Source organism: Aphelocoma coerulescens, chromosome 23, assembly GCF_041296385.1.
Source record: "Aphelocoma coerulescens isolate FSJ_1873_10779 chromosome 23, UR_Acoe_1.0, whole genome shotgun sequence".
NCBI lineage: Eukaryota > Metazoa > Chordata > Aves > Passeriformes > Corvidae > Aphelocoma > Aphelocoma coerulescens.
Genome location: NC_091036.1, coordinates 3680322 through 3752084, shown reverse-complemented (window position 1 = coordinate 3752084; position 71763 = coordinate 3680322). Strand labels below are relative to the sequence as shown.

The 71763-nt window shown below is 41.8% G+C and overlaps 4 protein-coding genes across 4 annotated transcripts; 1 reads left to right on the top strand and 3 right to left on the bottom strand.

Moving 5' to 3' along the window:
• Positions 1-29127: 29127 nt before the first annotated feature.
• Positions 29128-42631, bottom strand: RRAGC (Ras related GTP binding C). Its single transcript, XM_069036163.1, has 7 exons — positions 42344-42631; positions 38667-38870; positions 37783-37982; positions 36813-36927; positions 35177-35319; positions 33866-34014; positions 29128-33346 (listed from the first exon to the last, which is right to left on the bottom strand). The coding sequence occupies exons 1-7, from the start codon at positions 42608-42610 to the stop codon at positions 33195-33197; spliced, it is 1230 nt and encodes a 409-aa protein (XP_068892264.1). The 5' UTR covers positions 42611-42631; the 3' UTR covers positions 29128-33194.
• Positions 42632-44637: 2006 nt separating this feature from the next.
• MYCBP (MYC binding protein) lies at positions 44638-50282 on the bottom strand. Its single transcript, XM_069036164.1, has 5 exons — positions 49988-50282; positions 49716-49788; positions 47930-47978; positions 47055-47184; positions 44638-44732 (listed from the first exon to the last, which is right to left on the bottom strand). The coding sequence occupies exons 1-5, from the start codon at positions 50000-50002 to the stop codon at positions 44688-44690; spliced, it is 312 nt and encodes a 103-aa protein (XP_068892265.1). The 5' UTR covers positions 50003-50282; the 3' UTR covers positions 44638-44687.
• Positions 50283-50310: 28 nt separating this feature from the next.
• On the bottom strand, positions 50311-56154 carry GJA9 (gap junction protein alpha 9). The gene has a single exon (XM_069036162.1). The coding sequence runs from the start codon at positions 54424-54426 to the stop codon at positions 52894-52896; it is 1533 nt and encodes a 510-aa protein (XP_068892263.1). The 5' UTR covers positions 54427-56154; the 3' UTR covers positions 50311-52893.
• A 4522-nt stretch (positions 56155-60676) lies between these two features.
• NFKBID (NFKB inhibitor delta) lies at positions 60677-69210 on the top strand. The gene is made up of 12 exons (XM_069035965.1): positions 60677-60739; positions 61388-61476; positions 61566-61599; positions 61803-61924; positions 62415-62599; positions 63091-63196; positions 63876-64022; positions 65483-65534; positions 66009-66166; positions 66548-66661; positions 66994-67158; positions 68851-69210. The coding sequence occupies exons 1-12, from the start codon at positions 60724-60726 to the stop codon at positions 68908-68910; spliced, it is 1248 nt and encodes a 415-aa protein (XP_068892066.1). The 5' UTR covers positions 60677-60723; the 3' UTR covers positions 68911-69210.
• Positions 69211-71763: the final 2553 nt, after the last annotated feature.

Here is a 71763-nt window from a genome sequence, read left to right as displayed (position 1 = left end):
GAAGCTAAAGCATGGAAGTTCTTTTCTAATGCCAGCAGCCAATTCTATCCTTTAGGTATGCACTTTCTTGATGTTTATGGTAATCAAAAAAAGCATTAATGTTTGGTACTTTTGAACACTCACATCAGATAAGGAAGAACTTTCTCACCACATTTCTAATAGCATATGGTAAAAGACTTATTCCGAAAAAGCAGGCAGGAGAAAGCAGGACAGCATTCTTGATACCTCAAGGAAGACTTCTATTATGCTTAGTAGCTTTAAGGAAATCTGAGTATGTTCTTTAGTCAAAACTATTCAATAATAAATGTATAAAAGCATGCTGGGATTTTTTTAGTCAGCAATTATCTGAAATTGCTACCATTAACATAAAAAAAAAAAACCATCAATAAATGTTTGTGTCTTATAAATACCTTCAAAGCACAAAATATAGAGAAACAGTATTAGGGTCTGCTATTTACCACAACATAAAGCAAGAGCACGTCAGTGGAATCCAGTGCAGTTATTCAAGTGTAAACTGGTTTAAGTTTGGAAGTGAATAGAGCCATATGAGAAGGGCAGAGAGAGAACGATGATGGTATTTTTCCTTTTAACAGAGTTTTACAGATTTATAAATGACAGTAGTCATTTATCCCTGCCCAATGATTGCTTTCATCTGGTTAATTAACTGCAAGCAAATTCGGCAGAAGAATTAAAACACAAAGCTCTTTTCAATCTAATTTGTTAAAAAACCCTACCAAACAAAACCCAGCAAAAAAACAAAACCATGCCTAACCACATCAGCCAACCAAACAAAATCCTCCCCAAAAAAACAGGAAAGAGAAAAAACATCTCCCAAAAAACTAACAGATAAATAGAGGGAAAGCATTCAATTTATTGCCCCATTGAAGTAAACTGTGCTGTAAACTCAGTAATTGGTCATCCTTCAGCAGCAAATCTACATATGGTATCTTTGGATTTGGTCACAATACTGTTCTGCCACAGCCTAGTATTAGCTAAATGATGTGATAGATGCAGGGAGAGGAAGAGCTTAGGGCATTCAGAACTAGTTATCATCAGTAAGAAGTGAGGACTATTTTCTTGCATATTGACTTGCTTAGAACTTAGTCGCTCTTGGATATAAGTCTTTTCCTATGGGATTTGCATTAGAAATAAACAAAAAAGAACATACATGCACATTGCCAAGACAGACTTCTCAAAATTAAGAATTCTGTAAAACAGCATGGCAGCCTCTATATTCTCAAAGACAAAAAATAAATCACAGCTGATTTAAAAGCTAGTGCAAATCTTCATTTAGACTTATTATAATCACACCACAAAAAAAGCACAACTGAAAGCAACAAAGAACATGACAAGCAATAAATTATGATCTCTATGATTTCATAAAAATGACTTTCTCTTTTTAACATTCACAGACAGATGAGTTTTCTTTCATTTTTCCCATTCTCTGGCAAACCAATGAGTCTGCTTTTCTTTAGCATATCACTACAAAATATGGTGTGTTTCTGACTGAGGTATTAGGAAACTAATACTAGTGACCAAAACCAGAAATAAAAGGGAGTATTTTTTTTCTATTTGCTATCCAGAATACTTGGGTTGTTAGAATGCTGCCATTAGGCTTAAATTAAATACTGAAAATGAAACAACATATATTACAGTTCCAGTTAGTGTCCATTTTTTCTTTGATGCGCTGGTTATGGGATTCCTGAGAACAGAATACGTTATAAAGGAAATCAAAGTCAAAATTTACCTGATGATAACACAACAACACTTTAAATAAAAAAAGTATGGTTCTTACTAGAGAACACACTTCCTCTTTTACAGACAATCGGGTTCACAGCTCTAATCTATGTGTTATTGACAGGGATTGATATAATTCTTCACCTTTTTTCAGGCTGACAAACTCTATACTTGGAGGAAAACAAACATTTCATCTATCATAAAAAGTAAAGTGGGAGTTCAGGAACACAGTTGCTCCACAAATTCTGGGATTTTGAAAGGAATTAATAGAATAGAGGCAATTGTAGTCTAATTGCTTTCCTTAAATGCATTATAGAGTCAATATGCAAAATACATGAAAATTGTATAGACTTGTGATTGCTCTAAATAATAAAACCCAATCTAGTAACTACTAATTATAACTAACTCAAGGTACGGGATATCTTGAGTTAGTTAGATTTAGATGACACTATAAATCTCTGCATTCTGCCTATTTAAAATTGTATTGTCTCACAACTGTCAGATTCCCAAATCCCTCATGCAAATACATTTTAACTGTCATAAGTGAAAGGGTTTCACCTATTTTCTTAACGTATTTTTTTACCAGTAGTCATTGTTTTGTACAGCTTTGGGTTACGAAGATATTACCACTATCCAGCTCAGTTTACCTTCTATCTTTATCTCTATGATTAATCATAAAATCTCTTTCTCTTGCAGAAAGCTAAAGAACACTAAAAGCTCCTGCAAGACAGGAAGGAAAAAATACCCCTTCTCGTAACCAAATTTTTCAAGGTTTACAGGTCTCCAAATGTGAAGACCAAGATGAAGTTTTAAACAAACTGAGAAAAGCTTATATAGTCATACAAACAGTTATCTTTTCCAGACTGTTTTTACACTTCAGAGTTAGAAATTCATATTGTTTCTGTGTTCTGGTGCTACTAACAAACAAGCAACAATTTAGGATTGCCCTCTATTTTTCCTGACTTAAAACCAAAAGATTGCTATTATTTGGGAAGTCTGAAATTGAGGCACTTTTTTTTATACAGATACCTTAATAATTTTGTGTTAGCTGATGTTTCATTTCATGCTGCTGAACAGGAGCTGTAATCTTCCCTTAACAGTATCATCACATCTATATGTATTTCAGATGCAAACAGCAGCTAAGACAAGAAAGTCCAACAATTACAATGTTTAGCCATAGGCAAAAAAATTAAACACATCATTAAATCTTAAAATGAAAATTTAATCCAAACATCTGGACTTAAGAAGGAAGAAATTATCAAGCCAATTATAAACAAACCCAACTTGTAACATATTTACCTGCTGTAGATGTGACAGTTTAACATTCTAAGGACTTCAAATTACTGCATTCCTACAAAAATGAAAGTGTTTGACTATATCAGATGTACTCAACAGGTTTTTGATTTAGGTTGAAGCAGAAAATCAGCAGGGCAGCAAACACCTTTGGCGTACAGGGACAGTGCAAGAGTGAACACTTATGTCCTATAATTCCGTATGTTCCCAGCAAACACTAAGATGAACATTTTGAATTATTTTACTACAAAAGATCGCTAACTTTCCATTTGTGTTGCTTTCCTATTGCAACAGGTTAGAAAAGTAAAAACCTACATGACATGATCTTCAAAGATGGTGATAAATCTCACATAATCAGTAAAATTACAAAGAGAAAAAAAGATGAACAAAGTTTTTTGACATTAAATCCAAAACTAGATAAGATTTAAACCAGATTTTAAAAAGAAAAAATGATAGAGGTTAGACAAGTTATTTATTTTGCCTTCAATTTGCTTGTATTTTTGCTACAAAAGTAGGTTTGTTCGCTTTGTGTTGCCATAAACATAGACCAAAAAAGTGTCATTGTGTAACAGATCACTTCCACAGCTATGCAGAAATGTCAGAAAGTTTGATTCTCTCTAACCCTTCAATTTACACTCATAGGAAAACTCAAAAGTAATTTTAAACCCACTTCTTTGAAAAATATACTTCAAAACCATGGCAAGATATGCTGCAATTTGACTAGTGAACATTTGAACCCTCAAAATCCCAGTCTTACTTTTTCCGTAAAAGTGTACACGTCAAGCACAAATTTCCTTAAGATTTATTTTTAAAGGACCGCACAGTAAAAAAGTCAGTCTATTTATTCTTCATTTTATGAAAGGGAATGAGAACTGGAGAAACCAGTCATAGAAAAGACTTATCAGAGGGAAACTGCAAACAATAAAATCAGGTATAAACAAAAAGCCTTTCTTTGTCGTAACTGGTATTTGACAATACTGCAACCATATTCAAACACATCAATAACCCAACATGTATTTTGTATAGAAGCTATGCTAAAATACAGTTTGAAGATGCTTAAATCTAGAGTATACAAATGCCCACCAATGGGATCACAGTAATTTTGGGACCCTTTACTTCGAACATTGCAATGGTGGGGCTCTTCCATACAGAATAGCTCCACTCAAACTTGTAGGGTTGTATTTTCCTTCCTGACCTGACAGGAGAAGCAGCAGAGATCTTAGCACCATAATATAGCAAGAGAACTATAACAGAAATATGGAAGCTAACCAAGCCTTCCTACAGACAAACTCTCTATTATGACTGAATCCATTCTGATTTACTCTTTGTCTATCACAATGAACCACCTGTGCATGAAGATTAACTGATCACTTTTAAAAAAACTATAGAAATTGATTGAATTTTTTAAAAAATAGCAAACTCAAATTTAAAGCATTGTATTTATCACTATAAACATAGTAATGGTTGTTATGAAGAGATCAAAAATGAAGTTTCTTCCAGTGTTTTGTTCATTCTACATCTGATAGCTTTCTATATAGCCAGGCAATCCAAAATGTATAGCTAGAGAAAATGTAGAGAGGGGTTCAAAATGAAAAAGGAAACAGGAATAAAAGATCTCCTCTACTAAGTATACAATATTTGATTAAAAAATAACATCCTCAAAGTACTACTAGAGCATCTGCGGGAATTTGTTGGAGCAGCAATTCTATTTTTTTCTGTGGTCTCATATGCTAGAGGGAAGAAAGTAGGTAATTATGAATGGATCACAGAATTTCTTTTTATATGCATGGTAGAGTAAGTCCTACTTCCTGTTAAATGGAAATGCCTTGGTATCTGATGTTTCACAACTGCAATTTGATATAGGGTTTGGATAAACGTATTCTGCTTATACTAATGTAACTTAGAGGAAAAGAAAATAAAACAAGAGAAAACCTAAAAAGAATTATACTCTTAAATTTTCCCAAATATTGAAGGATCTTAGTATTATGAAATGAGACTCGCAAAAAATTAATTCTATTTGCACCTGCTTTCACAGAACAAATAATCTATAATTAGCTAAAGTGATGAAATGAATATGTTAAGCATGCTACAATAATTCTCTTACATATATCTACCTTACCGAATGCAGGATCTAGTTGGCTTGTCTTTGTTGTTTTAAGTACAATTTTACATTACAAATCAGTTCTATGAATGGTGTTAAAAAAACCTCCTACAGATTACTATCCCTGTCAAAACCAACCCAAAATACAGACTTAAATTATAAAACATTTCCAAATATTTTTTCAGCATTTGGAAATATAAAAAGTGCAACATTGGTACATTACCATTCAAAATTTCAATATAGAGAGAAAGTAATGCAACATTTCTTCTTTCCCAACAGACAGAAAGACAGATTAATTAGATAGAGCTATGTCAGTATGCTGGTCTACATTCTTTCACTCAGCCACAGATAGGTGAAATCATCTCACTGTGTATGGATCTCTACATTACTACTGGAAAAAAAAACCCTGCAGTTAAGAAAATGACTGGCTAATAATATATTTAAAACCCCACCTGACATGATAAATGAAACAGAATAAATGTATACAGCTAGTGAAACTTCCAGGGAACAGGAGGAGACTTCAACACTTTTGCTGACAGTGACTTTACTGTCAGTGGCCTGTCTCTCTTGGAGGCAGCTGTCAATCACAGCTCATCCTTCTCTCCCAGAGGAGTTCATTGTGCCTGCAGACAGTTGTGGAATAACTGCTCCTAGGCGTCAGAGCGGCAGATGGAGAGTATCTGTCAATCATTGTCACTAATTATTAACTTCTGTCACTCAGAGCAAGGCAACATATCTCTGCCTGATCCTCTGTGATTTGATCTGCTACGCCACCCCAGAGACAGACAGTTCAACTTTTCATTACATGTCACACACATAGCGCTCTGCTGGGTCAGCCCTCCTGACTCAGTGCTCCAGCAGAATTCTGTTTTAGCCACCGAACATTACAGAGAGAGGCTGGAATGAAGGACATGTTCTGTGTTAAAATACAGTGGTCACTCATTTTCTGTAAGCATTTTGAAGGTAGGGAAGCATAGAAATACCAGTGCCCTAAGTTTCAAAAAAGGGGAAGAAAAATCATCTAAATATAAGCCAAGTAACTCAGATTTTCACATGATAAGTTGTCCACTCTAATTTACTAAAATGTTAATTTTCGGATCTCAGAAGAGTTACCCTTAAAAGAACCACCTTCTCTTAATGGCAATAATTTAAAACCACTAACAAGGTTAAGGGAGGTAGGACAGACATTAAGGATCACCCCTTCCTTTTTCATTGGCCAAAACAAGTATAAGAAATTATAAGCAGTGATTTCTGATTGATCTTATGTTTATCTGCTTTTTCTATCTTCGAATAATGGGCACTTTTATTAAAGTTCCAAGTAACAACACTGGCTGTACTCACTAAAGGAAAAGGATCAATAAATGAAATATATCGCTGAAGGAAAAGCATATTCTGTCTTTCTTTACATTTTCAAGTAAGCACTTGATATAGCTCTAGAAATTCTACTTAGCCAAATCCAATGCAGTATCCCAAGGTTGATCCATAACATTTATTATACAGAGTTTATGATATAAAATAAATCATAATACTTTCAGTACTTAAAATTCCATCAATCCAGGAGGCTTCAGACACTTTTTATAAAAGTATAAGACTTCACAATTTCTCTTCAAGCACCTCTACTTTGGGAAAAGTCTTATGCACAAAATTATTTAAATAAAAACACCTCTCTGCAGCTTAAGTTGTTTCTCTCCATTGTTTATAGTACTGGCAAAATCATTTATAATGAAGACATTCACTCAGGCATAAAAAGTGGTGTGGATTTTTTAAAAAGTACCACCCCTATATTCTATTTTATTCTACTCTAATACAACAAACTGTAAAAATGTGGATATCAAAAAGGGATAGATACAGATACAGATACAGATACAGATACAGATACAGATACAGATACAGATACAGATACAGATACAGATTAGGGGACACTTAGGGAAGAAGACCAGTTTAAGCTTCCATTGCAATGTTGTGGAAAAATGGATGAAGACAATAACTGGGTGCACATAAGAATAGAGAAGACAACAGGAAACTACTCTGTTATTGCAGTCTGCATCAATTAATCAAAACAAATGGAACACAAATAGGTTTTCCTATTTAAAAGGACCAACAAAGAATTGCAGAAATAATTTCACCATTACAATAGACTTGCTGAATTCAGTACTTTATGAAAAGACTTGGAGAATTAATTTCATCATGTACAAGGATCATCATGGAAAGAAAAGAAAATGACAAACATTCTGCAGGCTTTTGAAGACTGGTCTGAAAAGAAAAGAGACAGGACTAAATATGTGCGAATTAGACATGGTGAAAAAACACAAATGCCCTGCATCAGCACAGTTTAATAGTAGAGGTGATCTGTTTTCAACAGTGCATTGTCCACAGTCTCGTGATACTTTTGAACATTTTCCTCTCCAGACAACCCAATTTAGCTGAGTACAGGGCACATTTTAAAAGTTAATGGGTTCAAGAAGGCATTAATGGTCGAAATACAGTATTAGTGTGTCATATTTCCATTGTTATCTGTCTTGAAGTCTCCTAAAACATTAAACTTCAAGGTTTTAAAACTTCAAGTAGTTCAGAATTGCTAAGATTTTGTTCTCATATTAAATTCTATTAACTCCTTTACCCAATACCACTTAGCCTGACTATATCTTAATAATTAGCTATGCCAGTTTATTTCCTTTGCTTCAAATTTAAAAAACAGAAAGAAAAAGAAAGTAACCAATAAAGTTTAAATCTTAAAGACTTTTCCATACCAAAGGATATGGATCCTAACCAGCTCCAGATTTAGTGCTTCCCTCTCTCCCAACAAAAAAAACAACCAGTAAGCAAACAACAAAAAAATAGACTTATTTATATATTTACTTTTAAACACTCATTTTTGTCTTGATAGGTCTCTTGAAGATCCTTCTCCACTTTTCTCAGAATACTTCTGACTCAAAAACAAATCAAATTTCAAACTGGCAAACAAAGGAATAACAAGGAAAATCTGAAAAGGGGAACCATTATTGGAAATGGCATAGCAAACTGATATTCCAAATTTATTTCCTTGCACAATCCCACTGAAAAGAACATACCTTTCACTGCCTCTAATTATAAAGACTTCTGATAATGTAGAGTTTTCTTTGGAAAATAGGAACAAAAAGAGACCATGAGAATATTTCTATTTCTTCTGGTTTAGACCCTGACCATCTGCTGTCATTACAGGTCAAAGAATATTTAATTTCCTTTCATTACTTTTGAGAACAAGAATCACTAACAGAATTTTAGTTGAAGAAACTTTTATAAAATTTTACAAATCAAATAAATTACATTAACACATCTGAACCTCTAAATGCAACACAGTGGAAAACACAGTAGTTCTTTATTTTATCAGCTGTCTGGTCATATATAAATCATCTATAACTGAAACAGAAAGTATTGAGAGTGCTACTTATCCAGAGTTAGCAAAAGGAATGATTTGACAGTTGAAAATGAAAAACCACTAATAAGCATTACAATGTATTGCAGAGTTTAAACAATGTGATTAAGGAAACTTTTGCAATAGTGAGGAGTGTATGTGATTCTATTTTACCTTGCTAAAAATATTCCTCTGGGATTTCTTACTCTGTTATACAATAACTAAACTGGAATATTATGTTAAACATAACATTCTACCTGTGTTCAGTATATATTTAAAACTAAGAAATAAAGTTCTTTCAACTTATTGCCCTTTACTAAAGCATCCATATTTTCTCTCAAATTATTTGCCCAAAGCAGTAAGTAGAGCAGAAGAAAAGTCTAAAAGCCCTAACAAATGCTTTGGCCACTTAGATGTTTAAGACATGCACTGTAAACACATTTAAACCATCCTTTATGAATCCATTTTTAAGACATAAAACTAGAAATTCTTCAGAAAGACTGAGTAGGAATTTCAGAGAGGGAATACAGTGAAGAGATGGCAGAAAATAAAGCATTTACCATATCTCCTGCTGTGAGAAGCCAGTAAAAAAAAACAAGAGCAAAATAAACAAACAAATACTGTAGTGTAATTCTTCATGAAAAAAAAAAATACCAACAAAAATGAAAGGAGAACAGCAGCACAGACAATAATTACATTGTCTATACTGTTCTCTTAATGATTAGAGAATTAAAACAAATACAAACAGAAATCAAGCAAGATATGCCCAAGAAGAATGGTGCAGATAAGAAGAGCAAAATTTGTCACTTATGTTATGTGCTGTGGTCAGCACTGATCAGACTCTATCAAGTCACTAAAACATTATCAAGATACAGAGATTAGATCAGATGACTGTCACTGAAATGCAAGACTTGACAAGAGCCTCATTCAACTAGAAATACCACAATTGATAGATATTGTATTCCTAAGTTATACTGAATTACAGTTTCTTTGTATTTGCATTAAGCCTAGTCTTTAAACTGTATTTATGTTCCTTGATTAAGTTTACTTAGGGCACTATTTGAAAGTATTCACTGATGAGCAAAATATTCCAATTACTGCTGTTATTTGGTGCTATCAACAAGTCATTTGAACCAGCAGCTTCACTAAAACCAAAGCAGAGACAAAGCCAAAATCCTCAAATTTAATGTTTTCTATAAATTTCTTAAGTTTATGTATTCAAATCTGCAAATCATTGGCAAGTATTCTGGCCATACAGCTCACAAATTATTATTTAGCACTCAGTAAGTCCAGATACACAAATAACTTTCTAGCCAAGTACAGTGCTCTGGAAAGTTACCATTCTAAACCACAACAAAATTTTCAAAGCAAACAAAGTACACACTCCAGACAATTAAATGATCACCCAACACTATTTTAAATACTTAAAGTTCAAAATTATATGCATCCGAATCAGCATATGCAGTCCACGTGCTTCCGCAGAGTTATAAAGGAATGATGAAAATTCACAAAAATGCATCCAAATCTAGCTCTTCATTTTGCTCAGATTTTAAACCCAGCCACAAGAAGGTTAAATTCATAATTCTATATAACTGCTGTTTATGTCAAGTTGTCACAGGAACGTATGAGGGTGGAGTTTATCCTACATTTCAAATTAATTTCAGCCAGATAAGGCAAACCAAAGCCTCCGACACTCTCTCCTTTATACTCTCTCTGGTTTAATCACCTTTCAGCCTGCAGTGCTTTTCTTCAAACCATTCCTGGATTCAATATATTTCAAATGCAAGCAATAGAGGAGATGAGATAGGAAACGCATGTGTCTTGACCATTTGGTTTAGAAAACAGTATACTCAGTCTTGAGAGTTCATGTTTCCAAGGTAGACAATTGAAAATGGTGGGAACCCGTAACTGTTGTTCCTAGCATCAATAAGTTTTATTGGTTTGGTCATGTACACAGGCACAAAGAACCACATGTTCCTCTCTCAGATCTTCAGAAAAAGGAAATACAGAACTCACAAAAGAACCATTTGGCAATACATTTGTAAGTGGGACCTATCAGCCTAATTCCCAAATGCTCCACTCAGTTAGTTGCCAGTCAGCTCTGAATTCTCTGCCTATCAATAATGGGTATAGCTCTGCCTATCAATAATGGGTATAAGTGAACCTTCTCCTTGCTGTATTCTGTACGAAAAAAAGACTAGCCTGCCTCAGTTGTTTAATGAAGTAAGACACCCAAATCCTTAACAAAGTGGAATCTTAAGCCCATAATTTTCTTTGCTGATTAATGCAATTTGGTAAACAGGCTGTTTGCGAAGCCCAGTTCTGGTCAGTGGGCATTTTCTTTATATGGTACAATGGACATGAGATATTTAAGATTGGACTCCCCACCTCAAAGTAAAGAAATGCAAGGGCTTTCCAGTATTATCATTGGAAAAAGGACAGACTATATGTTGTGCCATAAAACATAAGATATGAGAACTACAATGCTGAAATAACAGCCTACTGTGAACCCACCTTTTTTGGCTTTCTCAGGCTTTAGTCTTCCATCCCCTGAAGGCCTCCCATGCTTCCAATTAACATCAAATTCTGTTCTCTTTATGAATTGTTATAGATACAGATAGCTAGCTAAGAAGGCACAACATGGTAAAGACCATAAAGAAACTGGAACTCTATTCAAATTTCAAGAGGCTTTTAGATATAACAGTAAAGAATCTGAAGCGTTATTAAGTGACCAAGGATGAACACCTTTATCATTACACAAGAGGAGTTGTGTGGCAGCCACATTATGCAAAGATGCTGAAACAATCAGGAAGAGAAAATGAGCACAAGGTAGAAAATTTTTAGAATTAGGCTAATATTATATATAATTCCTGTGCTGTCACTATAATGATGGAGAGCAGCACCAGAAGAATATTCATTCTAGTAATGCCTTTCCTAGGCTAATAGGAAAATATTATTCTAATGTTGAAAATGAGCATCCTGCCCTGTCCAAATCAGACAAATAATTTACAAAATAAAATGTCAGATTTGCAGCAGTTCCAGAGGGACATTTTCTTATTCCCCAGAGAACTGAAGCTGGTAAAAATGATAATAATTTTTATTATTGCTACAACAACAACAATATTTCATACTCAGTAAGCTGGGATGCTTTGTGTTCTCACAGAAATGCATGGAACCTGATAGTCTTAATGTTTGATTCTGAATATGTCTGTCAGGAAACAAACGCAAGCCTTCAGCAGCCGCGCCTGCCTGATTAGTTTCACAGTCACTCCAACGAGCTATCAGCTTCTCAGCGTGAAGTTCTCCTGCATCACTGCTCCAAGCCTTTAGGCAAAGGATTCTAATAATGAGTCACAGTGCCGTGACTGAGGCCACACTTCTGCTCTGGTGAGCTGCTTGCTGAGAGGGACTGCATACTCCCTCATTATTATTTTACAGTGCTCTGTCTATTATTTATTTTTATTTATTCTTTTGTATTCCTGTTCCTTCCTCCAAATGCTTGGTGCATTGCAGTGAGAGTACTAAGTGCTACCACCAGGACAGAAGCCATATGCTCATGTTTAATAACCTTTTGGTGTAAGGTAGTCGCACAACTTTACACAGAGTATTATGTGGAAGAATAAATAAAGATACAGTCTTCTATCACATCCTAATAAGTAGATGTAGACATCCTCCTTCCAAGCAACAGAGGTTACAACCTCTGTTACTTTACACATTTCTCTTTTGTTAATGGAATTATGCAGAGTTAAAAATAAAACAAACAAAGAAAGGTGACTCACTTATTTAGCTGCACCTTAGCAGCTAGGATAAAAACCAGATCTTTTTATCCCCCTACCTATTTTCTTATGCACTGTTGGAACAGGAATTCCTTTGGAACTTGATGAACATTACTTAAACCAAAATGTGGTTGTACCAGTTACATCTCAAACACACACACACAGAGTGGTACTAATTTTCCATTTATTAATCATTTGGCAGCATCAACTCAACAAACATTCTGGACAAACTTGACACCAGACTTTAAATATTTCATGCTGTTATGCCACTCTAATAAAATGTCCCACTATTTCAGGATATACCTGGATTACATGCAGTGTCATGTAATGATGATACTATTTTTTCTGGTTCATTCTTTGTGTAATTAGAAAACTCTTGTTATTTTAATGTTCTTTATGTAAGATCTAGATTTATTTGAGTACTAGCACACTTCATAATTACTTTTCTAGAGAGGGAGCATGACAGTAAAAAAAATGGAAGATTTAGAATACGCACATATAGTTCTCATTGACTGAATCCCCAAGCAAAACCAAGAAATAAAGAAGTGATTGTAGAGCAGACAGTAAATAGATAGCATGACTAGAGTATCATATGAGGAATGTTGAAGTTGCCTTACAGATATGCCATCTGCATGTTTAAAACTAAACAGAAAGAGGAGCTACCACCAATCTTCTACAGAACTACATACTTTTATATATATATATATACACACATTTTATCCTATTTTATCAAGAGTTACACATAGTAGCTCCTCTACAGGGTTAGCATAACGTGAAAACCCAACTGGCTGACTGCAAGACCCACAAGGGACATGTGTTCCGATGCATTGCAGAGTCAAATATCCATGTAAATTATACCACTAATCTGAAAAAAAAAACAGTGAAACTTTTAAAGTTCACTTCCAGGTTTTATAACAAAATTTTCTGAAAACCAAGTTTTTTAGAGCTATACATGTACAGGACATGTGGAAAATTCACGTGTGGTGTCTGACTTTGATCATTCTCCTCTCTTTTTTACAGTTGCTTTTTTTGTGCGTCCTGGCCATTAGGCAAGAGTAAGTCAAAAACCACTCAGTTCCCTTACAATAATAGCAAATGCTGCAAATCTTTTCTTTGACTTTCCAGCTAAGCAGGGGGAAAAAAATTAAAGGAGAACAGACACTAGAATTTGAGTATTTTCTCATACACAGACCCTAACAGCACTGTCATTAGAAAGAATAAGAGCAGAGTGTTAAAGAAAAAAACCACTTAAATTAGCAATGATCTTGAACAGCATTTGTGTGTAATCAGAGAACAGCAGCACGAGAGAAACACTGAATATGACAGCACAACCTCACATTTCCCTTAATTTTACATAACTGTAAACCTCAGGTGTTTTAATCATATATCTGTCCTTGGGATATAGCTACCTTCAAATCAATCAAGCGTACTGTATAGTTCAGAGGGATCTTAGCATGTTCCAAATACATTATTATTTTCTGCACTTCTCTAACATGTACTGCAATTCCACTACACTGTCAAAATGTTAGTGTCATCCAAGTGAACTCATTTAAAGATGGCTCTGGTGGATCTACATAAGCTGCAGTCACAGAAGCCATTAAAACTGCAATTCTATACCCACATTTCCCTTTTTTATTCAATATCAAGCATACTTTCACACTAGAATCACATGGTGGGTGCAAAGAAGTAAGTTTTACAGACAGAAAACATAAGAAAGCAAAATGAAATGTGCATGGGGAGAAAAGCCTCGAAACAATGAGGCTGTGAAAAAGTTATCCATTGCCTAGTGTGCTTATCTTACACTGAAAGTCTTACAACACTGATATTTTCAGCATGATTTTTCTCACATTATCTATATGGCATTAAAAGGAAGGAATAATGCAAAAACTTGGAAAATACGTGATCAGCTTGGTATGTCTTCTCCTATCTGTTGGTCTGAAAGGTGCACAGCTGGACCATGAAATTCAGAGCTTCATTTAAATTTACACTGTCCTCATGGTATTTTCAATTAAGTTTTGAGTAAAGGAGATTGTCTTGTCTATTTCTTGTCATTTTGAACAAGTATATTCTGCAAAAGGCACTATCAGAAAAAAAAACAGAAAGAATGCAACACAGAGAAAAATGATTACCCAATTTTTGACTGAAGGAATTTGCTGCAGACACTGAAGTAAAAAAATCACCTTTTTTGTGTGTTGAAAACATTTTTTCCAAAGACAAGATGTCCCCCAACAACTCTTACATTCATTTACTTTTGACATATTTCAGGGATCATCCTCTCTTCAAACACTACTGCTTTCATTGTCACTACGCCTGGTGACACATCATTCTCACACAAACACAGCTGCGCAATGAGTAAACCTTAAACTTTCTCCCGCTCCTTGAATTTTCTGATTTAGTTTCTTTTATAATAAACAGCTCAGGTTATCAAGCATTTCTGAAAGTCAAAACAAATGTAGGTTTTGAATATTACCTATTTTGAATATACCTATTATTTGAATTTAATAATATTACCAAGCCATTTAAACTGCAATTCTGTACCCGCAACGTTTCCCTTTTTTTCTTCACTTCAATATCTACTTCATTGGAAATATATTTAAATTAGGTAGATTTGAAAATTCTATAAAAACAAATAATTTAATAACGTCAAATGTAAACCTCGTGATATTTTTTTCTTAACCTCAAAAGACTCTTATGTGACTTTTGATTTTTTTAAGTGAACTGACCATTTATCCTTATCCTACTACCTGAGAAGCTGGGTGACCTAATTACACTACAACTTTTTGTCCCTAAGAGAGTTCTGTGATATAATTCTGTGAAAAAATGCAGTTAACTTTTTCACTAATAGATGCAGGTATTCTTTAAGACTGATGTGCTGTGAGCCATTACCAGCCAGGCTAAGCTGACAGACTCTATTAAAGCACATTACTGTCATGGAAATTGTGATGCACAAAGTGCATGTGATGGATACCAATTATTTTGTGCTTTTTTAAATAAAAAATATGTATGATAAAAGAGTTGTTATGAATGATTGATAAGATCACTTAATGCTTTACATCATGTTTTTCAACCATGATTCATCTTAATCGTACAGTAAGGATAACTGCTTATCCTTCACAGAATCACAGAATGGATACGGTTTGAAGGGACCACAATGGGTTGTCTGGTCCAACCTCCCTGTTCAAGCTGTGTCATCCTAGAAAACACTGCCTCCAGATGGTTCTGGAGTCTCTTCAGTGAGAGTCTCGACAACAGATCAGGGCAACTTGTTCCAGTGTTCAGTCAAACTCCCAGGAAAGAAGTTCTTCCAGTGGAACTCCCTGTACATCAGTTTCTGCCCATTGCCTTGTGTCCTGCTGCTGGGCACCACCAGGCAAAGGCTGGCTCTAGCCTCTGACACCTTCCTTCAGATACCGACAGACATTGATAAGACCCCCTCTCAATCGTCTCTTCTTGAGGCTGAACAGCTCCAGCTGCCTCAGCCTTTCCTCATAAGAGAGATGCTTCACTCCATCATCTTTATCGCCCTTTGTTGGATCTGCTCCAGGAGCTCCAGGCTTCTCTTGAACTGAGGAGTCCAGAACTGGACACAGTCATGCAGATATGCCTCAGTAAGGCTGAACAGCAGAGCAGGATCGTTTCCCTCAACCACCTGGCAATGTTCTTTTTCATATGCCCCAAGAACCCATTGGCCTACCTAGCAACAAGGCCACACTGCTGGCTCACGGACAGCTCATTGTCCACCAGGACTACCAGATCCTTCTTCACAGAGCTACTCTTCAGCAGGTCAGCCCTCAGCCCTTACTGGTCCATGGGATTATTCTTCCCCAGGTGCAGAACCCTGCATTTGCCTTTGTTGAATGCAGGAGAGGCAGAGCAAGGCAGTCACTTTCTAACCAAAGTTGCTAACAGACTGTGATATCAGACTGTCACTTATGGAAAATGACAGCTTTCTTTGTGACCACAGAAGGATGTTTAATAATCTTATGATCTCCCCTTACGAAGCATTAATTTATTAGGGAGTCTTTTCCAGAAAGCAATTATTTTAATCAATGATAAATCATGTAAGTTATCATCCCTTAACAATTGTCTTCAACAGCAATTAACTAGACAGTAGTTTCTAAACACCCTAAGATCAGTGCTGTAGCAAGAAGGAGGGCACTTCCTATTCAGTATGACACTTACTGAGAAAATTCCATTTTTGGTAGTTCAGAAGCAGAAAAGAATATATATGTAAAGACATTAAGAAACAAAAGAAACTGTGACATTTTCTTCACCACTGTTGGAGGTTAGGATTTTTTCCTTTTTTTCCTGTCTTTCTCTCAGGGAATTTTCTCGCATTTGTTGCCTAAGAGATGATAACGACCGGTACTTAAAGAGACAGAAGAAGTGGCCAAGGTGAGGGGAAGGGTGCAGCTGGCTAGAGTCTCTTAGCTCAGGGGCTTTCTCTTGGGAAGTGCAGAGATACCCTGAGATTTTGTCTGAGGGGTGAGGGACTGGGCTCAGCTCTTAGCTTTCTCTTGCTCTCGGAACTGAGAATTTGCCGCCACCGTGGAGTTCCGTCCTTTACTACTTCTTCCTTACTGTGGGTGAGGCTTTGCTTCTAAGAGCAGTCGTTGAACTGGGACCTTATTAACATCCGATCTCACTGGAAAGGACCCTCACCATCTACTCAGGTGCGTCAGGGGAAAACCCGGGACCCTGACACCCTCCCCAGCCCTCTGAGGAAAGGGCAGTCAATAGCTAACTCATGTAAGCACAAGTTAACTATTGGGAGACAGCAAATGTCAGTTCAGACAGCAGATGTTAATTAAAAAACCTAAGAAGCTGAATTCACCCTAATCTTGTCAAGATAGAGGGGACAAGGATTATCCCAGAGACTGCTGAACCATTCCTCAAAGGACTACGCATGCCCAGGGAGAAAGGTGAAAAGTGCAGTGTGAGGAAGACCACTGGTCTTCATCAGAAAGACCCCTGAGGAAGAAGAGGAGCCTTCCTCAGTGCGACCACCAGGACACACAGCGCATGTGTGACCCATATGCTAATGATATTAATGATTCCAAGAAATAGTTTGTATAACCACGACTGTCCCACAGAATGTGATGAATATTCATAATTTAACCTTTAATACTGTGTTGTAGGGAGCACCGGTGTGTGTGTGTGTTTTGGAGAAGCGATCCCCACACACCCGGTGCACCAAATAAAGCAAATACCCACTTCTCTGACTCTGTCTCTGAAGTGTCTCCTGGCCTGGTTTCGGTGCGATTCACCTCCAACAGTGCATCTCCTGGCTCTTTGCAGGAGCCTGGCTGCTGCTGTCCAGCCTCACCGTTTTCTGTTGGTGCTTCAGGGTTTTTGTGTCTGCCGGATCCCTTCTGGCTCCTGCTACGGCCACGGAGTTTCTGCTACATTTTGTTTGCCACCCCGGGGTCCGCTCGCCTCTGCCATTCCAGCCTGCTGCTCCGAAATCCCTGATACAGCCCATCTCACCATCCGGAGGGGCACTGGGACCAGTTGCCCCTGTGGGTTTGCAAAGGAAGCCTCTTTTCCATCTCTTCTGCCAGCTCACCTGCCATTACTGCATGGACAGAGATGACCAAGCTCGCGCTACAGCGCCCCCTGCAGCCGCGGGGGAGCCATCACACCTGCCCAACCGGGCCGGGAGCGAACAGCGTCCCTGCCGGCTGTGACTGTAACTACACCAAAGGGAAAAGTGCTTGACTGCTGAGAGAAGGTTGCTACTGGGTGTCTGTTTCTGTTTGTTATTGCTGCTGTTGTTGCTTGTTTGCCTTGTTATACATACATATATATATACACACATACACACTAATAAAACCTGTTATTCCTTTCCCCGTATCTTTGCCTGAAAGCCCCATAATTTCAAGGTTATAATAGTTTGGAGGGAAGGGGGTAATATTTTCCATTCCAAGGTTAAGTGCGTTCCTTGACAGACACCTGTCTTTCAAACCAAGACAATCACAATTCAGAAAACTGGGCAATAGATGCTTATGCCTCTCTGTACTTACTCACAGCAAATACAGGGTCCCATTCTAAGTTGATTTACTTACAGGTGATGATGTCAGCTGAATAGCTAACACTGGACTCGCTCCTTCCTGTACTAAGCAGTTTATCTAACAAATGAAGGACTTCAAGAACCAAAAATTTTAGGGTTTTTTAACAAGGAAAAACTGAAAACCTCAGGAAGTTTTTACTCTGCACTGCTGATGGGTGATTCAAAATGTGGTTTTATTAAGCTGTTGTTTGGCAATTATATTATCATTTACATAAGTTTTCTTGTGCTTATTGATATAATGGAAAGTTTATTAGGAAATACTTTCAATTCTCTGAAACAAGTTAGTGCTTATCCATCTCCTGCCCAGAAGTAGAAGACGTATCAGCTGACAGTTGCTCACAACAAATTTTCAATAGTCACATATCATAATTTTTGTTCATAAACATTAAAGTACATTGCAAATACACAAATGTGTAAAAACTGAGACTAATTAGATAAACTTTCTCTCTTACAGCTCTACTGGACTGTGTAATATTCTTTCAAAGAGACCAATACAGCCATCTAGAGGGCATGAAAGATAAACTATCTTTAGATCACAGCGGAGCACTGAATAACCAATTAACAAACTGCAAACCAGAAAGAGTTAAATGGATCCAGACTACTTTTATCTACCAGGGGGTTTAATTTCACTTGGTATTTCAACGTGAGTTGGTTACTCAATAACCCTGATCCCCAAAAGTGACATTTTTTTTACTTCTAGGGTGATAACTTACACAGAAAGTATGGATTTTTCTAAAGCAAAATGATCTTCACCATATGATACAGACATCTAAAAAATTAAAAGCACTGATCCATAATTAGGGATAGATATGTCAGTTCTGCCTAGTTTCATACCTACAGTGAGTAGGTACTCGTCATTTCCGGCTTCTGTACTGACTCTGGTACAGAACAAAACACAGCACAAAAAGGCAGCAAAAGAAGTAAGTTTCCTTACAGCAGTATTGTAAACCAGCATTTATGACCATACTGCCCCTGAGAGTTTGCAACTTCTAAGTTTGCGAACCTTCACAGTGTCCTGGGGTGACTGTATGATACTGTATTACCTATTGTCTGCTTATTGCCCAAACATGAATCCTGCACCTTTAAGCTAGGTCTGGGAGAGGTGGGGGGAAGCCAGTGGAATTCTTTCGAAGGCCTGTGTTCAAAACCACAGATAATTTGTTTGCTTTCTCCCCAGCTCTCAGCTCTGCAGCAGGGAAGAGAGTTGCATTCTTTTGCTTTTTTAGCTAGCTTCTTGTTCATTAGCTGAGGCAATGGGGACTGGGACTGTGGCTTCTTCTTCTCCTGGAACTGTTCAGCTTTGCTCCAGTCCAGAACACCATCACCGGGAGGCCCGACACCGTGGTCCAGAGGGGCCCATGCTGCATCCCAGCTCTGGAGAGAGAAGAGCCACACCTATAGAAAGTATTCTGAATCTACCAGGTCTTCTCCACAGCAAGAGGTTTATTGTCTAACATTATTCATATTTTTCCTTCTTGTGCCTGTGTGCACCCTGCTTGTTGAATAAACATGATTTTTTTCACTTTCCTCCAAGGCATTCCTTTCAAACCTGTTGGGGAGGGGCTGCCAAAACCTGCTTTCCATTACAGGATACATTTCATCTCAGGATGTTTCCTCCTAATTTATCTCAAACCAAGACACACAGGAAGAAAGAGAATTGGGATTTCCAAGTAAAGCATCTTCGAAAGTAGTTATTTCTTGATACATCAGAAAATAGGATAAATATGGGGACTACAGCCCAGTGGGAAAGCATTCTAAATAATTCTTACTGTTTCCTCCTGGCAGTGAGAAAGCTTAGTACAGTTCTAATTGGCTGGTTTGGAACAGATGTTATGGATGAAGAAAAATGTGCGGAAGAGCCAAATTATCAGTTCAGAATTATCAGAACAAAGTACAGAGAAAAATACTTCTAGAGTTTTGATTCAGATTAGAGAAAGGGAAGACTGTGGAATAAAACAAATAATTAATCAGTAATGCTTTTCTCTCTGTCTGGACCAGTTTCCTTTCTGCTAGTTTCATATTCTACCCTGCCAGAGATCTAAAAGTTCTTAGTGTATCCAGCCCACTGTGATACTGCAGGCACCTCTTAAGTCTATTACAGGTACCTGGTATTGTTTTTCATTGTATACAGACAAACACATAGAAAATTCTCTCACCTCTCTTGTTATTTACACCGTATGGAGTAAAGGTCTTGAGTTGTCACTCAAGAATTGGGGGGATAAGGGAGTGCATGGGGTGTGGAAGAATATTTAATTCTACTGTATACTGATTAGGAAAAAGTCTACAGACGACTATTCACACTGAGGTACTTCATCCCCTGAATTTCTGGATGAGCCTGAGACATTTCACTCCATTCCTTAATGATTAGCAAGAAATAGTCTTTGAATTACATCCAAAAGAGTTCTTTAGAATATTATTTACACTGGTCCTCTAATTATGACATCTTCCCTGAATTTTCAACAGTTTCAACTGGCTTTTTTCATCACTGGTATTGCTATAAAAAGTAAACCACCTCCTCCTGATAATAGCTTTAAATTTTATTATTAATTTTTATCGGGAAGAAATTAAACTCCCTCAGGAACCATAAAAGTTGGGGTTTGGATCTATCAGCCAATAGTAGGTTGCTACAGAGTCACTCCTTCAGCAGACAGTCTGATAAAGCGTGTACCTTGTACTTGGATGACAAAAGAAAGATAGATATTGCCAATTAATTTTTCTAAAATAAATTCTTTCATTTTAAACAGTACCCTTTTAGGGGTTCCTCTGTTGTTCTGATTTTGGTGTTGGTCTTTTTTTCCTTAATCTCTTATTAGTCTTTGAACAGAATTTTAAAAGTAGTGAACTGAAGACAAGCTCAGATCAAGACACTGTCTCAAAATAATTATCTGTTTAACATTTAGGTCATCCTTCAAAGGGATCAAAACCCATCTGCTCATCACTCAGTAGTTCCAAACTGTAATAAAACCTCTGCTCTATACAGTGTCATTTTTCAAGAGCCACTAACATCAGTATTTATATCAAATAGTATATGTAGCAAATATATCAAAAGGTGTATTTTAAAAAAAATTCACACAATAAAACCCAAACCAACAACAAACAGGGAAGGGGTGAAGGGGAGGAAAGACTGCAAATCAGATCACCTTCCAGGTCAAAAACTATCTGGCCTAACACGTGGTTGACCTTCAAACAAAATTTGAAATCCTGAGTGACTGCAGCAGCTCATAGGATAACTCTGAGCAATGAACAGGACCAGCCTGGGAGCATGTTTTCATACCAGCTCAGTGAATGCAAGCTAACACATATGTGACCTTGTAAGAGACAGTCCGAAGATCCCTCATCTGCCTCATGATCATCGCCGAGGACAGAGACTGAACACAGGAGTCCTGGCCTGGCTGAGGTGGGATGTCTGCCAAGTGTTGCCTGCGGGTGTGCCCACTGGGAACTGGTACACATTCCTGAGGAAATTAGTGCAGGTAACAATGGACTGCACCGTTCTTGCTGCCCAGGCGGGAAGGACTGTGCTGAAGCGGAAAGGAACGAGCTGTCCTGTACACCTCCCCTGTACACCTGTCCTGTACGTCTGTCCTGTACCTGTTTTCCCAAAGCAACGGGCCCCATAACAACGGCTGTAGATTTCCCAACCTCTTGGCCAGTTGCCCCTCGCTTCTGAAAAGGACTATAAAGGGACTTTCTGAAATAACTGAGCCCAAGATCTCCCCACGGAAAGAAGACGAATCTATTGGTGGAAGACCACGAGGACTTCGTCTCATCCGTTGGTAGCTATTGCCCCCTCTTTTCCCCCCTCTCTACTTTGTTTTTCTCTTTCTCTCTTTCTCTCTTCTATTGCATTACTGTGTTGTGGGCACTTAATAAAGGTGCACTGTTTTGATTAAAACCTAAATCTCTTGTGTCCTTTTACACTCTGAGATCGATAAACGAACCATCACGACCCCCGCTTGCATTAGCAGATCATGACAGACCTGTGACAACAGTAACAGCCCTGAGATCCAGGGCACTAGAAGGGTGACACTTGGAGCCTCACAGAATTTTTTAAGAGTAAACATGCATATGGAGAAGTGAGATTTTTCCCTTGCTTTCAATGGAAATCAAAATTATCAATCTCTCAAAACACTTGCAATTGATAGGCTTATAAATGCAAATATTTCCTCTTTGTTTTTCTCTCACAGATTTCAGGTAAAGAATAATCAGTTAGCAGCCTGAAAAATATCTGGGGGCAGGGGGATTGATGGTGGGAGAGAAGGATGGGCACAACATCAGCAATAAAAACTCTATCATAAAAATCAAAGTCAGAAGCAAGATGTGGACAGACAGGAATAGCTTCTCTTTTATTTGCCCCTAAGTGACATAAAAGCAGGGAACTAACACCAAAGTAGCTTACATCCAGTATAGGATCCATTACTTCAGTTCACAGCAGGTTTTGAAACTCAAATGGTAAATGATGGGATATTGATCTATTCATCTGTGAAATAATGAAATTTGAGGTTTTAAAAAGCAGATTATAAGCTACTTCTTGTTTCAGTGACCTTTCTTTTCATGATAAATATGTTATTATAAATCCTTTAGTCAATATTTCTCCCCAAACACGACCATCTGGAAGACAAATCACGGAGACAAAACAGTAGCTGCTTATGCCCAAAAAAATTATATCTTTCAAAACAAGTATCAGAGCAGAGTGCAAAGGAGGAAAATATCCAAACTGAAAAGTAGCAACTTCAGCTTCTATTTAGAATTACAAAAATGCTTGTATTTAAAACAAACTCTTATACTCAAAAAGCCATCTGCTTCCTGACTAAAACTGGGAAGAATTTAAAAGTTCAAATAAAATCATACCAAGACTAAGAAATCTTCTCTGTCATATGGCTTTCCCTCCTAGTTTTACAAAGCCTACATTCTTATAATGGTGCCATTAATAAAGCTGTACATAAACACCCACTAGCACCATATTTACATGGATTTCAAAATGCACACAGAAAACAAGCTAGGGTTAATTCAGAGTTAATTAAAACCAAATAAATAGGTATCATGTATTGCTGCCTGTTCTGAGCTTCCCCTCCCAAAGACACTTGCTCCTGCCATGTGCTCCAAGCTCCTTTGTTCTAAGCGCGGGCAAAACCAAATGTAACTCAAACTCTTTAGCAGTGTCTGATTGGCCGGTCACCCCGGGCCCGCCCCCAGTCCGCCCCTTTCCCTTTCTCCTAATAAAAGAGACGATCGAGGGAGGCCCTGCCTTCTCTTGGCTCAGCTACCTTCCTGTGAACGTCTCTTGCTGTCTGTTTTGAAAGCTCTAACTGCAGGAAATTGAGCGAGCAGGGAGCTATATTTCTCCCTCTTGGCTTCTGCTGATTGTATTTGCTTTGCAGCTGATACAGGTACCGATTTTAGAGCTACTAAAGTGCTAGATTGCCCGTGCTACCTCTCTAGGCTGCTCGAGGCTTTCTAAGGCATTAAACCACTAGCTTGGCCGGTAAAAAGCTGAAAAGATACCTTCCACAATTATGCTTAAGAGATATTTCTTCACACATTAAGACCAAACTGGGCAGCAACATACAGCTTTAAAGCTCAGGAGCAGTGGAGTGTGCCAATTCTTAAATCCAGATATAAGTGCAGTTAGCATGTAAAGAAATAAAGATACAGATGTACACTTTATTTTAATTTTAAAAATATTGTATATTCTTTATTTTGCCTTTACTGCTTAATCCTGTACAATGTTAACATTACTAGAAAGCTCTATTCCTAATAGTAATCAAACAGTTGCTTGCTCCTGAAGAAGGGGCAGTCAATAACTCATGTAAGCACAAGTTAACTATTGGGAGACAGCAATGTTAGTTCAGACAGAAGATGTTAATTACAAAGCCTGAGAAGCCAAATTCACCCTAATCTTGTCAAGATAGAAGGGACAAGGATCATCTCAGAGATTGCTGAATCATCCCTCAAAGGACTACGCATGCTCAGGGAGAAAGGTGAAAAGTTCACTGCGAGGATGACTACTGGCCTTCATCAGAAAGACCCCCGAGGAAGAGGAGAGGCCTTCCTCAGCGCGACCACCAGGACACACAGCGCATGCGTGGCCCATATGCTAATGACTTCCGAGAAATAATTTGTGTAACCACACCTGTCCCAAGGAATGTGATGAATATTCATAATTTAACCCTTAATACTGTGTTGTAGAGAGCACCAGGTGTGTGTGTTTGGAGGAGCGATCCCCACACACCCGGCGCGCCGAATAAAGCAAATACCCGCTTCTCTGACTCTGTCTCTGAAGTGTCTCCTGGCCCGGTTGAGGCACGATTCACTCCTTGGGGAATAATACCAAAACACTTTGAGAAAAAAACCCCAAACATTTCATTACTTTTAAACACAGTGCATGCTACAAACCACACATCTATGCCTGGTGGCCCTGCCACTGATCTCTCTTCAGTGATACTGTATTTTGAATTGCACATAAGCCACAATTTAGAAAAGGTATCCTGTGTTGCTTATACTAGCAGAGATAAAATATTTTTCAGCCTCAGAGAACTGTTGGATGTATGGAACTCCTGAATGTTATGATGTCTAACCACCTTCTCAAAACTTTCACCAACACTAGGTCAGGTCAGCCCTAGATTTTCCCAGCTGAAACTTGAAAACACGTGAGGATGGAGACCCACAACTCTTTAGGTAACCTGTTTCAAGTACTGCATCACCTTCTCACAATGAAGACCTTTTTACTTACTATCTAAATCTGTGGGAGATAAGAAAAGCCTTTTTCACCTTTGTTAAATCCTGTTCACTTCTGTTCACTCTTGTTCACCAAAAAGCACTCTGGGAAAGGTTCAGCCATAACTAGAGAACAAGTTGCATGGCTGGCGTGTGGTCACCTCATGCATGGGGCAGTGACTGGTTGGCGAAATGTGTGGACACTACGTGATCAAGGAGGTGGTTGGAGGGATGCAGGACACGGCAGTGGCAGTCAGCCAATGCATGCTTGTTTTGCTTAAGTTCAGAGCATAAAAAGTCTTGGTTTGTTGCAATAAAAATGACCTTCTTTGGAGCAAGCAAGAAGGAGGTCCGTGTACCTTTGTTCCGCATTGCTACATAAATCTGAACTGCCCATGCTGCAGCTTCATGCCCCTCTCCTTCTTCATACCATCAGCCATTATCAAAAATAGTTTGGCTCTATAATCTCTGTACCTCCCTTTTGATGGTCCATTCACATGGCAAGAACAAATATTGTCTTGGGGTGACTTTATGATGTATATCCCCTATCGCGGCTCTATGCCCAGAAATGAATTTCGTGCCTGTGTCTTTAAAACTGGGTGTGAAAGAAAAAAAAATGAGTGGACTTTTCAAAGCAGTTTGTGTTCAAGGACACAGAGGTAGCTGCTTCTGCGGCAGAGCAGAGGAACCACCTTGCTTGCTTTTCAGCCAGCTTTCAGCTCAGTTTTCTCCAGAGAGAGACTGAGAGTTAAATAACTTTTTTTTTTTTCCCTGGGACTTTGGTTTCTTCTTCTTCTCTTCTGGAACTGTTGAGAACACCAGAACTCACTGGGAGAGCTTCCCACCAAGGCCTGGAGTGGCCTACATTGAATCCAGCTCCAGAGAAGAGAGGGGGAGAGAGGGGGAGAGAGAGAGAGACCACACCCACAGAAAGGACTGAAATCTTCCCACGTTTCTCTCCACAGCGAGAGATCTTATTATTTAGCATAATTATTCTTTTCCCTGTTTGTTAAATAAATAGGGGTTTTTTCCTTCACTTTTGTCCAAGGAAATTTTTTTTTTCCCAAACCTGGTGGGGCAGGGGTGGTTGTAACCTGCTTTCTATCAGAGGATATTTTCCTCCAAATTTATCTCAAACTGGCACAAACATTGAAGTTAAAAAGGATATCATGTGGTTGCAAAAATGAGTGAACACTTATACTGAAAATAAGGAAATATAATAATAGTTCTAGATATGGAAAAATTCTCTGCTCATAACACAAATGAGAAATTCCTAACACAATGGATCTTGGTCAAAAAAGAACATTTACTCTCTGCTTGAATGAATAGAGAGGAGGACAAAATCCTATTTATAGAATCATAGAATAACCTGAGTTGGAAGGGACCCACAAGGATAATCAAAGTCCAACTCCTGTGCTGCACAGGACACCTCAACAATCCCACCCTCTGTCCAAACGCATTGTCCAAATGCTCCCTTGAGTTCTAGCAGGGTTGGGGTCATGACCACTGCCCTGGGGAGCCCATTCCAGTGACCAACCACCCTTTGGATGAAGAATCTTTTCCTAATATTGAGCCTAACCCTCCCCTGACACAGCTCCAGCCATTCCCCCAGATCCTGTCCCTGGGGAAAGAGAGCAGAGATTGGAGATGTCCCTCTGCTGCACCTCATCACAAGCTGCAGACCCTGATGAGGTCTGGCCTCGATCTCCCCTTCTCCAGCTGAAGAAGCCAAGTAACCTCTGCTGCTCCTCATACGGTTTCACCTCTAGACCCTTCACCATTTTTATAGCCCTCCTCTTGGACATTTTCTAATAGCCCCTGAGGTGAGGCCACCCCAGTCCAGAGCCAAGCAGGACAATCCCCTCCCTCACCCATCCAGTGATGCTGGGCCTGATGCCCCCCAGGACACGGGTGGCCCCCTTCTGGCTGCCAGGGCACTGTTGACTCACATTTGATTTGCCATCAACCAAGGACTCCCAGGTCCCCTTTGAAACAAAGAAATAATTCTACACCGAGATTTGATCAGCTTTAAGCGGGTGTTCTTTATTAGAGGCCCCAGGGAAGCACTGGGGATTTTCCTTCTATGAGTGCTCCCCTTGAAATAGTGACTTCAAGTAGTTTATATTTACAAAGGTTATTACATATTCATGACAGTTTTTGGATATATTTTACTTAAATACACCTATTTCCATAGTTATTCATTTGCTGTCATTTATGGTGTTTTGCTGCTATTTACTGATTCAAGATTCAAGAATACAGTCTCTGTAGTGGTTGTTTACTTCTTCTGGTCACACGCTCAGTCTGTTATCTTGTATTCAAATTGCAAAGCTGATTCTTTCTGGTGTTATTTTCTTATCATCTTGGATGGCCTGCTTCACAGCTTTGAAGGTTGGTTGTTGATTGGCTGCTTATTTATTTTAAGGAATATATATCCTTTATACTTAGAAAGGCATTACCTATTCGGTTACATTTTCTTGAACATCTGTTGGGCCCTGGTTAAACATAATTTATAGATCCTTTTTTAAACAATGCAAAGAAATTTTTCACCATATGCTTGATGCCTTGAAGTGGCTACCTGAAAACAGAGGATAGACAAGAATAAGAGAATAAAAGCAGGCATTTATTTGAAGGCCCTTCAAAGGTACACCCTGGGCAGTCAAAAGGCTACACCCAAGATGGACACCGCATCACAGGTTCTTCACATTTTTATAAGTTTGGTCCATTTGTATATCAGGGTTAATTCTCCAATTATAACTCCAGTTAATGATTTAATTACCCCAAGTTTGCCGCTCCTCTTTAAAGGCTTTTAGTTTACACATTTTGGGGCCTGGGACAATCAAAGTGCCTTGGAGAGCAAACCTAGAGAGGCTTTGTTATGTCTAACCAGCATGAGAGAACAGTAGTTAAGAGGCCATACAACACTTCAGAGTTATGCACTAGGCAGTACAGGATTTGAAAAATTTGGAAGTTAAAAGCTAAGGCATCATGCTCATTCAACTACATTTCCTGAACAGTTGTCAGTTCCTGGTTAAACACAATTTTTAATGTTTTTGAAACATTATTCCCTTTATCTTTGTTATGTCGTAGGGTAAAATGTTTTTAAAACATTTTGTTAGTTAATTACAGATTTAACTATATATTATGAGCAGCAACTTTCACTTTCCAGCCTTTTATTTCCCAGTCTGGATGTCCAGGGTTACCCGTCCCAGGTGCAAAGTCTGACACGTTGTTGCATTTCACCCAGTTGGTGATTGCCCCATCCTCTAATTTGTCAAGATCTTGCTGCAGGGCCTCTGCCTTTGGGGGAGTTGACATCTCCTCCAAATTTAGTATCATAAGCAAACGTAATTAGTATCCCCTAAAGGCCCATGTCCAACTTGTTTATACAGACAGTGCAAGAGATTTTTACCAAATCTTAACCTCAAAAAACACAAGTATTCAGAAAAGGCACCTCTAGAACTCTTGTTTTAAAGGCTATGTTTCTCCTGCTACCCGTTTCCACAACTGTCACAGCAGAAAACAGTGCTGGGAAGGCAAAGCATAGCAAGATAAGGAAAGGAAGGGAGAAGATGGCCATATGCACAGCAGCAGGAGTCAGTGGAAACGCATTTTTGAAGTCTTCTTGCAGACACGTTACCAGAGCGCCGTCTTACCACGAGTGGGTGCTCAAAGCCCAAAACTCAAACCCGCTATTCCGCACCAAAGGGAACACAAAATCTTTCCTAAATGAGAAAAGACCACGCACTCACAGGTGTCCGGCCGTACTCGCTCCGACTGGCCGACAACTCCCAAGTCATACCAGCCACTGCCAGGGCCAGACGGCGTATTCCCAGCCGCCAGCACTTCGGGCCACGCCGGTACAAGCGCCAACACGCAGAGCTTCCGTGGGCGTTTTACCTCAGGCAAGTGATGGCCAAGGACCGCCGGTCTTGAGCCCACCCGCCGCGGCCGCTCGCCCCGAGCCCGCCCAGAACCCGCCCGCGCCACCACGCACAGCAACAGCAGCGGCCGAGCTAAGCTCCGCTCCAGCCCCACATGCGCGACCCGCGGTGCCTGGGGCCGCCGCGGCGGGGGAGAGCGGTGCTCCGGGCCAGCCGCGGCTGCGCCAGCCGCAGCCGACAGGCGGCACTCTGGCAGCGGCCGCACTGGGCGCTTCGGCGGGAGGCGTTCGCCGCATGCCGCCAGCCGACCAGAGCTTCCCCCACGCTTCGCTTCCCGCTGCGTGATGGCAGGATCCCGCTCTGTGCAGGCCCACGCGGACAGCTGTCCGTGAGGTCCAGAGCAAGAGACTCAGTGAGGAGGGATTTTTGGGGAGGTCTGAGAGGGAAGAAAGACGGCCCTGTCTTCCAGCCAAACGATGGGTGTATTTAGACCTTCAGGACAGCAGAGAGATACCACCTTTGGTTACTCTGCCCCCTCTTCCCAGGTTTGGCTTTTCCCTCCATCCCTCTCCTGTGCTACAGCTGGTGTAATTGTCAACGGGAAATTCAGCCAGTCATCAGCAGCTCCCCGGTGCCAAACAATGCAAAGCTTTGAAAGGTACCTTGCAAGGGATTGCTTTATTCTTCAACAGTGATGTCTATATAACTTAGGTCAAGGTAAGAAAGTGCTTATGTAGCTTGGGTTATAAGATATCTATGTAACCTTAATATCAATATAACCTAAATCATAACTTCTATCAATATAACCTGAAGCATAGCTTTCTATACTTATATAGCCTGAATCATAGCTTTTACTTATGTAGCCTGAATCATAATTTCTATACCTATAACCTGATGGTTATACAACCTGAATCATAATTTTTGATACCCATATAATCTGATATGAATAACTTTTTTATACAATGTAATGGTTAGTATATAGTAACTAGTTGCTTGTATGCAGAATACAGAAAAAGAGACAGAGAAAAAAAAACAAAAACAACTTACCAAGTGTATAGTTTTAGAGATAGATAAGTGTAGTACTAATGAGAAATTGGCAAGCCAAAGACAATTAGCCACAAAACAAAGAATTTAGGCCCGTTAAGACCAGATGGACCAAAGAGCATCATAACTGCACATGCCCCGAAGACAAAGTTGAAAAGTTCAAGTGTGAAGAAGATTTTAGAAGCCTTCATCAAAGACCGCCGAAGACCCCCGAATTGGGGAATTGCATGCGCAGGGCAAAGAATTATCTGATAACCATGAGATCATGCTATGTAAATTAGTTCCAGCGCTTATGTGATGATGCTGTAATGACATAGCAACATTAAGCAAAATTTACTGTATAAATATACCACAGCACTTGACAAAGGCGGGTGAGTTAAGAGGAAAAATCCCCCTCACCACCAGCACTGCAATAAACAAGTACCTGCTCTATAGATATCGGTCTATGGGGATTTATTTCCGCCCTATCTTTAGGGCATCAACAGAAAGAAATTTTATTCCTTCTCTTGGCAGGTGTCCCCTGTCAGCACTGTTTTTCTCCTTAAAAGGACATGTCCTTAGTTGTTTACAAAAAAAATTGCAGAACATCCACACCACTACAGGTTCAGAAGAGGAAAAAGGAAAAAAAAAAAGGCAGAAAGGTGAAGCCCGAATTGATGGTTTCCTCTACCATTTCAGTTCTTTTATTGGAGATACTGTGATACTGCTTTCCCTTTTCTCTAACAGGATCTCTCCCTGCCACAGGTCACCACAGGAAGGAAAGACAAGTTCCTTCACAAGGGAGAAAATAAAGCCTTATTCCTATCCTTCCTCCTTCTTGGCACCATAAAAATTTCAGAAGCCAGAAACTGTCTCACTAAAGCAGCAAGAGGTTAGTAACACTCTCCTTGTATAACAGCATCTGACTTAGTTCAGAAGACTAGTTCCAGTAAACTAAAGAAATACTGTACTCCATACTAGAGACAAATTTATCTTTTAAAGCTAATATTGTGCAGGTAATAGTGAAAACGACAGTATTGTTTTTTGAGATGCTACCATTTGCCTTTAGTAGATGCAACCATTCAAGAAAAAGGTAAATGACCAAAAAACCCCCAACAAATCAAAACACCACAACGTGCACACCAGAAGGCAGAATTTCAGAACAGAGTCTAAAGCTTACTATTAATGAAAAGGACAAGTCACTCTATCCTTTATATGCCTTTACTGTCTAAAGTCATTGCCTGAAAATTGAGTATTCAATTTTGAGTCAGCCTTTAATCAAGAGGAAAAGCTAAGGCTGACTAAATGGGAATGTGGTATTTAACTTTTTTTAAGTATACCATAAAGATAACATAGCTTTTAAAAGTTTGCTTAACCCCATAGGCCTTTATAGACTTTTCTCTATAAACACAAGAATAATAGTGTTACAGTTTGACTTTTTTTTTTCATTTTATTAGCACAAAATCCTGTAGTAGGTGAAAAGAAAGAGAACATATGCATGTACTTAAAACATGGAAAACTCACTGCACAAATGGAGATTCTTTCTTCCTGTTATTTTGCCAATTACTTCTCCTTTTACCTTTAGAATCTGAACTGTGATAGTGGTTGCAAACTACAAAACTTAATCTTATGAGCCTGCAGCACTTCCTTAAAAAAAGCTCTGCAGTTTCATTAGCAAAAAGGGGCTCAGCCTAGATTTAAGAGAACAGACCTAGAGCACTTGAATTCCAGTTTCCTGCTGTAAAAAAAACATCTACGCAGTTATGTGCATACACCCCAATGTTACTGCATGTATATTCATTTTTACATAGTTCAATGGAATTTCATTCTATAAGCACAGAAGCAATCCCATGGTTATTTCTGACCACATAAATACACCAGTTGTGGGGATCACTTCAATTATTTCTTCTTGCAGAAACTTTTATAGTGGGACTTGTGTAGTTGGTCCAATGGCTTTGCAACACCTATACTCACATAGGGACAGGTAAAAGGAGGCAAGGTCTTTATGGGCCAGTGGCTGGGCTTACTGCACAGCAAGGCTGGTGTACAGTATGACATCTGCAGTACTAATACCAGTAAATTAAAGACTTCAGATATACTGCCCGTAGTATGAAGGTCAGCAGAATTCACAAAATCAGAAAAATCACTAGTCAGATTGCACAACAATAAACAAGAAGGTGTTTGTCATAGTACAGAATCAGTGTACTTTCAAAGCCCAGTACTATTAGTAAATTATGGCACAGTGAACTTAATTGCCATGCACAGATAACACCCTCAGACATTTTGCTAGGAATTGTCTTGATTATCAGTCAGAGAGTGGAGAAAAATCCACCATCAAAAGTCAGTAACTGTCATTTCTTTGCTTGGGAATAGCTGAAAGTGGTTGCTTTATTCCAACAGATGGCAGATATTTCAGTTTAGTTAGCCATGCAGCTGTTTCATGAATAGGATTAATCACACAGATTTATGACATCCATTTTTTTGCAAAAGAGAACAGGTAGTTTATTTCTGATTTTAATCCTTCCCTTCCATCAAAGGGGACATACCAAGAAGTGTGGTCTGAAAGCAAAGTATCACAATCTCTTAAAATGGCGCTCCAGGTCAGTTCTCTAAACAAACACACGATCACTAGAACAGAGCTCTATCTTGCATCCACTTAACAAGCACAGAATTCATGAGAACTATGAGCACACCAGCAAGAACTACTTAATGGAATGATTTGTGAGACTGGCCTCAGCAAGCAAAAAGCCTGAGTTTCACAAGCCTTAATAACACCCTTTTTTTTTTTTTTTTTGCGTGACAGGAGGTAAGCAAAAAAGGATATTCTACAGATTAATTTTTTAAAAAAATTTAAAAGTTAAGCAAGTGACTATTCAGTGTTTCACACAAAACTCAACTCAATTGTTTGTAAGTTTTGACCAAGCAATCAGTCAGACAAAGACTGTTAAAAGAGGACTCCAAACTGAAAACCTACTGCATTTGCAATATAGCTGATTTCAAACTGGTATCTCTAACTCCACTGGCCTCAAAGTATTTTCACAGTGGTTTCAGTTGCCCAACATGAGTTACAATCTGCTGTTCCACAGTTAGGACCGCTCTTCTCCTCTGAAACATACTTCAGGCTTTCAGACTACTCTTCTCTTGTTCCACAAAAATTTGGAGTGAAGAGCTGACAAGTCTATCCAAGGTCTTTAGCTTTCCCCTAGACTGCATTCCTAGGTGTGCCATTGTGAGTCACTGCTTTCATATTTGAGGTGCTCGATTGATGGTTGCAGATCCTGTGGGAGGCAACACCTACTTCAAAAACTTCATGAATGGCTTTGCGGAAGCAATGAAAATTGTAGTCTATCAAACCTGTCAAGGAGAGGAAAAACTCTGTTCAGACTGGCATATTTGTGTAAACAGAGCTTCAAAATCAATATAAAATTTAACCATTTTTGCTACTTATTTAGTATGAACTTGGACTCAGAAGATTTAACAGAGTTTTACTGATGCTAGTATTTATTTGGACTGTCTCAGTTTTTTTGCAAACAAGGTACTCATTTGGAATGCAAGGTGTATATTTATGATCAAACAGTAGGTAAGGGGACCATTACTCCATATTACTGATTCCACTAGAACAGATGGTAGTGACAGAGCTCACATTAGCTACACAAGTCATTTTGGCAGGACGACAGTGATTAAATTGATGATTCACAAATTTAAAAATACGACCTCATTAAGTCTATCTCCAAGAAATAAAAAAATTCCTCCCATAAGAAATTACACAAATTGAGTCACTGAAAAATCAAACTGACTTGTAAAGTCATATTAATATTTTACAGCTCATAAAAATATTAGATAAAAGCTATTCAATGGCAGGGAGGTCCTTACCTTTGCGCTCAAAACTCTCTTCTCTAAGAATGCAAACTAATGCCAAAAACTTTGTTACTTCCTTTAAGTATAGGACTGTTGTGTTATTGAGCTTGATAATTGCCATTGACTCTTTATCATAAGCACTTCCAGTGCCATCTTCTTTTAACCTAAAAAAGAACAAGTTAACTCAAGGCATAATCTAAATAGGCATACATATGTAAGTTCCAAGACAAATAGCTGTTAAATGCAGTTAGAAGAGTATTACTCATATTGAACATTAAGCAAATGGAGAACCTGCAGTGGAGGTCTTAATACTATCAGTGAGTAAGACCATTATCAGACCTTAAGTTTCTCAGGAAAGCTAGATCTAAGCAGAGCAGAGGGCTTCATCAGATAACTGCTCATCTACAACAGACAGTAAGAGCAAGCTACCAGTGTGCATTCTTTTGATGTCAATGGAGTGACATCTCAGTGAAATTATTTTTGGTAAATGAACACAAAGGCTTCCTTAGTGAGGCTGGGGCAGAGGATGCAACACAGAACAGGACACTTTTTGGTCTTAAGCTAAACCAGCCTGCATTTACAAGAAAAGATGAGCATGCTGTTTTCTATCTTCAAGTTATTAGTGTTAGTTAAATTACTATAGAAGCAAATAATGTATCACAAGTTAATTCTAAGCACTCCTGAAAAAAACCCCAAACCAAACAGTTATACAGCTGTGGATCAACCCATCAGGAGACAGACCATTAAATGCTGTGGTATTTTCTTGGTAGCACTGCATTTTCCAGGCTACAACAACAGTTCTAAGATAAGTTACCACTTCTTCAGAACCACTTCAAAAATCCAGTGTGAAGTATAATTCTGCTGTAAATTGCGAGATATAAACACTATACACATCCCTCATAGAAAGTCAGCAGGAGACGAGTTGACCTCACAAACGTTACTGTGTTCAGACTGCAGCAACTCTCAAAACAATGTCACCGCAAGTTACACTTATGAGCTATGGCATGCTATTAACCCCAGTCATTTGCAGGTATTTATATACTTGCATCCACCATGCCAAACAAGACACAGCAGTATTCATATTTTACATGAAACATGACTTCTACAAATGTTAGATAGCTGTCTAGGGCCATGAGTGGAGGGAAACAAACCAAGTATAAATGCTGCCAAATCATTTGGATTTGTTTTAGTTACTTACAAAATCAGTGTGCTCTGAAGACCAAATGATAGCATTTTGCTGCATGACAAAGCCAGCACCACTTACAGTTTGCAACCTATTCTACAACTTCTGAAGACTTTTTTTCCCTAAGATTATTCATCACTTACCCATATATACAGGAAACATCTATCACTACATCAATCATGTCACAGCACAACTCATATGACTGCATGTCCACAGGGGAACTGTCTGTTGCAATGTAGATTTTGCTGACTACATCGAAGAGAAAAGCTTTTTCAATGCCTGAGTTCTTCAGAAAGAGAAAGAATTTAGATGAATTGTTAAAATAACTGAATTTTTAAAATCTCAAGTAGAATTCATACATTTTCACATTCTTAGTAGCAGAAAATGGTTTAAATATAAGCAATTTAGAGGCTTAAGACATTCAAGATTTAGAGCATATACTTTATAAATACAATACCCTTGTTGCCATCGTACATATCAACATCACATAGCTGACAAAAATAAAACTGGGGACTCTGTTACAGTTCTTTTTAGTTTATTATTTAACTGATCATTGTTAAGGTTACATTTTACTATGCTTCCAGAATCCATATTCAGCAATTTACCTTTTTTGTGCTTCAATTAACTCCAGAAGAGTCATAACTCACATCCACCTAAGGGATTGGGCTCAGAGACGAGATATTTCATAGTGGTATGCTGACACTTAAAATTTATGTTGGTAGTGTCTTGGCAATTCAGTTTCTGTGTGAAGCATTTGCCATGCAGTTTAACCTGCAGAGCAACTAAGTCAGCTTCTGAACTTAAAAATCCATGAGAAGTACCACATTATGAAGTGATGAGTATGGAAAAGCACAATACCATTTGAACTGAGCACTTTGGCAAAGTGCGTGTGCTCATACAAAGTTCAGAAGCCTTCTTCTGAAGTTCAAGCTACCACATATACACTACTGGCAAAGTTTCTATTCTATTTATGCACCAGAAGCATTCCTTACCTCTTCTTCCTACCTAGTCTGAATACCCAGGACAGTGTCCTGAGGACATACAGACAATCCTTCTGGCATCAGGATTGCACTCCACATCCTCATGGTACTGAGAGCAAGGTCAACATGCCCTTTATGTACTGGGCCAGGTTATTACAAACAGTCCTCTACCAAACACAGCAAACAAGCATTATATAGTGGCATGGGGTGACATGTCTAAGTGCACAGCTCCTCTTGGATATAAATGTTTTTTTCTTTGTTGTCCACATGCCGGCAACAGCCTCATAGACAACTTATATGAGACTGTCTTGTCTCTAGGGTGATATTTTATTTGATTAAAAGTATAGAGCAGCCACTTTCTATGACACTAATTCCATAAGAAATGCAAACACTAAAAGAATAAGGGGAAAAGTCTCACAGATCATATGAAATTAGACAGCTAAGTTCAAGGCCAAGTTCGTATTATCAAAAAAGTCTCTTGCCAGTACAGCTACATTAGACTACTAAGTGCCTTAGCAAAGTAATCAGTAGACCCTGTTGGCAGGAAACTTCTGTATCAGCTGTTATAACCAGGCAAACTACACTTTGTCAATATTGAGAGAAACCCCACAAAGCACACACCAGTACAATTTAGCTGTGGTAAAGAGCTTTTAATATAGAAAACCAAGTCAGCATAGTACACCTACACGAGTGCCACCAAAATCTCTCAAAGGGCAGATCTAGCCAGCAATCTTTAGCAGAAGGACTTGCTTTACCATTCTGCGTATTTCACTCAAAGTTCTGTTAGATGAACACTTACTGATATGAAGATATTAAGTAGATTTTCCAGGGTTGGCAGTTGCGGAATGAGCTTCTGTACCACTTTACTGAAGGCTTCAAATATTGAATGGTCATAGATACTGGTCAAATAAAAGCTGAGATGAGGAGAGAGGGCAAAGAGAGAATAAAAAAAAGAAAAGAAGATTCAAGAGTATTTCAGAATTGCAGTAGAAATGTAAAGTTATGTTTTCTAACATTCAGGCCTGCTATTTTGCCTGGAATGCCTTTATCACAAATATGTCTGGACACTGCACAAAGAATCTAAGTTCTGAGCAGCTGGAGTACACATTAAACAGATTTTCCCCATCCTCAAGAGATGGGAGACCAAAGATAAAAATTTGAATATTGTTAGAACACACTTAGCCCACAGAATGCTTATCACAAAGGTGTAAAAATACTTGATTGGATTTCTTCGAGTCCCGTTCCTGGCCTTCACTTTGTTCACACTAACATCGAGAGATACTGGCTCCACAAGAATCAAAAGAACAATAAAACTAGAGAAAAGATAGCTTGTTTTAAAGGTGTCTGTAGAAGATACCCTAAAGTGAGCCAAATCTCAAGTAACAGACTGAGCTTTTAGAACCAATCACACTGAAAAGTCAGTGCAAGTCAGGACTAGAAGGCAGAGAGCTTCCCCTTTCTTTTCCCTGCCCCTCCAGCCTACATGTACAAATTTGGCCTGTTACACTGAATAAGAAAGACTTTGAATTATCAGCAAGTATGAATAAATCTGTTGATTGGAATCTGATAAAGTAGCCTGCCTTCTTTTAGTCAGCCTAACAGCTGAGGTTTGTCCATAAATTCAGAGGTGATATTTTATTAACACAAGTTGGCTCAATATTAAGAAACTACCCAGACCTTGCTCCAGTTCCAGTATTACATCTAAAAGCCTTTAATCTGTATGCATATCAGCAACAGTAGAATCACATATGCCAGAGTCTTTAACTCACCTAAGGTGAAGTTTTTCAAGCCCAGCATCCGTAAGATCATCATTAGCCCTCTGATGAATATCCCTCTGCGTTTCTATTTTATGGTCATCTGATAAACCATCAACTTTATGAATAAAAACTTCAAAGTTCATTTCTGGGTTGACTTTGTAGGCTTTTGAAACTGTAATGTGGAGTCTTGTTAAAGCTTCCATGTAGTCATCCTGTAAATCAGTTTTGGCACGAATGAATGACAAAGTTTCTGTCTGATAACTATTCCATTCTGCACAAAGACAAAATATTTCAGTGCAAGAACTTCACTTCTGTAACTAAACAGAAGTATAGGAGAAGAGAATACCTTGACACATCATAAATCCTAGCAGCTTAGATTCTGTTATGTCAGTTAAGGTTCATTAGCTCAAGGCTCAGCTACACAAAACTAGACTTCAGAGCAAAAGGTGGGTTACACTTCAGCACAAGGCAGCAGTGATCTCCAAGATGGTCCAAATAACCAGGTAAGCACCCATGGAGCAATTCCTAGGTTTATTAGAAGCTACCAGATACCCAGTAGTACCAATACTAGAAACTGAGGTCAGAAGTGTGCTGTTATTTGAACTCCACAGCAGAAAAAAGGGATCATTCAGACCATCTAACCAAGCAGGTTCTCGCTATTATTGCAGAACATGTAAGTTCAGAGTAAGAGTCCTTTTCCACTCTCTCCACCAGTAGCATATGTTCCAATCACTTTACCAAAATAAAACCACACACCAAAAGTCAGATTGCCAATACATCTCTTCATACACAGCAAAAGTCTTACAAACCTATCTAAAAATATAAATGACAGGCCTCTCAATCATTCCTTTCGCAAAAAAAAGCAAAAGTAAAGCTTCCTCATGATTTGTATTTACCTGGGCATCAATAACATATATTAGAGCACCTGTTCCTCTGAAGATCATCTCATAATCAAATGTTGGATCAAAAAAGTCCATCTGTCCAGGAAAATCCCATATCTGGAAGTTCACAAATGAACTGTTGGAAATATCATCCTTGTAGATTTTGTTGGTACTTTCCAAGAACAGAGTCTCATTGGGAGACATTTTGTGAAACACCACCTGTTAAAAGAACACAAATAATAGTATAGATTTTACCTTATTAGAAGAAATTAGTGAAAGATTTGTGACTTGAATTCTACAAATAGATTTATCCATTCTGAAATAGCTTCCTGCATTAGATAAGAAAATTACCTACCCCCTAAAAGAACCAAGCAACTGAATACAGTTAAACATTTTCACAAGTCCAAATAACACTACTGGCTGAAGACACAGACATCCAAGTTACTCTTTCGTTCCCTGCAAGGCTAGCACAATGTTTTCAAATTGTTATATTCAGATCTGGTATAAAGCCAGTTAATTAAATAACTGCAAGCTTTTAAGAACCTTTCGTTTCCAGTCTTAGAAATTCCTAAAGGAAACTTCGCTTTTAGTCTGGTGTCAGGTGTTATAACACAATATAATCAGATGGTTCCTAAACTACAATAGAAGTGTACAAAAATAACATCTCTGTTTCAGAGATCTGAATAGCTAGGTAGTTTGCCATCTATTAACAACTCCTTTTGAGTAGAGAATCACAGAATGGGTAAGGCTGGAAGGGACCATAGTGGGGTCATCTGATCCAACCTCCCTGCTCAAGCAGGGTCATCCCAGAACATGCGACACAGGATTGCATGCAGACGGCTCTTGAGTAGCTCCAGTGAGGGAGACTCCACACCCTCTCGGGGTAGCCTGTTCCAGGGCTCAGTCACCCACACAGTAAATAAATACTTCCTCATATGCAGGTGAAACTTCTTGTGAAAGTTCACTAAAGAAAGGATGAAAGATTTTACACTAGATGGTAAACAGTTTAGCTGCAGGATGACAACCATACTCACTGCTAGAACTCAAAAAACCCCATTGGGATTTTAGCCCTTCCTTGTACAGAACTAGCATGTAACTCCACAGCAAAGCAGCCTTTAGCAAAAGCAGTCAGTGTCAACAGTGAACATTGTGCTAATGTAACTCAACTGGACAATATAAAAGTTACTCCAAACAATGTACTCCAAATAATGCAGTCAAACACTAGGACTGCAAAAATAAAGAAGTTTCATATACAGCACTTGGTAAACCTAAAAACTTTATAATAGGGGCTGCAACCTTAATTTTGGTTTCTTCAGATGTTTCATACAGTTACAGAAATCATCCATTAGAGACCTGGTGCAGCAAACTGTCAAAAAACTTCCAAGACAAACAGCTCCATACCCAGTACAGTTAATGGATTGTTTAGTGAGGCTCAAAGTAATACTTCAGCCTACATTTTTAAGGCCAAGGGAAAGAATTTCTTTCCTTGGGGCAAACATCTTAGGTGGCCACAGTCTAAATAAGGTTTTAAACAGCAGGACATTTGTATGGAGAAGTAAGAACAGAAGATACATAGCAGCTGTACTGCATTCTTCTGGGTTTGCAGCATAGTTTTAAAGCATTCTGAAATCAACATTTCTTTTGGAACTGAGCATCTCCCACAAGAGCAAGCCAGCATTAGTAAATTCAGTTTAAAGCTGATACTCTCTGGGAAGCAACACTGTCACCTCCTTTTTCCTTTTTTCCCAAAGTAGCACATTTCATCAGATTGATGTTCTCCACCAGAACTCTCTCCAGTTTCCTATTATATCAGTACAGTAAGTCCAGTTATGCAAGTCTGCACAAAAATTTATTTATGAACTGAAGCAATCACTGCATTCCCAAAATCTACCTGCAATTTGTTACTGAAGATTCACAGGTTACACCAGTATGGAAAACCCAATTGTCCTAAGGAAAAAAAGAGTCCCTCCCTAGGGTCATAGTTTTTTCTTTTGTGAGAGGTCTCCTGTCAATACTGCTCTCAACAGAAGCATGAAATGATTTATTAATTCATGTTTTTCACAGAAATTTCTAGATAATCACGAAGCCAATACTTTCCCCAGTAGTGTTTATCTTGCACATACCCCTATTTTTTGGCAAGGGGATCAACAGCTACTGCCCAGACAGAAGGGCTGGGTCTAGTTATGGCCATTTTTGAACTAGAGAGATTTAAGAGCAGGGATGCTGTTAATAAGAAATTTCTTGATATTAGAGTTTGCTCAGGCGGCATCACAATGAGCCCCTAGGTATCAGAATCACAGCTTCTAATTCCTAAGCAAGATTAGTAACTGACTGGCAAAAGATAAATTCTATGTCCTCTTATTGCATATTCAACATGACACTATCCCTTTCTTATATGACTACTAGAATAGGCCCTCAAAGAACTGAAGACTACCTATCCTGGCCATAAAAATGTCCAAAAGCTACATCTGTATAGAGACTTGTAACATCTTAAAATCTATCTGCAATTTGGAGTTCCTGTCTTCCTCTAGCTTAGGATGCATTGTTTTCAAGAGTGGATAATACAATAAGATCTCTAAGAGTCTACAACAAATACCATTCACATGACTAAAAGGACTTCGAGAAAGGCTTTCAGTGAACACACTACATTTGCACATACAGTGGGAGCATTTGACCTAAATAATGGGGAATAACTGATAAGGCTACAAAGCAACAACAGTCCAGTCTGCCACTGTATTTCCGCATAGCACAATGGAAAAGATTTCTCACTAACAAGAGTCTGAAGTCAGCATAGAACTCATTGCTTTACTGCAGTCTATGGATTACCAAGCAGTCTGCATAAGATTGCTAAAAGAAGCAGATTCATACCTGCTATACTGCAAAGTCCAAAAAGGCTTCTCTGCACAAAACCTTTACAGAAATCTCTGTAGGTTTTCACACTTGCATCTGAAGCAAATTTGAGGCCCTTAAGTCTAGAGCTGAGACTCATGCATTTCACTAGTAACATCTTCCCATAAAAGTATCACTTAAAAAGTTCACAAGAGGGACTGCAAACATAAAATTCTCACTGAGGAACAAGGATTGTTCTGAGTGCTACAATTCTACTGAGCTATGTGGCAAATGAAAATAGTCAGTTTTTCTTATTTTTATTAAGAAACGCTAGCGACTTCATAAAGCTACCAACAAACCTAAGGCACCGAAACTGTTGTATTTCCTCCTTGACAAGTGACTCTCGTTTACTCTGTCTAGCAGACTAATGAAAACCAGAGGCTGTCTTTCTGCTCACACAAAAGCAGAAGTCTCTTTCAAAGCATCCAAGGGCAGAACAACAGCTTAAGTCTTCTTCGAAGTGGAAGCACAGCTAAACACCACGCACCTGTACCACGTAAGAAAATACCTCATGATAAATTTCACACCAGTATCTTCACTTTTTACTTCTGAAGCCTTAAAAGTGAAGAAATACAAAGGCTATAACCTACGCTACACAACCTTCCTCTCTAGGGCAGATGATCAGAGTCCATTCTGGAAAGTAAACGTCTTTAAGCAGGAGGCTCCCGTCGCTCCAACTTCGCCACATGGGCCCACAATAAAAAGGAGAAATTGCCCGAACAGCAGCACAGCAGGGAATACCAGCTCGGCGCCAGAGAGGCAGCGCGGCAGGCAGAGGCGGGGAGCCGCCGGCTGCCCCTCACCTTCTGGATGGAAGACTTCCCGCTGCGCCGCAGCCCCATGAGCAGAATCCGCGGCTTGGAGTCTGCCCCGCCCGCGCCGCCGCCAGGCCCGCCCGCGCCGCCCCCGGGCCCACCGGGCCCTGGGCCTCCCTCCAGCTCCGCCTCCTCCTCCTCCTCCCCGTAGCCGAAGTCCTTGGGGAACGAATCCGCAGCCCCGAAGCTCCCCCCCACCAACGCCGGCTCCTCAGCTGTGCCTGGCCCGCCCGCCCCGCCGAACTGCAGCGCCATGTCCGCCCAAGCCCGCCACCCGACAGCCGCCAGCGCCCGTTCCGGGGCCTCCTTCTGCTCGCCCAACCCAACCCGACACGGCCCAGCCTGTCCCGGATTGGCCGCTGTCAAGCTCCGCGCCGCCGATTGGCTCAGGAAAGCAGCGAGGCAGGATGGCTCCGGTCAGACGACCAGAGTCACCTGACGGCGCTACCGCACGTGAGCGGGAGAGGCGGGGCGCGCACGGCCCTGGTGGAGCGGCGGCACCGGGCACCAGAGGCGCGCTACGCGCTCGGTGCAGCCAGCACGCGGCACGCCAGCGCCCTGGCCCTGCTCTGGAGAGAGGCCGCAGGTCCCGCCCCTCCTGCTTCGCTCACAGTGCAAACCCAGCCGTCAGCCGGGACAGGGGAGCTCTCGCAAAGCAGGATTCTTCATTAAACAGTCATCAATTTTCTTATAGCAGCCCTGGTACAAAACAAACAGAAGTTTTAACACATTTTTTATTTCATCACAACCCTAATTTAAGGTTCACAAGATCCAAGTGCTTTCAGAGGGAAGCAAATACAGTTTTGAAAACTAAGTCTGCATTACTTCCCTGGCAGCTCAAGTCAGGAGGCCTGTGATGGGCTCGACTAACACCTTTACCTGCCTTGCTGCTTTCTTTAGCAAGACATGTCAGTCACATTACCCAGAAACATGTTCAGCTGTATAATGCCTTTCCCACAGCATTAACCTCTCGCTACTTCCACATGGTGTAATTTAATGCTAGGGCTATTGTTTATCTTACATTCAAGTGAGCTTTCTTCTGTCCTTTGTTCCAGAGGTTGGGAATTTTTTTTTTTCATTTGGCTTTGGTTTGTTGGTTCAGGGTGGTTTTTTCCTAATGAATGCTTTACAGACTTAGAACAGTATCTTCCCCTCATTTGCCTCTCTTCTGGTCTCTTCAGGTCAATAGATACAATAGTAAGGTAAGCAATTATTACACTCACTGGCCCTTGATTACAATGACTAACCAAAGTTCTGATCCATCCTACCACATTTTTAAGATAGTTTAGCTTCCTTATTTTTAAGATGGGTTTTGCAGACTAACAGCCAATAAATCTAATACATAAGACAACTGCATTTCATTTCCCCCTTCCTTTATTTTTCCTGTCATCAGCTGTCCTTTAAAGTACCTAGTTTTATAGTAGGAAACAAAAGCAGCTCTTTAAAATATTATCACTCTTTTTTTTAAATAAAGGTCTACTTTGCATTTCAGAAGAGTCATGAAACCAACTCAGGGAAAGGGGAGAGAGAACATAGGCAAAATTAATGATCACAAGTCACATGCCACCCCGCTTGGATTTTATTTTCCCTGTTAGATGAATCATAAAGCAGAACTCTTCACACTGTAGTCTTACATGTGCCACTCTTATTACACAGGATTTTCATTACAAGTAAGAATTTTGTATTATGTTCAGAACTGCACGGGCAATACCTGGATCAATTCCCAAAGCTCAGTCTCTGAGATAGGAGCAGAGGCATGAACTGCATGGGAGGAGTTACACCTTGTGCAAATTAAGGTGTAAGTTCAGTAGGTACTTCATTTCAACATTGTGCTAAATCCATCACTTAACTGTACTTGCTCATTTTATGCCCCTCTGAGTAGAGAATTACCCTAATCAGCTTCAGTAGAAGTCTCACCTCAGTGCTGAGTACAAACAGAGAAAGTAATTTGAAGGTCCTGTTTTAATTTACAGTTGGTCCATCAGTGTCATGTCATCCCTTTCAGTTAAAAGAAAACAAAAGAAAACAAACCGACAGATCAGCAGTTCAACAGGACCACTGACCATGATGTGAAAATTACACAAAGTTGGCACGCACAGTTATCTAAAAGTTAATCATAACTGTCATCTTTTCTTAAACACAGAAAGCAAGAACGTTGGCCAGATATGCTTAACTCAGCAGTTGCCATAGCATCTGCATGCTCATAGTAATGCATTCTTTCTTGAAGATGATGAAGTAACAAAGTAGACAACGCAGAGCTCACACACACACGAAAGACCACATTTCTCAGGAAGCCCTTTATTAAGTCAAGGCATTAAAGGAAAAACTACTCTTATTCACCATGCTTCTCATCTTGAGGTGGTTCATATTGAGCCAGCTGTGGATTTAAAGAAAGCAATTTAGTTAGTCGCAATATTCCATGTAACACTTTATATTAAGAAGTGTAGGAAAATGTGTGGTCTGGACTTGTTCCATTTATTTTGTGCGTTTTAACTCATCTTTATGCAAGTCCATTTTCAAGTCAGGCAATAAAGTAACCCTTCTCCCAAAACATCCATTTCTCACGCTGTATAACCATGTAGCCATAACAAGGTGGATTTTAAATGCACCTTGAAGCATGTAACTTTTTGCTTAACTTGCCCTTAGCTTTTTGCTGTTTCTTATTCTAGCAGTCATAAAGTACTTCTCATCTTAAATAGCAGTTGATAGTGACTAGTGTCCTGTAGGCTTTCACTGAAATATGATTAAATGAAAGAGTCAGTCATTCTCATTGCAATAGTATCCAACCCAATGATTTCTTGTAATCATTCTAGCTTTCATTATGCTTTCTAGAGAGTACAGCCTGGGCAACTATGCACTTAAATATAACCTTTACTTGTAAAGTTGCTACCAAAGACAGATATGAAGGTGTTCACTTGACCTCAGTGGCATTGAAAATAAGTTCAAGCTTCAAAAACAGTTCAAGAATTAGGGGCATCTCTCAGAAATATGCTGGTTCAGTTTACTCAATTAAGATTCCTCCCCTCTGCAAACTGCAGAGTGGGTTAAAAATAAACAAAGTACATACAAATAAATTAAATTTTAAAAGAATAAAATTAAAAATAAAGTAAAATATCCATGTATTCCTTCCTACCAGCAACAGTAAATCACAGCAATCACTCTGCTGCTAACAAGAACCACTAAAACCATATTTTTTCATTGTTGTAGATTTTACTACAACAGATGACTAGTACACAACCCACAGTCACGTCTTCTTTTCCACCAAGGGCCTAACTGTTGACTTCCTGTCCTCCTCCCAACACACACACACAAATATCTGACATTCTGAGTAATAAAGGTAAGGAAAAAGATCTTCAGATGAATGCAACAGTAGTTACCAATAAATGCACAGATAAAGGCATGTATTTTATGTTAGAGGACTGCTACAAGAAAGCTAAATAGCGGTGTTCTCCCTGCATCTCTCACACGTTCTCCCTGTGTGAACTTCCACAGTATGTCAGAATGATGGACATTACATTGTAGAGCAAAGAAAGGGAAAAAACAAAACCCACTAATACTGGAAAATATGTAAAGAAGGAGTTATCATTTAAAGAATAAAGAACATGGAAGCACAAATGAACCCATGATTACAAAAAGGCTTACTTTCCTGGACCAAGTTTTGACTTCTTGAAAAGACTTCTTTAAACAAAGGCCCAGATTACTCTGCTCTCATCTACTTACTATCAGTTGCATTTTTAAGTCTGCTAAAACAAGTGGCTGGTCTATTGCTACTCTGCCTATATTCTGTTCTTTGCCATATTTCCTAGTAAGAAATAACAAATGTAGCTGAGGACTCATAACGGGTAAAGGGGAAGAAGTGGAATTACTAGGACAGCAAGACAGCACTCTGGACAAGAAATTCAAAGGAGTAATGACCAAGAACACATTCTCACAGAACTAAGGCGAGGTGGTTGTCTCCCAGTAAAAAACTCAGGGGTATCACATGTAATGGCCACCATCCTCTTTCAACAAATGCATGGAAACCTGTGGTGGCACACAGGCTACTAGCATATTAAGCATCTCATGGGTTTCCTTCTTCAGTGTTGTTAGGAAGCCGTTCACACCTCAGAGCTCTCTCAGCCTGCAGACCCATTAAAGAATGGCCCTGCCCTAGCTAGCACTTCAGATTCACTGTTGTTGCAGTTAAGTACCAGGGTCATTTTAGGTAAAAGCACAAATTACTGCTCCACACGGATCTAAGTGCCTGTATAAGATCCTGACATGTGTAAGTCTGTGCCAAGTGACACAAAGTAATATATAATATTCCTCCTTCAATTTGCCTTTTGAAAGCCTTTATAATGGATACATAACCTTACTTGCTTTTCAAAACTGTCCTGAAAGCATGAGCTACATAATATCAGGCAACTTAAACACATCCAGACAAGACTGAATGACAACATATTAGACTTCGTAACAGACTTTCCCTAAATAAATAAAATCTCTAGTTTAGCAATATTTCATGTTATATTATATAAGAAGTGTTCCATAACAAATAATAATCTTTACTACAATGAATTCTATCAGCTTCTCAGTCATGAGGCTAAACAATGCAACAACATTTATCAGTTACTCTAATGGAAGGTTAGTTCTATTCTAAGTATTAAAATATTTTTTTGTTGTATAATATGGAACTATAGAGGAACACCAAGTAGACTTTTACCTTGATTTTCAGTTTTTTATTTTCTTCCATCACAGCTTCATATTTTTCTTTCATCTCTGCCACTTCCAAGCGAAGTGCCTCTATTTCCGGATTCTCAGGAGCTGAAGCTCCCAGATGATGCTTCAGAAAACTGATATTTTGATGTTAAGTATTTCTTGAGTTATATAACCACATTTTAGTTTTAACACCCATGTTGAAGTTAACACTGCAGTACACATGACTAGAATTGCAGTAAATCATTGAGATTACTACAGTGCTTTCCATCCTATGGAAAAAAAAGTTACCAAAGTAAGAGAGCTTTTCAAATTCATAGCTATATTCCTTAAAAGCAAACAGACAAAACCAAGATATCAGTACAAATTCTTATGTGTTACTACCCCCTTCTTTTCCTTTCCCTTCTTAAATGCAGAAGTTTTGAAGAATTAAAAGAAATAATGAAAAAAAGAGCAATTCCCAAAAATGGACGCTACTTAAAAACAGCAAGAAACAAAATATGTTAATTCCCCCCTTCTTCCTATATTAAAAAAAAAAACCAAAACAAACAACCAAAAACTACAAAAAAAGGAAGTGTGAAGAAGCAAACTTCAGAACCCATAGCCACTGCAGGTACTCAAATCTAATGCTGCAGGTCTACAACACTCTGTAATGGCCTATAACTCAGCTTCATAATTGCTGGCATACTGAAATACTCAGTTCTCTTGCATCATGTCAGACTCTGTTAGCTTGTGAAAGGGCAATTATTAGGTAAAACGCATCAATAAAGTCTTATTCTCAATACAAGGCTTCAAAATGAGCCTATCCAGTTCACTCATGAGTCAGAAGCAGTACTGTGCTTGAAGTCTCAATAAATAAATCACAGCAAAGAAAAAGGATACTCCAGTGCACTATCTGGTTTCTCTGGCTCTTCATATAAGGCTACCAACACTGCAAATAGAAAATATTCAATAATTGCAAGAAGCTCATGCAACTCTAAGTTTTTAAAACACATACCAGTGGTTAGAAAGCATACAAGTTGCATTTTTCCATTTAACAAGATTTTCACCTGTATACTTTTACATAAGCAACAGGCCTGCTGTACAGAAGGGGACAGAGCATTCTACTTAGTAACAGCTAAATAGTTTTCTTGATCCCTAACCCCACATAGTCTTTGGCTATTCTAGCACAGAACACAAAATGGCCTGAACAATTTTTATATATGACACATGCACCCTAAAATAGCTTTCATCCATAAGACTGAAATTTTAGTTATATTGTTCATAGAACTTCTACTTAAGCTACATCTTTGAACCACAAGACATCAGCAGTTCTGTAACTTTCAGCATAAGAGCAAACCTCTATTGAACATCCACAGTTACAAAACTAACTGGCTACTGTCCGTAGACTAGGTGACACGGATAATCTTTATGGATGGGGACACTAATGGTCAAAAACGCCAGATACAAGCAGCAATACCCCAATAACTTAAATAAAACTAGCCATACACATGGCAACATAACTGGAGACTCAGTCACATAAATACCCAGAAAGTTCCCAAACATAACCACTCCCTGCTCCGCACAGGGGCAATGTGCCAGTTTCAGATATCTGAACTACTCAGCCAAATTGGTTTTAAGCTAAGTACCTCCTAAGTTAAAAGCAAAATTAGGATGCCTCTCTGCTTGGAAGAATTGTTTCACCATCCCATAGGATGGGATTGGGATTGAAAAATCAAACGGTACTCACACACCAGGCCAAGAGTCTTAGTGCAGGAGCTATTTGCTTGACATCCTAGATCTGCTGCTCCCTCTTTAAACAGCATATTTTCAACATTTAACAGAATATTAATTTTTTCAATATTAACTGAAATATTGACAGATTTTTGCCACATACTATTGGAAGGTTCTCAAAAAAACTTTAGAAGGATTTTAAAGATGCCAAGTCACATGTGTCAAGTTCAGCATCATCATTTTCCCCAGTCTGATATGGAAAGTCATTATTCCAGATCTTAGTTTCATTAATTTTAGAAAAAGCACTAAGCTCCACCCAAGAAAGGGTATTAAACAAACAAAGTTTTCTTTAGGTAACATTTGTTGTTATTTCGTCTCATGCATTGACTTCCTATGTAGAGCTCTGGCAGAATAACAGTCCCCAGAACTTAATGAAAAGCACGCATTGAAAGAAAAGAAATTAACCAAAAGCACGCACTGAAAGAAGCACTTTGGTCAAGGAAGAGAGGTCTCCAACACACCACGTACGGGGAAAGGAACCGCCTTCCTGTTCTACACGCACCTCTGACAATCGACCCCCACACGATGAACGTGCGAGGAATGAACGGTTTGCAGCTCACAGGGCACGTTTCCAGAGGCCCTCTGCCCTCTCCCGGCGTGCACCGCCTCGCCGCCCAGCTCGGACTCCATTTCCAGGCCACGCCGCACCAAGTTTTCCAGGCGAGTTCTTCTGCCGGCCGCCTCGCCGACTGAGGAGAAAAAGCGATCGGCGAGGCGAGGCGGGAAGCCAATGGAGAGCGGCAAGGCAGCCCAAGGAACGCTCGCAATACTGCCGTGCACGGCTGCAGCTGCTCCGCAGGAGCGGAATACCCTGAGAGGACCGGCACCCGCCCGCAACGCCCCCGAAGAGCGCCCTCTGACCCCTCGGGCGGTGCGACGCGAGCCGGAGACTTACCCTTGGTGAGCATGTCCAGCACTCCCGACTTCTCCAAGTACTGGCGGAACTGCTCCCGCTTAGAGTCCGCGGCCTGAGGGAGGACGCCCACACGGTCAGATCGGCGGCGCGCCCCGCCTCGACTGCGGAGGCGGCCCTTTGGCCCAGGCCGGTCCCGCTCTCCGCCGCGGAGGCGGCACGAAGGGCCGAGCCGGTGTCGGTCCGCGGCCTGCCGCTCCGCGCAGCCGGCACAGAAAGCGGCACCGCGCCCACGCCGGCGCGCTCCCCCCTACCTTGTAGTGCGCCATCTAACCCGCACCACGCCTGCCCCAGCCGCGCGCCTGCGCCCTGCGCTTTAACGGCGCGAGCGCTTCCCCTCAGTTACCGGAGCGACGGGGCAGCAGCAACGCCCTCGGCCTCGCCCCGCGCGCGAGACCCCGTGCGCTGCTCTCGCTGTAATGAGGGCGTCCTCACGCTCGCGCTCGTTGCCCAAGGGGAAGCCGAAGCCGGCGCTGTGCCCCCTTTCTTCCGCGGCTCTGGCCCTTGTCCCGTTCTGCCCTGCTGTCCCGGCCGGGGACAGAACGGCGTTTCAGACCCGACGGTTCCGGATCTCACCTCTGCCTGCAAGGGCTGTGCCGCCCGCTGGCCGGGGGACGCCGCCACACAGGCCCCCGGAGCTCCCCGGTGAGAAGGCGAGCTGACGCAGCAGGAATCATCCGGACCGTAGGGCGACGGAGCGCGGCCGTGAGCGGGGCTCGGGGCCGCCGTGTCTCCGAGCGGCGGGTGCCGCGGTGTTCGGTCGGAGCGGCGAGCTGTCCTGCTGGTCGCTGGAGCAGTAGTTGCAACTGACTGAAATCACAGGAGAAAGTTGCAGCAAGCAGCAGCTGCAGAGGTGCTTACCCGAGAGTAGTGAAAGAGTGATATGTGGTGAAATCTTCTCATCAAAAGAAAAGTCTTTTGCCTTAGCCTGTTTTAAAAAAACAGAAACAGTTATACCTGTTTATTTTTCTGAAACACTGTGGTATCTACTGATGGATGAAAATTATTTATTATAGAAATAATAAAAAAAAAGAACAAACAAAAAACAACCAACCAAATTATCTTGCACGTATGATGTTAGAGACTTTCCACACTTTTTCTCCATGCTCTTCTGAAATGTTTATATTTTTCAATAGAATTAAGTCACTCTTCTATTGGCAAGGTGCTGTGATGAAACAGAATATTTGACTCATGTCCAGACATAAAAAAAGTTAATAAAATTCCTCTTGAAGCAGCAGAAAAATTCTTTTGTAACTTGTCTTGAACAACAAAAATACAAATGTCGTATCCCATACATGAACATCTAAATGCTGACTTTCTGTGATTTAGACAGCAGGAACAGAGTGTGTTAAATACTAGGCTTTTTATTATAGAGAGATTAAATGCAAAACAAGCATTAACAGTTATTTCCCACAGAATCTTACAGATCAAGAAATGCAAGAATCAAAGCCACAGCAGCAGCACTAACTTGCCTAAATCACACTATATATTTATGTACATTCCAGTACATTATGCAATCTTAAATTTTACAGTGTAAACACAATTACATAGGGCTGTATTTATGTATATACATAGAACAATACTAGAGGTGAAAAGGATACTTGCTGGAGAGAAATCTACAGTGAATAGTTTTAATAGTGTGTATTTCTTATGTGGACAGGACCAAATTAATGTTGCTGCTACAAGCAAAAAGCTTTTTATGTTTTATGGCTCCTTTTATGCTAGTATTGTACAGTTTTCAGTCAATCTGAAATATGGCTGTCTGGTAAGCATAATGACAATGCATTTTAAGAATTTAATTGTGCTGTAGCATCATGATGCTACCTCTCACAAATTATTTTTGCAGTACATGTATAGTATGTCAAATGCGCTAGTAAAAAATACACACAAAAATAATAATGCATTCCATCTGTGACCACCTCACCAAGTATTTACAGTGTTTCAGTGCTGTGGAACTCAAATAAATGTATTTCATACATGGAAAGCTTGATTACAATGCACCATAGTATTTTGTTCATCTTTGCCTCCTTTATTGTTTCAAGATGTTTCATGGAACTTCCTTTACACTATATGGACCTGAACAGCAAGTGGATGAATGTCCTAATATTTTATTATTCCCATAAAAAGCATAAACACAAATGCTCCTCCTAAACAGGTATAAGCTTTGTTTGATTTAAAAGTTTATCAAAATTTGGGGGAGAGACAAACAGGAAAGGAGTTGTTTTACTGTTTGATAAACCTCTATGTGTCTTTTGACATTTGTAACTGAAAGCAGGAAGGTACTACCATATTTGCTTTTTTTTGTTCTCTCTTTTTGGTTTTGTTTTTTTTTTCTATTTTCCATAGTAAGCCTTCTGGTTTGTGAAATTCAAAATATCTGATTATTAAATTTCAGTAACTTGTTTTCTGATTTTGCTATCTCATTAGTATTACAAAAAATGTCATAATTAAAGCTTACAACATGTCTGTAATTCACAATGTTTTAAAAATGTAGTGGTGTATTGAATTCTGATAATAGACTATGAGAAATTCACTTTGATTTTTCTGCTGAGGACATCAGTGGCGATACACTGAAAAAAAAGGTGTATCATGGAGTCAAAGAATTAGCGATCTGATTTTCAAGTGTTTTTTCTTTTTGTATTTAACACAGTTTGAACAGTGGAATATGTTTGACATGCTGCTTTCAGACAGCTATCAAATGTCTGTTTGAATTCTCAGACTGATAACAGGAAACATGTTTACCAATAAGTTTTTTTTGAGAGCACCAATGCTATCTTTAGCCTAATTTGATTTACTGGTCTTTGTAAGAAATATTGTTAGACTGTAAATTTTATCTTCTACTTTCATTCAGTTTAAATAGTATGAGCTGTGATTTTATACCTGACTTTTCCTAATATGTGGATTGAGACGATATGTGTTTTCCTTTTTAGCTGGAGGGTAGAAGTTTATACACTGAGGTGTATGCCACGTTTTCATTACAAAGGAAGTAAAGAGACTGTTTAAAATTAGCTGCTATTCAGAGGGTTACACAACTTTCCTATCTGTGTAAACAGCTGGTTAAAGTTGAATGATTTAGCTACACTTACACGCAGGTCTGGGTTATGTCTCTGTTCAGGAATTATCCCAGCATTGGTTAGTGCAGCTAATGGGTTAACTCACACTATATTTGAAGATCAGTGGGGGCACGCTTATTGCTGGCATTACTTGACAGTGACAGTTGCCTAGACAGAGCGAAAAGCTTAGGACTGTTCCAGACTCTGCTTTGTGTAGATTCTGAGCTCACCTCCCCCATAGAATCAGAAGTGTCTGGTAGGCTGGAATTTTTTACATCAGCATTGTAAGGAATTTTGGCTTTGTTTACACTGAAACTGCTTTGTCTTCTGTCACTGTTCTTTGGAAGAGAATTTGTTGGTGCTCCTGTGCTCCCAACCACTGCCTGTCGTCTAAAACTGGTACTAGAGAAAGTCGTATCAGGTTGCAGTGAAGTTTGAGATGGCATCTCAGCAAAGCTTCTCAAGTACATGTTTGAAGCTGTATTTGCATTCTGAGTAACAACAAGAAAATGTTTCTTTTCAGCCTCTTTTTGTGCATCATGCATTTCAGTCCAAAGCTCGCCAAGAAAGCCTTCATTATTATTTGTGCTAGTATTTTGAGTCTGACTGTGTAAAGCATTTGTAGCTGGCCTCTTCTTTGGAGATGTATTTTCCTGATTGTAATGGGTGTAATTGCTGCTGCTTTTTGTACGGTTATTTTGTGCAGACTGAAACATAGAAGGAGAGTTTAAAACTGGGTAGAGCATAGTGTCAGTTTGCTTCTCCATCAAAAAGGTGTAACTACTAAGTGCACAAGGAAGTGTTTTCTGAGGTGTGGTGGATATTCCAAAAGAAGAGTGTGGTATCAAAGAGTATTTCTTAGATTTGTTTATATAGAAATTGTCAGAGTCATCCTTGTTTTTATTCTGCTCACAGAGTCCCATTTTAATTTTTCTGAATCCTAAGTGGGTAATTTCTAGAATATTTAAAAGCAATGATACAGTCGCTATTGATTGCATGAATAATATAAACACCGTCTTTTCTGTTGGTCTAGATACAAAGCAGTCAACTGTGTTTGGACATGGGTCCCTCTGACATTTATAAAGGGGATCTAAGTGAAAGCCATAAAGAAGATACTGCCCAATCATAAAGCCAACTTCCACTGCAGATCTTGTGAAAATATGTATCACATAAGTGCAGAGCAAAGAGCCTCTTAGGGGTGCTTTGTTTAGCTTTTTTTGATCCAATTGCCGGAGTTCTCTCTCCAGTCTTTTGCGATTTTCAGTCATTTCTAATTCAGTGCTTTCAAGTTCCACCCTTACCTGAGCTTTCTTTTTTTGCCTCTCTTTTTCCAAGGCTCTTAGTCTGTATAAGGCATGACCCATATACACCAAGGAAGGAGAAGACACAAATATAACTTGCAAGACCCAGTATCTTATGAGAGAGATGGGAAAGGCCTCATCATAGCACACATTTCTGCAACCAGGCTGCTCAGTATTGCATATAAATTCTGATTGTTCATCATTCCAAACATCCTCAGTTGCCACTCCAAGGACAAGCATTCGAAATATGAAGAGGATCGTTAGCCAAATCTTTCCAATAATAGTGGAATGAATGTGGACCTCCTCTAAAATGCCTCCAAGGAAATTCCAGTCTCCCATGGTTATTCTGCCATATTAACACTAAAATGCATGAGAGAAAAAAGTATCAAACATTGTAAAAGCTGCATTCCTTCCTTAATGTATTATGAAAATACAACACTGGGAAAAACTATTGTATCTCACATTGCAACGATGACAACATTACCAACTGCTTATTGACAATCTAGGTATTATTTTCTTCATCTACGAGATGGAAAGCTGCATCATCTGCCCGTGCCTACTTTATTATTAATATCCTGATAAGCACATCACTACAAGATATTAAACACCTTCAGTCTGCATCAGATCAGTGGAAACTAGAGTGCCTGACTTGTAGCAGGATTTTAAGAGTATTATGCAATCCATTTGAATCACCATCCAATAGCAATGTGAGAGCAGGACATTTATATTTAGGACACTTATCAAGGTACAGGAATATTTCCTTGTCCTCTTTTTTGGATATTCCAAGCCCCATGTCACAGCTGTAACTATGGCAGTCTAATTACTGTTTCACAGAGAAAATTAGTTATATAAAGCAGTTCAAGAGGGAGTAAATCATCTCACAAAAATATCATTATTAATTAAAAATACATGTTTAAGCATATCATTTCGTGCAGACATTTCCTTTTTGTTTATGGATGTCAACAATAAACAAATAGAACTGCTGTAATTGGTCTAGCTTCCTCTGATCAATGATACCTGCATTGGAAATAGTGAATAGAGTGCCTAAGTGTCAAGCCTTACTATCTTTGGCCACAACTCTTTGAAAAATAAATTATTTACACAAAATTTCTTTACCAGCATTTTCCTAAATGACTGTCTTCTGAATACAGATAAACTGGTAATATATGTGTGTAATTGTACAACTCACCTTTCTTTCATATGTTTTTTTCTCCATTAACAGGATACTACATCATGGACAAGATTTTAAATTCCTTTTCAATATTTACATTATGGTATACATATACAATTGTAACACAATTCTTCTTATGTATAGGGACAAGCAAAACACCTGTAGATTTACCTTTTCATTGTATGTACAGCACAATTCAGTAGAATAGTATCTTATTTTGATATTTTTTTAGGATAAAGGTGCTTTAGCATAGCATTTTCTCTTCAAATGGGATTAATTTTCACCCTGTAAAACAGGAGTGCTAATGAGTCACGAGAAGCTGGAATCTTATGGCTGCAATACTGATGTGTATAGAGGAATCTTTATGTTAAGCCTTCTAAACATGAAAATACTTTTGCAAATCAGTATATGAATAGGCAAGTTAGACATTTTTTAAAGAGAAACAAATTAAAAATAAATGGTAAATTAAAAATAAAACATACCTTTCTTTACAAAAATGTGTAAAACTAAACATCTGCGACGTCCAATGAAAAGTTACAACCCCTGCCATCTTCCGTCTGTGTGAGTAAATTTACACATTACAAGCAGTTTATTTTGCTACAGGAGCAAGTGATAAGAGTGTGAGCTTTGCACATGGAATTTATATTTGCTAGGGCTGAAGGGAGGAGAAAATCGATCTATTGTGCACTCAACTACTGCTCCAAGCATAATTTAACTAGGAACGGTAAAAGGTTCTCCTTTTTAAAAAGCTAGAAATAAAAAATCTGCAACTCAAGTTCTTTGAGATTATCTTCTTTTGCCTCTATAGCACCTTCTAAATTTTAAGAACAGCCTCAGCCTCAGAAAAACAGAATAAAACAGAACTTCCAAACTAAGTTTTAGTTTACATATCTCAGTAGTAGCAAACATTCAGCTTGCCTGTGCAAAAGAAGGTAAATCTTCCCAAACTATCATTGTAAATTCCTGCAGACAGTCTGTTCTCCTGCAAAAACTTAGTACCACACTCCTGATGTAAAAACAAATCAATAGCAGTATTTTCAGCCCCTCCAAACTCACTCCCTCTTCATAGACAGTATCTCTTATATTCTGTGATTCTGCACTTCTCATTTATTCTTCTGAGGCCATATTACTTGTCATACTGGTATCTTTAAAAGACTCCTGAACTTGACAATGATTTAACTCTATTTTCCCCATCCATATAGTTCAGTATTTCTTTTTAGGAGCAAATCATTATCATTCCTGTCTTAAGCGTCAGACATACTAAAGATGTCAGTTGTTCTTCTTGATCGTGATACTTACATATAGCCTATAAAAACTGACTAGGTGACACAAGTTCCATTTTTAATCCAGACCTTAAGCTACCTATCCACATTACCTCAGCAGGAAAAATAGTGAGAACAGGGCGAAATATTTTCTGTTATAAAAGAGTGCACAAACTGCCTGGTCTCAAAGAACATTAATAGATAGAATTGTTCATAGGTTGCAATCTACTGTTGTTAACTTTTTATTTTATATTCCTCCCTTTTCTATTCCCTTCTTTACATCAGATGGATTGTCATAGCACAGTTGCCCTGTGACTGAGATGAATGCATGGGTTTCTGCTACTGAAGAACATGATTACTTCTGGTAAAACATTTGGTAAACTATGCATCGTACATCCTCCCCATGTTAGCATGTGGCAGAATTAGAAATTAAACCCTCAGTTGTACCTATACTCCAAAAAGGTACCATTCTCTGTGTCTTCCTAGAGGAGGATAAAGATGGAGCCCCTGGAACACAATGAATACTCCTAAATTACCTTTATTATGTTTAATAAATAAATAAATGTTAATTTATTATAATAAATGTTAATAATAAAAAATAAATGTTTGCCTTAAACATTTTTGGAAGAATGGCAGCAGAAGTTCTACAGGTTAAAGGTACATAGAATCATAGAATGGTTTGGGTCAGAAGGGACATTAATATACTGCGTAGCCCAAACCCCCTTCCATGGGCAGATTCAGCTTTTGCCAGATTGGGTTGCTCAAAGCCTCATCCAAACTGAGTTTGAATGCTTCCAATGATGGGGCATTCACAACTTCTCTGGCAAGGTGTTCCAGTGTCTCATCACCCTCATCCTATATAATGTCTTAGTTTGCTCAAGTCAAAATTCTCAGAGTAAATGCTCTCTTTAAAAATTCCTCTTGGCACTTGGAAATAGACCACAGCTTGTAAGCTGAGATGATGCATGAAAATTATTTACAAGAGCTTAAAAAGCTACTTGTGGGTTTGTTGTTTTTTTTTTTTGAGGCAATTGAACTGCTACAGTCCATTTTGGCTACTGATGGTTAGTTGGGGAAAACTCTTTCAAACACTCTAAACATTAAGAAATGTTGGGCAGTGGGGAGGGAAAAGGACCTCATTTTACAAAAGGGAAGAAAGAAATAAATATTTTGTGTGCAAAAATTTTTCTGGAGCCAACATTAGCACTCCAATGACCAAGGGCATAGCCTCATTAGGCATGCCTGATATTAATGTGCAAGTCCACTGCTAGGACCAATATGAGTTAAGAAGCATATCTAGCACTATAATGTTGTTTTAGGTGATCCTCATCAGTGCTCTGCAAAAGTGTAGTGCTGATTCAAATGTACTACAAAGGATGAATAAACTTCCTCTGCTGAGAACTCTAAAAAGCTAATCATTATCTTTTAATTTTGGTGCTGAAGATCAGTCAATAGGTCATGTCCGATTTCATACTTGAAAGCTTGCCTGAAAGTACTCAATCATTTGGGCAAGCTAGCAGTCTAAAGCCAGCCATTTCTATGAAGTACTTAAAGCAGGATTCTAAATGTATGTCTCTTCTACTGAGTATTTAAAGTAGGTTTCTAAATATTTTTGTTATTGATAAAAAACCTCTAAGTCTGCCGAAGTGATCCACAGACACACACAACCCCCTGCCAGCTCATGCTGAAGCTTTGTTTGAAAACTCTAAGTGTTTGGTGAGAGTGAACCATAGTGGTTGAAGATTTATGTGCTCTGTAAAACCTAAATATTAAAACAAACATTTAATGATCTGCACACAGTGTTCCGAGATGCATTATCTCATTTAAAATGGTACTACAGTTAAAAGACAACTTGACAAGTCGTGAGGGAAAATATATTCAAGTGCCAACAACAATTTTATAGTGCTGATGCTGCGTTTTACCTTAGTTCAGACATCTTGCAACTCCAACTATTTACATAAACTGTTTATATCAACATACAGTGTTTAGTAACTTAGTGATGTAAGGAGAGACTATTTGTTTTTCTTCCAGGTCTAGGAGCTACCTCACTGGTTTTGTGGTGGATTCACTGCAAAACATTCCCTAAATTTTTATGACTATATTGTGTTTTCTTAGCTTAGGGTCAAACGTCACAGTAATCCTCCAATCATGGAAATATTCTCTGAAGATCAAGGCCTTTTCATTTCTATACATCAATAATGTGCACTTTATGTGTACAATTGATTTTTATTTTCTACTGTATCTGTCTGACCCACAATGGACAGCTAGATAAGTAGAGGCACAAACATCAGTGATGTGTCCTACAGGTTTTCAGGGTAACATGAACTCACTCCCATAGTTTTCTTTCAGTAGTGAAGGAGGACCACAAATGATAAACTGCAAAAATTAGAAATTTGGACAACTGTACTATTCAATGTTGTCTTTAGGACCGCCAAATTCAGCAGTACTATGTTTGAAGGCAGACCAGAAATTACCATATAAAGACTGAAGCACATGTTCTTCACATTAGTCTATTTTCTGTGCTGCCTTATAGATTCACTTTTGATTGCTAAGATACACATGCAAATCAGTAGGTGCACATTTATGTTTTCACTTTCACAAGCAAAATTTCTGAAGATGCTCTGGCCTGTATCAGGAAGTTTAAGAGGGGTTTTTTTAACAGTTTCTATCTGTCTTTATCTTAGTTCACTCTTGATTTTTTTTTAATTTCTTTATCTCTTAGTTCCTTAGCTTTAAAAATTTGTATTTTCTGTATACTTTTATCTAGCATCCTATTTTCCTCTCTTAATCCCTTGGCTTTAAAATTTTATATATATATATATATATATATATATATATATATATATACACACTGGTACTGTAGCTTTCTGTGCCTGTTTTTAGTTCTCTCCTGACCTTACTCCTCTTTGCATTTTCAAGTTTCTTTCCCTTTTCTTTCCCTGCCTACTTATTAGGTTCCTTCTCTATTTTTTTTTTTCTTCTTTCCTGCCTGTTCTGAAGTTATCTGCTGGGCTCAGGGCCAGTGTCTGTGGCTGGGGCCAGGGGGAGGGAGGTGGGCTTCACTTGTGAGCTGCAGCACCTAGGTGGTACTCATGAGGTGTGAAAGTGGCTGAGCCAAGGATTAAAATAGGCTGCAGGAGGGGATGGTCTGGGGCAGCAAAAGGTGCAGCCGCTGAGGCAAAGGGCCTGGGCTATATAAACCACAGCTTTGCATCAGGGTGCTTTGCGGCTCCTTCAGTTGCTGGTAGCTCCTAAGCTGTTTCAGTTCTTTGGGCAGGTATGTTCTGGCATTTAGAGAAGTGGAGCTGCCTGAGTAAGGCTTCAGGACCAGTCACGGTTCAGCAGTCTATGCAGTAGAAAGTATACTTGTGACACCCCCTCCAACCTCTAGTCAGGATCCTGGAGGGACCCCCCCCCCCCCCCGGTGTGTGTCATCCCCCAAAATAAAACCACCACCCTTGGTGGTGCCAGGGGTCTTCATGGTCTCAGTGGGTCTCATGGTTTCCTGGAGCTGGGGATCCCATGTGTCAGAGACTCCCACCAAAATCGGGCAGAGCCCCCTCATCCTAAATGGGCCCCACCCCCAAGTGGATCAGAAACCCCCCTCAAATGGGGCAGAGATCCCCCCAAATGAATAAGACCCCCCTCCCACCAAGTGGGGGTATGGATGGGAGCACTGACACCCTGCAAATTGTAGGTGAGGGGACAGCCCGGTGTACCATCTCTTCCCCAACAAAGGCACCAGCCCTGGGGTCTCCAGAGTCTTCATGGTCTTCATGGGTCTCGTGATCTTCTGGGGCTGGGGAGACAGAGCCCCCACTTAGAATGGGGAAGAGAGTCCCCCAAATGGGGCAAAGAGCCAAAAGATGGGCCACACAAAATCATGGGGGGTGGGAGGGACCCTGGATTGTCGCCCTAAATCGGTGCTGATGACGTCATAAGGGAACAACCCAGGACCTGTGATCCCTCCCGACATTCCCCTAGAGGACCCCGACCCCTGGGTGACCCCGCCACCTTCCCCCATCCTTTGGGTCCCATGGGCCCCTCCGAAGCTCCTCCTCCCCTCCCCGTGTCACCCGTCGCAACAGTGACACCGCTGGCGTTTTAGTGGCGTTTCCCTCCGGGGCGGGGCTTCCTCCCCCAAGTCCCCCCAAAACGGTCCCCGCCCTCGCCCCGGCCCCATTTGCCCCTGGACCCCGCGGGATGCGGCCCCAGAGAGGTATGGGGGGATATGGGGCCCTTTAAGACCCTCTTTTAGGGGACGCCGGCCTTTTAAGACCTCTGGAACAGGGTGCTGGCCCTTTAAAACACCTGGGAGGAAAGGCTGGCCTTTTAAGACCTCCTTTTAGGGGACATTGGCCATTGAATAGCTACTTTTCGGAGACACCGGCCCTTTAAGTCTCGCTTTTAGGGGACACTGGCCCTTTAAGAGAGCCAAGAAGAATATGCTGACCCTTTAAGAGACCTGTGGGGGAGGAGGGGGGGACACTGGCCTTCAAGGAGCGGGTGAATTCCCGGGGCCTCCCCGCTGGATTCTCCCCGCGGGGGAGGCGGGGGTTCCCCGGGGTAGAGGGGCGGTGCCAGTGGGGGCGGGTGGTGACGCAGTGGGAATCCCCGTGACGGCACGACAGGGGGATTCCTGCCTCGCTGGGGGAGGTCCTAGGGGTTTGGGGGTCCCGGGGGGCCCGGTTGGAACACAGGGGTTTGGGGGGCCAGGGGGTTTGAGGGATCTCAGGAGTGAGTTCAGGGGGGACCCCGAGGGTCTGGGTGAGACACGGGCATTTGGGGGAGGCCTGGGCGTTTGGCGGGGTTCAGGGTTCCCCGGCATCCCGGTGATCCCCCAACTCCCCCCTTGCACACCCCCCAGGTCCCCCCCGCGCCGCACCGCCCCAGACGGTGAAGCAGCTGCTGAAGGAGCTACGGCAGCAGCAGAGCAGGAAACGGGCGAGATCCCCGGTGGGTGACCCCCTCTCCCAGGTGACACCTCCCCCCGGGACACCCCTACTCTCCTCGCTGACCCCCTCACTGTCCCCTCCGCCCCCCAGGTTTTGGCTCTGCCCTCCCTGTGCCCCTCGGATGGTGAGTGACCTCTGAGCCCCTAGTTCTTCCCAGATCCTCCCACCCCCCTGTGCCCCCTAAATGGGCATGGCTCTCCCAATCCCTACATCCCCCCCAATCCTCCCTGTGTCCCCCAGTTCCCCTCCATGTCCCTCTCCCCAAACCTTCCCAATCCTCCCACAGGTCCCTCCCCATATCCCCCCCATCACCTGGTCTTCCCTCAGGTGGCCCCTGGCCCGGCACCTCCCCAGTGATGCTCAACCCCTGTGTGGTCCCACATGTGTTGCCCCATGGCAGCTCGGGGGAGACCCATGGGGGAAAGGCCTCCGATCTGAGGGGGTTTCAGGTGAGGGGGGTTGGAGGGGACAATGGGGGAGGGGGAGATATGGGGGGCTGCAACTGAGAGGTTAACGGGGGGGCAGTTTGGTGAGTGGGGATCAATGGGGGAAAATGAGAGGGCAATGGGGGGAGAATGGAGGGGAATGGGAGACAAAGGGAGGGAATAGGAGAAATGGTGGGAGAATGGGGGGGGACAGACAACTGGGAGGGGAATGGTGGCACAATGGGGAAGTAAATGTGGGCAATGAGGTGGTTAAGGGAGGCAATGAGAGGGAATGGGGGAAATGAAGGAAGCAGTTGGGGGCAGTGGAGGGGCAACAGGGGGGCAATGCGGACAGCAGTGGGGGGAGATGATGTAAATGGGGGCAATGGGGTAACAGCTGGGGGGGGAAGGGAGGAAAATGGGGGATCACTGGGGCAGGATTTGGGGGCCACCTGGAGCCCGGGGGGGTAACGAGGACCAAGCCCTCCCCCATCTTGACTGCTGCCCCCTCAAGGCTGCTGCCATCCCTGGCCCTGCCTGGCCCCATTCCCCAGTGCCATGGGGAGAATCTGGGGGCCCCCCGCTGGGAAGGGAGACCCCAGACCCGTATCCTGAACCCCAGGAACTGGCAGCTGCCCGTGCTGCACTGGGGGATCGAGACCCCCGGGAGCTGCTGTGGCAGGACGAGGAGGGGGACACGTGAGCAGGGGGGGACATGGGAGGGCACTGGGGAGTACAGGGGTCATAAGGGGGTATGGGGGTCAAGGGGTCCATGAGGTGTCAATGGGCTAAATGGGAGCAAATGGGGGGCATAAATGGGGGGGGCAGTTGAGGGGGTCAGTGGTGTGAAGGACAGTCAATGGGATCCATAGGAGGGCAGTGGGAGGGCCATGGGGTGAATGGAGGTCCATCTAGTGTTCATTGGGAGGCCAATGGGATGAAGTGGGGCCACTGTGGGAGAGATCAATGTGGGGTAAATAGGAGAGTCATTGTGGAGGTCAGTGGGAGGCCAGTTGGGAGGCACTGGGGGAGTCAGTGGGGCAAGAGGAGTGCTGGGGAGCCCCCAGGGGCAGTTGTGAGGCACGGGGAAGGGCCATGGGTGACTTTTTGGAGGGGTCTGTGTTCTGGGTGGAGCATGGGGGGCAGGTAGAAGAGCAAGGGGGTCCCCTCTAACCCCCCTCCACCTCCAGGTTGCTGCACGTGCTCTGTGCCAGTGGGCTGTGGGCGCCCGCCCGGGCTGCAGCCGAGGCTCTGCGGGACCTGGGGGGACTTGAGGTGCGGGAGCACCTGGGCAAGGTGAGTGGGGGGGGGGGCATCTGGAGGAGATCAGGTGCAGGAGCACCTGGGCAAGTTTGGGGGAGCAGGGGGCAGAGTTGGCTAGAAGTGCAAGAACACCTGGGAAAGGTGAGGGCATTGGGGATAAAGAAGGGGTTGGAGGGATAATAAGTGGGTCTTATTGGGGCGATAAGGGGGTGATGGGGGTAAAAAGACAATAATGGATCGGGGGGTTATGGGGATAAGTAATAATGGGGGTGGGGTAGTTAATTCTGGGATAATGAATCACAGGTTTCTGTTGCAGCCTACTAACAGGGGGAGTGATGGAGGATAAAGGGGTAATTAATACTGGGGGGTAATAAGGGGTGATTAGTGATGTGTAATTAGAGGCCAATAAAGGGCTAATGAAGGGGCAGTTAATAACAAATGATTAATGAGGGGTGATAAGGGAGTGACAAGGAGGGGCAGAGCAGTGACAGAATACCAGGGTGATAATTTGAGGGTTCAGGGGTGCTTGGTGCCCCCCAACCACCCCTGAGTCCCCAGACCCCTCTGACCTTCCTTTCTTCCCTGCAAGAGCCACCAGACCCTCTTTAACCCCTAGACATCTACCTTCTCCAAGGAATCACTCAGACCCCACTGACTGCCCCTTCATTCTCTCCCTGACTCCCCCCCCCCCCCCCCCATTTTATCCCCCCAGACTCCACTGCTGGTAGCGGCAGCAGCTGCAGCCCCAGAGATTGTGCGGGACCTGCTTGTCCTGGGGGCCAATCCTGATGCTGCTGACCATGAGGGCCGCACGGCCCTGCACCTGGCCACGGCCTATGGGCACCCTGAAATCCTCCAGGTGAGACCCCCAAATCCTCCAGGTGAGAGCTCCAAACTCCCAAATTCTACAGGTGAGGCTCCCAAACCCCAAATCTTTCAGGAGAGACACAAAATGGCTGAGAGAATTGGGGTTGGTCAGCTTGGAAAAGAGAAGCTTTGACATGACCTAATTGCCCCTTTCAGTATCTAACAGCAACTTTCAGGAAAGATGGAGCAACACTATTTACAAAGGTCTGGAGTGACCGAACAAGGGGAAATGGTTTTAAATTGAAAGAGAAGAGGTTTAGATTAGGTGTTAGGAAAAAATTCTTCCCTCTAAGGGTGGTGAGGCCCTGGCACAAGTTGCCCAAAGAAGCTGTGGCTGCTCCTGGATCCCTGGAAGTGTCCAAGGCCAGGCTGGACATTGGGGCTGGGAGCAGCCTGGGACAGTGGGAGGTGTCCCTGCCCATGCCAGGGGGCTGGAACAAGATGATCTGCAAGGTCCCTTCCAACCCAAACCATTCTATGATTCTATTCTATTCAACCCCAAATCCTACTGGTATAACCCCTAAATCCCTCTAGGCCCCCTAAAATCTTCCAGTTGAGATCCCAAACCCTCCAAGTGTAACCCAAACACATTCCCCTGGGGCCCCAAATCCCACAGGGGAGACCCCAAATCTTCCAGGTGAGACCCCAAACCCTCCCAGGCTCCCCAGATCCTCCAGGTGTGACCCCAACCCTCCAAATCCTCCAGATGCAACCCCAACCCCCCCTTGGGTTATCCCACATCCTCCAGGTGAGACCCCAAATCCCCCAGGCTGCCCAAATCCTACAGGTGAGACCCCAAATCCCCCAGGCTGCCCAAATCCTACAGGTGAGACCTCCAAACCCTGCAAATCCTCCAGGTGAGACCCAAACCACCACAGGCTCCCCCAATCCTCAAATCCTCTAGACCCCAAACCCCTAAATCCTACAGGTGAGATCCCCAAACCCTCCAGGTGCAACCCCAAACCCCCCTTGGGCTCTCCCAAATCCTGCAGGTGAGACTCCAAATCCCACAGGTGAGACACCGCACCCCCTCCCAAATTATCCAGGTGCAAGTCCCAACTCCCTGTGGGTTCCCAGAAATCCTCCGTGTGCAACCCCGACCCCCATGAGGACTGGGCAACCATGGGAACCACAAAATGGGCTCAGAAGAGACCCGGTTCTCCTGGGACACCAGTAAACTGGGCCACAGAGTACCCAGGTGTCCATATGGGATCCTAAACTACCTTGAGGGACCCCAAAACCCTCCCCAAAGGGTTCCAGGTCTCTGTGTGGATCCCAAACCTCCCATGGGTTTGGGGTCCACACGTGTTCCAGTTGTTTGGGAGGGACCCCAACCCCAGGGGAGGGAACACAAAGCAGGCCCAGGCCAGGTGTCCTGGGAGACCAGGGAACCAGCCTAGGAGAGTCCATGGTCTCCAGGGGGACCCCAAATCTTTTCCCTTGCCTTCCCAGGCCATGATATCCTCGGGGGTCCCTGTCAACGTGGAGGCCAGAAATTTTGAGGGTCAGCAAATCAGAGGGGGGCAAGAGTGGTGGAGGGGCTTGGGGTGGGCCCCTGGTTTTGGGGTGGGAGTGATTCTTGGGGAGTCCTTGTTGGGGTGGGACAAGGGAGAGTTCAGTGAGTGGGTCCTCAACTGGGGAGGAGGGGAACTCAGGGGTCCCTGATGAGTGCCCTATTTCATGGTGTCTTGGGAGAATCTCACTTGAGGGGTACTCAACATAGGCGGGGCTTGGGGGTCCCTGGTTTGAAGGGGACTTTGGGGATCCCCATTTTTTGGTAAATCTTGGGGGGATTCCTGGTGGATGCATCCCTGTTTTGGGGGGATGGGGGGTCTCCAGTTTGGGGGTCCTAGTTGATGGCGGGAGGGTCCCAGGGGGTGTGTCTGTATTTTGAGGGGGTACCTAGGAGGTTTCCCAATTCCAGAGGGGCCCTCTTTGGGGGAGGGCCCCTTCCTGACCCGTATTGGCTCCCCCCCAGGCCAGACCCCTCTGCACTGTGCTGTCTTGGCCCACAATGCCTCGCTGCAGGGAGGGTACACTCCTGCTGGGGGCTCTGGAGGGGGGTCCCCCACTCCCCAGGACCGACTCCGCTGTGTTGAGCTGCTACTGCAGATGGGGGCAGACAGCAGCAGTCAGGTACAAACTCCCCCAAGGACCCCCAGGTACCCCATGACCCTCCAGGTGTCCCTCAGATCCCCTGGGTTCCTCCCCCAGACCTCTGTGCCCCTGAAAGACAACTGTGTCTCACCTCAAGGTCCCTGTGGGCTGGGTTGACCTGAGATCCTGGCCAGTGGGGTCCGTTGGGGTACCTTGGGAGGGCTGGGGAGGGGGGTGGGACCCCCACAACACCTCGGTGCCCCCCAAAGACCCCTGTGTCTTCCTTCAGGGTCCCCATGGACTGGGTAGACTTGAGCTCCCAGGCATTAGGATCTCTTGGGGTCCCTTTGGGGAGGTTAAGGAGGTTGTAGGGGGCTGGGACACCCTGTAGGGCCCCCCTGACCCCTGTCTGGCCCCCAGGACACCAAAAGCAGCCTGACAGCGCTGCACCTGGCCGTGCGGGGAGGCAACCTTGCCCTGGCCCACCTACTGCTGCACCAGCCTGGCATGGCCCCCCGCCTCATCAACATGAAGGTTTGAGGGACTTGTGGGGCTGGGGGGAGCTCTGAGGGGCTCTATGGGGGGGCTCTGGGGTCCCCCTAGGACTTTGTGGGGTACTTGGGGCTGGGGGACCTCTGGGGTGCTCTTGGGGCCTCTGGAGGTTGATTGGAGGTGTCAGAGGAACTCTTTGGGGGCCTTTGGGGTTCCTCTAGTGGCTTGGGGGGGTTGAGGTAGCTCTGGGAGGTTCAGAGGGATCAAAAGGGCACTGGGGGCTTTGGGGTGTCTGTGGAGAGTCTGGGGGGCTGGAGGTATTGGTATCAGATCTCAAGGGTCTCTGGTGCCCTGAGCCCCCTCATGTCCTCCAGGCCCATGGGAACACTCCCCTGCACATGGCGGCAGCACTACCTGGGACCCCCAGCCAGGAGCCCCTTGTGAGGCTGCTCCTGGCCTGGGGGGCTGACCCCAGTGCCCGCAACCTGGAGCATGACCTGCCTCAGGGCCTGCTGCCCCCTGGGTCCCCCGGAGACCAGGTGAGACCCCCAGATCACCCTCACACCCAGCACCATCCCCAGCACCCCGCTGCACCCTAAAACTTCCCGCTGATGGGAGGAAATGCCTGAAATTGCTCCTGAAACCCCAAAATCCCACTGTTTTGCTTCAGATCCCTGCTGCTATGCCCCCAAATCCTGCTGTTGTGCCCCAAATCCTGTTGTTTTACCCCATATCAGTCATAGTCATCATGGCTTCGTGGTGGGAAAGTCCTGCTTGTTGAACCTGACTTCCTACTACAACAGGGTAACCCACCTAATTGATTAAGGAAAGCCAGTAGATGGAATCTTTTTGGGTTTCAGCAAAGATTTTGATATAGTCTCTCATAGTGTCCTTTGGGAAAAACTGTCCAGCCCACAGCTGGATTAACACATCATGCTATGGGTCAGCAGTTGGCTCATGGGTCAGTGGCAAAGGGTTATAGTGAATGGGGTGACATCTGGCTGGCATCCAGTCACTGGTGGGGTTCCAAAGGGCTCAATCCTTGGCCCAGTTCTCTTTAATATCTTCATTAACAACTTAGACATGGGACTTGAAGGGATACTAAGTTTGCTGACAACACTAAATTGGAAGAGCTGTCAACTCCCTTGAGGGCAGAGACATCTGGATGAATTAAAGAGATGGACAATCACCAAGTGTATCAAGTTCAACCAGGGCAAGTGCGCCTGGGATGGGGCAGCCCTGGATGTATAGACAGATTGGGGAACAATAGGCTGGAGGAGAGCAGTGCTGTGGAAAAGGACCTGGGGGTCCTGATTAATGGCAAGTTGGATATGAGTCAGCAGTGCCCTGGCAGCCCGGAGGAACATCTTTGTCCTGGGGGACATCAAGCACAGCTTTTCCAGCCGGTCAAAAGATGTGATTGTCCCACTCTGCTCTGCACTGGGGTGACCTCGTCTTGAATATTGTGTGCAGTTTCTGGCACCACAATATGAAAAAGACATTAAGCTATAGGAGAACATCCAAAGGAAGCCCATGAGGATGGGAAACAGTCTGGAGGGGAAGCCTTATGAGGAGTGGCTGAGGCAAGTGTTTGTTCAGCTTGGAGAAGACTGAGGTCAGACCTCACTGGGGTCTTCAACATACTCCCAACAGGCAGTGGAGGGGCAGGTAATAATCTCTTCACTCCTATGACCAGTAACCGGACTAGAGGAAACAGCTGGAGCCAAGTCAGGGGATGTTTACCTTGGATATCAGGAAAAGGTTTTTCACCCAAAGGGTGGTGAGGCACTGGAACAGGCTCCCCAGGGAAGTGGTGACAGCACAAAGCCTGTCTGAGTTCAAGAAGCATTTTGGACAAGGCTCTCAGGCACATGATGTGATTCTTGGGGTGTTCTGTGCAGGGCCAGGAGTTGGACTTCATGATCCTGGTGGGTCTCTTCCTATTCAGCATATTCTATGATTTTATGATATCCCGCTGCTTTACCCCAAATCCTGGAGTCTACTCCCAAATCCCACTGGTTTATCCCAAAATCCTGCTGCTATGCCCAAAAGTTCTGCTGTTGTACTCCAAAATCCTGCTGCTTTACGCCAAAATCCTGCTGGTTTACCCCCTCATTTTCACAACCCCCCAAACTGTGGGGTCCCATCCCAGGAACTTTGGGTGACATCCCTGTATTCTGGGGTAGAACCCCAGGATTTGAGGACCTCCCTGAACCTTCTGTCTCCCACAGCTCCGCCTGCTTCTGAGGAGCCGCCGGGGGTCCTATCGCACCCCGCCCACCACCAAGTGACGTCAGAGGGGCAAGGTCTCTACGGTATGAGATGGGGGGGATACCCCCATATTGGGGGATTTCCCCCCACCATGGTAATTTTTCCTGATTTCAATGAAATTGCCCCCAAATTTCTGTGAAATGAGTCTGAACCACATTGGTTTGGTGGGGGGAGGAGCATGGGGGGGCTCCAGCTCCCCCTTCCCCCCCCAGTAGAGCCCTCCCCCCCAGCCTCATTAATGCAGGCTGCTAATGAGGGGCGTCTCCTCCAGACTGGGGGAGTTGGGGTGGAGGATGCCAAATTGGAGGGGAAATGCAAAAACTGAGGGAATTCTGGAATTAAATAAAAACTTTGTTAAAATCTGAGTCTGTTTTTTCCAATGTCCTCAGTCTCTCCTCAGTCCCTCCCAGTGCATCCCAGTCCCTCTCCAGTGCATCCCAGTGACCCCAGAAAAAGGAGGGAGTTCGGGGACAAAGGGCTTTAAATTGTGAGGGGAAAATCTCCTTTTCTGTTATTTTAAGGATTAAGTCATTGAAAACCCCTCCTTTGACACTATTTTAAGACCTTAAATTAAGAGGGGAAATGGTAGGAAGTATGAGGGGAAAAGAGCAGGAAACCTGAGGGAGAAAGAGTGAGAAATACCAGGGTAAAGAGGGTGATAACCATGAGCTAGTTGGGGTGACTCCCAGAGGTGCCCCCAAATGCTGAGGTTTTCCCCTCCCTGGACCTAGGGGCACTCTAGGGGAACTGGTGAGGGGATCATCCCTTAGAACCATCAAACCCCTCACTGCACTCACCAAATCCCTTCACAGCACCCCATCAAACCATCCCAGCTCCCCCAATCCACCTTCAAACCTTTGCAACATCACTCAAAACCATTTTAGCCAGCTATAGCTCCTCTTCAGCACCCTCAAACCTCACCCAGCACCACTGAAAGGCTAATTGATACCACCAAATCAATCCCTCTCAGCACTCTCTAAATCTACTTTAACACCACTGAACCACCTTCTAGCACCTCTAACACCATACCAGCACCTTACAAAACCCCACCTAGAGATGGAAATGATGGAACTTTCCTAATTCATTTTTCTACTTAATGGGGTTAATTAACTTTCAATTAATTGTTTTAATTAATAATAAGCAGTGTAATTTTCCACTTTATCCAGCATGTAGTAAAGTTTTTTCACAGACTGCTATTGTAAAAACAGTTTGGAACAATTACTGAAATTTTAAGTTTTGCTAAACCAACCTTGATATGCTTCAATTAACAAAGCCTGACGGAGAGAAATGATGCTGAGAGCTTGTTTTGCCAATTGACGGGGCAATTTAAATTTTATTTACAGATAGTAATGGAAAGAATGGTCTTATTTTACTATGAATATTAAGGCAGCATCAAAAGTAAAATGATACATTCAAGAAAACTACACACTTGGCTTTAGCAACAAGCAAAAATAAGCAGGTTTGGCCCAAAATACTCATTACTGTTTCTCTTCTGTGAGATGAGGATTAGGAGAAACACAAAGCAGGCACCAAACTTGAAAGAATATAAAGAAGTTTATTAACAGACCTAAAAGAAGGAAAAAAAAAAAATATACCACCTTCAGAACTCTCCTCCTCCCCCCACCTTCCTCCCTTCTCCCACTGACAATGTAAAAAGACAACGCTTGAGATGTTCAGTCTGTTTACCACTTCCATAATAACCTTGTTCAGTCCATTTAGAAAGAGAAGTCTCTTCTTGCTCGTGCTATGAAAACATTATCACAACGAGACAGCCACCCACTTCCAAATATTGTTCAGTCCATTTAGGAAGAGGAGTCTCTCTGCTCGCATGGGAGTCCCTTCCCCCAACTTGCAGCTTTTCCCGCAAGTGCTTTCGGGAGTCCACTCTTGAAGTTCTTTGGGGTACAATTTTAAGGTTGAGCTGTTCAGAAACAAAAAACAGGGGCCCTTCTCCTTCCCTGGGAGCAAAGGGTCTTCCTCATCTTCATCTTTAGTACTATCTCTGGGAGCATCTCTAGGAACTGAGGTTTTCTCCTTTCCCATTTGTAGCAAAAGTCCTCATCTGGTTCATCTCTCCCTGTCCAAACTTCTCATGAAATTACAGCTGCGTCAGCATCTGCCTATCTCAGCGCAGGTGCTTTTGCTCACGAGTTGAACACTCCACCCCCCATATCCTCATGAAATTACAACGGGATACTCTGATATATCATAGCTTCACAACAGAATTTCAGCTTTAAGCATCTCCTCACTCTCTTCCCTCAGGTTTTCAGCTCTTCACAGCAATAAAAGGGTTAATCTCACCTTGGCCTTGCAGCTTTGCAGATGGAATGTTGAATTTTTCTTATCGCAGTGGAGAGGGGGGAGAGCCGAACCGCTCCGGCTGCCCACGGCAAGGCAGTGAGGGGGCTCCATGGCTGGAACAGGTCCATCGGCTCTGGGATGGCCATGGCCCGGCCCGGCCTGGCCCAAGCAGGGACTGGCCAGGCCCACTGGCCCCCTCATGGGCCCTGCTGCCACCTGTCCCGGCACCAGAAACGAGAGAGAGCTTGGGGGGGAGTTTGTCTATTCTTAAGTGTGTATCACAGAGGCGGTCACAACTTTAAGTGGCTTAAAGAATTGTCCATATTCAAACTGGCCAGCTGATAGGTTCTATCAGGTCCCAGAGGAAACTGTAAGCACCCCTTAGCAAGGACATCCCTTCCGGGACTATGCTTGTTAACCTATGACAGTAATGCACCTAATATGTACTATATGAGAGACAGGACAGTGATTGAGAAAGATACATCACCAATTGCCTAAATACCGACCTCCAGAGCCCACAGTCGCTGGGAAGCCCCATTTTGCAGCAAGGACCTGGAGAACCCTTCCCGGCA

Bases quoted from the DNA above. Each gene is read 5' to 3' on its own strand.
- GJA9 (XM_069036162.1), bottom strand. From the start codon at position 54,426: ATGGGAGACTGGAATTTCCTTGGAGGCATTTTAGAGGAGGTCCACATT.
- MYCBP (XM_069036164.1), bottom strand. The intron at 47,979-49,715 runs GTAAGTCTCCGG...TTCTATTTGCAG, and splicing joins GCTGGACATGCTCACCAAGG to TGTTGGTAGCCTTATATGAA. The intron at 44,733-47,054 runs GTAAAAGTCTAC...TTAAATCCACAG, and splicing joins ATAAAAAACTGAAAATCAAG to CTGGCTCAATATGAACCACC.
- NFKBID (XM_069035965.1), top strand. The intron at 63,197-63,875 runs GTGAGTGGGGGG...TTATCCCCCCAG, and splicing joins TGCGGGAGCACCTGGGCAAG to ACTCCACTGCTGGTAGCGGC. The intron at 65,535-66,008 runs GTCAGCAAATCA...GCTCCCCCCCAG, and splicing joins GGAGGCCAGAAATTTTGAGG to GCCAGACCCCTCTGCACTGT.
- RRAGC (XM_069036163.1), bottom strand. From the start codon at position 42,610: ATGGCGCTGCAGTTCGGCGGGGCGGGCGGGCCAGGCACAGCTGAGGAG. The intron at 34,015-35,176 runs GTAAGTGATGAA...GTTCTTTTTTAG, and splicing joins GATGTTTCCTGTATATATGG to GTTAAAAGAAGATGGCACTG. The intron at 33,347-33,865 runs GTAAGGACCTCC...TCTCCTTGACAG, and splicing joins AGAGAGTTTTGAGCGCAAAG to GTTTGATAGACTACAATTTT.